Source organism: Netta rufina (assembly GCF_964035555.1).
Source record: "Netta rufina genome assembly, chromosome: 4".
Classification (NCBI taxonomy): Eukaryota; Metazoa; Chordata; class Aves; order Anseriformes; family Anatidae; genus Netta; species Netta rufina.
The window spans coordinates 74,395,878-74,467,316 of NC_140127.1; the positions used below are offsets into that span (position 1 = coordinate 74,395,878).

The 71,439-nt window shown below is 46.5% G+C and overlaps 1 protein-coding gene across 1 annotated transcript; it reads right to left on the reverse strand.

Annotated features, from left to right (window-relative positions):
* Window positions 1-4,038: 4,038 nt before the first annotated feature.
* Window positions 4,039-40,661, reverse strand: DDRGK1 (DDRGK domain containing 1). The gene is made up of 9 exons (XM_084286287.1): window positions 40,544-40,661; window positions 34,853-35,011; window positions 26,569-26,675; window positions 24,528-24,629; window positions 14,525-14,647; window positions 12,404-12,442; window positions 7,959-8,015; window positions 6,727-6,775; window positions 4,039-5,643 (listed from the first exon to the last, which is right to left on the reverse strand). The coding sequence occupies exons 1-9, from the start codon at window positions 40,629-40,631 to the stop codon at window positions 5,471-5,473; spliced, it is 897 nt and encodes a 298-aa protein (XP_084142413.1). The 5' UTR covers window positions 40,632-40,661; the 3' UTR covers window positions 4,039-5,470.
* Window positions 40,662-71,439: the final 30,778 nt, after the last annotated feature.

Sequence of the window (71,439 nt, forward strand, 5' to 3'; positions counted from 1 at the left end):
TCCGAAATCGGTGCCTGGGCTTGGGAAGAAGGTTTGAGGAGCACAGGGAGGTGGTGAAGCCCTCTTCCTGGGGTCTGCCAGGGATGGAGCTCGTTGTCCTTGCTGGAGATGGGCTCTGGGCTTTCAGGAACAGGCCCTTCTTGTGGGAAGCAGCTGGGCTGCTCACGCAGCTCCTCGGAGTTTATAAACTAAGCTCAGCCCCCAAGTCATTCCTGACGCTGTTTTGGACAGAACCGTGGAATATTACTTATTACTTTGCCTTGCATAAGCAACCTTCAGGCCCAGGACACCAAATATTGCCGGTGCTTTCTGCTCGCTTTGTATCCCAGCTTTGTGCTTTCCCCAGATGTCTCGGTTTGCTGGGGAGCAGCGGTTCTCCGGGGTGGCTGCAGATGTGAACGGGCTCAGTGCGAGTCCTTTCTGCTGGTCACGCAAATAATAATAGGGAAAATGAGGGAAGGGGATAAAAAACAAAGCCATGAAGCACCTCTGGGGAAGGGGTGAATGAGCCAGGAGACCGGGGGCACTACAGGGCCGTGAAGACTTCAGGCTTCAGATCCTGGCTCCTCCATCCCGAAGGCAGAGGCTGCCTCGGTGTTTTGCACCAGGTCAGTTTCTTTTCTTCCAAAGAAAAAGCAGCCGTAATCCCTCCAGGGAAGGGACCTGCAGTGTCACAGGAGCCAGCTGACAGACATCTGAAGGTCCTCACGGCCCATGAGGTGGTTTCTCTTTCTCTGCAGAGCCCCCGGTCTCCATCAGGAGAAGGATTCAGCAGCTGCGAACACCACCGAGGAGAGCGGGTTGAAGATGTGGGCTTACCCCCACCACCCGGAGGACTTTAAAAAAAAAAAAAAAAGGTATTTTTTTTTGAAAAAAAAAAAATTGAAAAGGACTTTTGAGCACAGACAGGGGGCCTGACAGGGCTTGCCAATGGCCAAGGTCAGGGCAGCATCGAACACCTTTAAGCAGGGGGATGTGATGCCTGTGGCCATGCTGGGTCACCATCACTGCCAAAAAAAAAGGTCCCCAGGAGGTGCGGTGTCCCCTCTGTCCCCTTTCTGGGCTGATTTTGCACCGAAGCAGATGAGAAAGGCTTGCAGCATCCTCGCTGCTGGCTCGGCGTCAGCAAAGGCAGCAGCTCCTCCTGCAGTCGTTTCAGCAGCGCTCACCCCATGCCCGCAGCCTTCCTCCCACCTCCACGGGGATTTGCAGGGCTGCACAACTCGGGGATGCAGATTTTTAGGGAGAAGCAGCTCAGCCCATCAGGCTGCTACGCTGCGGGTGCCCCAAGGTTGGGTTGTGGCTGTCCGAGCCCTGCTGTGTCCGTCCTCTGCTCCCACAGGGGGTGGCTGTGCCTCTGGCTGCCACCACCGCATCGTTCCTTTGCCCCAAAATGTTCCTAAATTCCCCCGGTCCCGCATAAACCCTGGTACCAGCATCACGGATGGGTTGTCCCCCAAATTTCCCCAAATAGCAGCTGTCCGGGAGCACAACGTGTGGGGTGTCTGCAGCCCAGGGGGCTCCACTCTTAAGATTGTCCATGTCTGAACCCTAAAATGGCTGATTTGGGGATTTTTTGAATCCTGAAACCCTGGTTTTAGCCGTTGCTGAAGGCTGAAATCCTTTGGATCCAAGGGAAGGACTTGCGCTGGGAGAGGAGAACAGAAGGAGGAACAGGCAGTGGAACAAGCAGCGGGCAGTGCAAACCAGCACAGCACCAAAATAAAGGGAAAAAGTGCCAGGAGAGTTGCTGTTCGCTCCTGGGGCACCCCAAATGCTGCCCAGAGCTTCACAGGGAGCTGCCCCAGTTCTGGGTTCGCAGATAAACCTGGCAAATAAACCTGGAGCTGCTCCTCGGTCTCACCACCAAACCCGCCCGGGAGCAAGGAGCCTTCTGAAGGATGCAGGAGGCAAAAACCAGTCTGAGTCTGGGCTGGGCACGGGCTGTGATGCACCTGTGGAGATCAGTGAATGCTCCTTTCTCTTTAGGGCAGGAAAAGGAGTTTTTTCACCCCATTTTAATCAGAGAAGATGAAAAGAATGAAGTCACAAACCTTACGGTGCTTCAGGCACCAAACTTCCCTGGCTGTCAGCTTTTTAGTCTGCCTGAGGGGGGATCCCTGCAATCAATCCCCCCATGGGCACTGATGCTCCGAAGTCGCTTCTGGGGTTAAAAACATAAATCTGAGCGGCCGGAACGTGGCTGTTTCTGTGCAGGAGGGAAAATTGCAGCTCCGTGATTCATTACTGCCTTGTGATATTTAGCGCTTTCCTCAGAGGATCAACACAAACCAGCAATTTAGGGAAATACCCAAAAAGCCTCCCTAAACACCCCAGAACCTGTCCCCGGTATCCGTAGTCACAGAGAGAAGCTGAAAGCCAGGAGGCTGACGGGCTCTCAAACTCGTCCCATGAATAAATAACCTGGGAAGATGACATTTGGTGTTTTTAAATGTTTATGATAGGAAAATGCTTCACATCTTGCTGCAGCCGCGCTGTTATTTCACTCAGATGCACGAGAAAGGAGCCGGAGTTTTCCTCGGTTAGAGCTCGCCTCGTGCGAAACGAAGACAAGGATTTAATTTTTTTGGCCTTTGCCTTCAGGTGGAACAGCAAAATGAGGACAAGCTCGCTCAAATGAGCCACTAATTATTATTATTCATTCCAAGTACAAGGAGAGTACCTTGGAGCCCTTGCGCTAGTTCAGAGAGGAAAAAGAGAGATAAACGCTGGGCAAAAATTAAGAGAAAATAGGGAGCTGAGACCCTTCAGGACCTGCTCCCATTTTTCAAAGGGTGGGCACTTCAAGAGGGCAGAAACCAGAGCGTTTGAGGTCTTACAAGCAGAAAACCCCAAATCTAAAGGAGTCAGTAGCACACACGTTTTATTTTTGCTGTGATTTCCCTCCATTACAGCATTTTGCTGCCGTGCCAGACACAACAGAAGGGATCGCGCTGACACAGATGAGCGTGGTGCGTGGCTTCTGTGCTTGACCCCATAAAGTTTTCCATAAGCACGTGGGCAGGATCAGCGCCCTGCCTGAGTCAGGCAGCGCTCAGGATGAGTCCCCCTTGGGTTTTCCTGCAGCAGCAGCACCCTGCAGGAGGGGTCGGGGCTGGTTCTGAGCACCAAAGCCACCTCCTGCCACGGCCACGACTTCTGGGGGCCTCTTCTATGATCGTACCTGCAGGATAAACACCTTCCTTTTAGGGGGTAGCTCTCATCATGGGAGATATGTTTTCCAGGTATCAGATGGATCATTAGTTGTGTGTCAGTTAAATCATTTTTGGCACGGAGGGCCCCACGTAATTCTATTCAAGGTTTTCTATTTGAGGTTTTCAGCCATTTCTTTGGATTCTATAGGTGGATTCCCAGAAAAAAAAAAAAAAAAAAAAACAACAAAAAAAAAAAAAAAAAAAAAAACAAAAAAAACAGAACTCCCTTTAGTTGAAAACCAACCCAAACCCAAAGCAGTTACAAATTAATGACAGTGGCTCTGCTTCCCAAGGCAAACCAGGACTGCTGGGTCAGAGCAGAAACCCCTCTACCTGTCCACACCTCCCACAGACCCAGGCTCTGCAGCACTCCAGAAAGCCCGTGCAGAAAGATGTACAAAATGTGGCCAGTGATGCATAACCAAAAGAAAAGGCTCGGTCTTGCCACCTTCCTTGCCTCAAATGTTTCACTTTGTATGGAAGCAATCCTTCAGAGCTCCAAACAGCTTAGGCAATGGGCACTTTTGAAGCTCCTGCGACCTAGTTTGGATTATTTGTGTTAGAAGCTGCAGATCTTGTCCAAGCCAAGACACAGAGGTGTGTACACAAAGCCTGCGTGCTGTTTTCGGCAAGCAGCTGTCCTAGCACAGCAGAACAAGCTCAGAGTGCACGGTGAACACGGTGTTATTTGTTACCCTTGCACAGACTGAGGGCCCTCTGGAAATCCCAGGGATTGAATGGAAAACCTCCAGCCCTCCACTGGCACACTCGAGTCTGTTGGCTCCTTTATCACGTTAAAAACAAGACGACTTCTCATCTCCGCAACTCTTTCAATGGCATTTATTTTACTGCAAGAATAGTTTAGGACAGAACAAGAAAAATCATGGCAAAATCAAATTTTTGGTTAATGAAGAGGCTTCACAAGCCTGCAATCAAGTAATCTCTGCTGGTGACCGCTGCACAACATGGTAGTGACACCGATCTCTCACATCAGTGTGTGCACAGTATCACATCGAGCAGCAGTGCAGAGATTACACAGGAAATGTGCTTCCTCCCATTGTTCTGCTGCTATCTCACCTCCCTGATAACACAGCTTTCAGTCTACTTAATTCACCTCTAAGTTTGGCAGCGACAAAGCCAGCTCCCCCTGTCCTCCCCAATTACCGCATATCCACAGAGATTCTGTTGAATACAGAAAAGAGAATTAACAAAGCATCAATTAGGCTATTAAAAAATAAATATTCTTATGCAGGAAATACACTGACAGCTATAATTAAGATATTAATAATCGTTTACTTGTAACATTAATTGCGTGACTCATCCTGCCTGAATTTTTATACATCCAAAACACAAAGGCCATGGAGCGGGGGTGTCTGAGGCCTTCAGACACACTGAGCTGGCTCTTACTTCGGAGGATGAATCATCAGAACCTGGTTGGTATCATTAGGATTGTCCTGCACAATAAATGCGGCGAGTTAGCCTTTCCCTGGAGGTGTCTCTGTCTCTTGGCTACGGACAAATAACACAGCTTGGCTGCGAGTAAACTTCTGACATCGTATAAAGCAAACAAAACATTGACATAGCAAAGGTTTTCTGAAATAACCTCCAGAAGTTTTAAAAACAAAGCACTGCAGAAGGTTTTCGCATTTCAGTGAGAACAGAGACACACGTGCAGTGTTTTCTTTTTGCTATATCCTTCCAACTTCGATGCAGAAGGCAAAATCCACAAGCCTCATCCCCACAGACCTACTGTTCCAGGCTGCGTTTGTCATCGCCGCAGTTATAGGGCTATGTGAGAGCAAAGCCAGCCTGCAGAATCCAGAATGCAATCAGAGCCAAATATATCATCAAATATATTATCAAATGTATTTAAAATACTTCTGAGACATCAGAATTTGGAAACAACAAGAAGTATGGGTACAGTCACACCACAGTGACTGCCAAGATAAAGTAGGCAGGTACCAATTACTGATATCCCTGAGGTCACACGAGTGTTTAAGCCCCAAGTTCTTTGCTAGCTTCTGCTGTACAATTTTTACATCAGCTCTAAAGAATCAAAAGCAAGATTTCCAATCAAGTCTTGCAGCTAATTTTCAATTTTTTCATTTTCAGTCAAGTTTTGCAGCTGATCTTTAAACAAAGCGTCCTGCCTCCAAACACCGCAGATGGACTAGAGGGGTCCCTGCTTGCTTTTTATTTATGTGGCTTATTTAGTAAAAGGTTAAACTCCCTCTGTATTTTCTTGTGTCACGGCTTCATGCCACAGTTGGAGCAACAGCTTGGCTGTCAGGCTGGAGGTTGATCAGGGAATTGCTTGCTTGGACCAGCTCGGCGATGGAGACTCGTCCCCTCTCCTTGATATACCGAGCCACGGCAGCCATCTCCTCTGGCGTGATGTAGATGAACTTTCCTCTGTCATCAATCACACCTACGGGGGAAAAGAAAGGACCTCGAAGTCAGCACTTTGGCTCCTCTCACTTCCCGACAGACATCAGTTACTTCTTTTTGGAAGGGCCGTTTGAAGTGCTGAGGCTGCATTTCATATCTAGGGCAGGCAGAACAGCACGCCAGCAGCCAGGCTTTTATTTCCATCTCTGTTGTTGGGCTTCTGAATGGGGCTCTGACAATACCTGAGTGCCTGGGTAAGAGTAATTTGGTTCAGCAAATGATGCATTTTTTTTTTTTCACTGTGCGTGGCTGGCTGGGAGTATCGCAGCAGCTACTTCAGGCACCTTGCATTGGTGCTGACATTCCAGGCAGAAGGAAAAAAAGCAAAGCAGGAGGGCCCAGGAGGAGATTCAGAGCTCCTCCAGAGCCCAGCTCAGCCTTTCCACCATACCCTGTGAAAGCTCAGCTTCTGTATTTTGGTTGCTCCATCAAGAGTGAGAACAGACCTCTCTGTTCTTAACACATTATGGGATCAAACGTAAGGCAGGGAGACTTACTGGCATGCCACAGTCATACCCAGCACAGTATAAGTCCTTATGTTTTAATTCAGATCACTTTTAGGTCATTTAAATGGGTTTCCACAAGCACCCAGCGAGAAACAACTATCAGGTCAGTAAATGTCTGCGTTGGCACCTCCACTACTTCATTCTCAGAAAGAAAAAGACCGACCAGCAATAAAAGCATCTTGTTCAGACAGGAGCTACCCGCGTGCTCAGCCCCTGCTTACATTCCAACTTTGATTGCGTAGGTCTGTGGCTAGGAACGAGCACTTCACTTCCTGCAGCTCTAAGCTTTGGAGAGCTCCGCAGTGTTTGCTTATCCCGCAGCACGCCGTACCCCTGCACTGGCCACTTCATCTTTAAAACAGGCGTGCAAACTACCTCCAAAACATCCAAATGATTCTTTAAAAGTCCAGCTTTGGAGGACAGGATTTGCAGCTGGGTGCTCAGTAACCCCCCTAACAAAGTTTAAAGCAGAAATTTCACAGAGCCACAGTAAAGGCATTTTCTGCACCACCTATTCACCAGCTAAAATACACCCCCACTTGTGTTTTAGCTGTCACCTGTTAGAGTGCCATCTGCCATCAGGTCCTGGATTCTGTTAATTGCTTCCTGTTCAGGAGAGAAAAAGGAATAAACTGGTCAAGAGGAAGGCAAAAAAAACATTTCACACATTCAGACAGACTAGAGAAGGCTGCTTACACTTAATTCCTCAGCATTAAACACTCCAGTGAAGGACACACATCAGCGTTTCCACACAGATGGATGCAGTAAGCCCTTTGTCAGAAATGGTTTGCTCTTAGATGGATGATGTGAACCTCTGCAACTTGGGGTGCTCACAGAACTTCTCTACCCTCAAAAGAGGCTTTCACCTGTAAATTACCTGGCTGTATCATGGAAGGGGGGGCTATTACATCTTCCCAGGGAAAGGCTGTATGTGCCAGTGCAATATGCCAGTTCCAGAACTTGGCTACGCTCATTACATTCCGGAGCTTTTTATTTTATTGTTATTTATTTTTTTATTTTTTTTTTCCTGCTCCATTTCAGAGGAGACCTCTTCTACCAAGCCAAAGAGTACTTTGTGTAATTTATCGCTGGGTTAACTCTCTGGTTACTCCAAGCCCACAGTTCCACTACGTGTTAAACTGCTATTTAAGTTCGGATAACCTTGGTTTTGGCTTCTCTCACCCACTTGCTACCATAGGAAGGGATGCCACCCGCTGGATCAGGTTGCTCAGGGCCTCATCCAACCTGGCCTTGAACACCTCCAGGGCTGGAGCATCCACACCATGAGCTCCCTTTGACAGGCTCTACGTGGTGCAGAGAGGGTCAATGTTCTCAAGTAATGCACCACAAGTTACAAATTCTTACATGTTCCAAGAATACACAACCAAGTGGAGCGAAACACCTCCTATCTACTGACTGCACGCAAACATAACAACGTGTACAGTTATGCAGGCAGAATCTCAGCTTGTTTTACCTCTGCTCCGGATTCCCAATACCCCAAATTGCTTTGTTATTGGATTTGCAAAAATCTGTAAGCTCCGTTAGCCAACGAGCAGCTGTGCCAGAGGCAGACTGAGCACTTTTCACTAACATCCCAGTACGCCAGCAATCTCTTGCTGGCTTGATGATTCTCTGACAAATGGCCACATTTCCTGCACTGGCTTTGCTGACCTGCACAAAAATCCAAGCATTTTCAGCAGTTGCGGAGGTGTTATCCTTAATTACCCACTTTCTCTCTCATGCTTTTAAAGTTATTGCTTATAACTGCCCCCCGAAAGGCAGTACTTACCTGTGTCCTTAAACCCAAGTGGGAAGCTAAGTCCTCCAGCTGAATTACCTTTGTTTTCTATGGAAACAAACAAGAGTTACGTGCAGCTGATGAACTCGAGGGTTAGCATATCTTTTTCCTTTCAAATAAAAATGCATTTAATTGACAAAGTAGGACCTGTCATTCTAACTTTTCATAGTGAGCACTTCTCTGTGGCAAATACCTCTAAGGTACATCACTGAAACCAGCCTGATCCGTGGCAAGACTGGATGCTCTGACCCACTTCAGCGAAGGCTCGAATACATTTGCCAGGGCTCATCCTGAACCTTTTGTTCCCTTACAGGACACGAGAGCACAGGCGCATTAAGCCTCTGTTCTCCCTGCCCCCAAATTTCTCAACTGCCACCTCTAACCCCCAGTGTGCTTTGGCAAGATCCCTTTTTGTTTGAGAGGTGTTTCAAAACCCCTTTTAAAACGATCGCTGGCCTGTACCAGAGCATACACAGAACTTCAGAGGGGTTAAATGTTAAATGCTTTAGTTTGTTTTATGAATGCCATGTGTATTAACGGCATAATCACCTTCCTAAGCTAATGAAGATATTGTTAAACCAGTCAGAGCTGGGCGTGCGCTGCTAGCCCACTCCTGCATAAGCCGCGTGATGGTGTCTGAGAACGAAGGCAGATGCAGAAACTGCAAATTCTCATTTTGCTTTTGAAAGAGACTTGCTGCAGCCTTTCTCAGGCAGGAGCCAGTCACCAGGGCTCACATCTGGTTTTACGCTTCTCTGTAGCTCCAGAGAATTACACAGAAAACACCTGGTGCACTCATCTGGAGCTACTTGGTTCCTGTTTTCTGGTCTGCAAAAAGTTTTAGAAACTCATCTGTTTTGTGCAGCACCGCTGTTTGTATCGACAAAGGATGCACTGTTGTTTGTGAGGAATTTGGGAAAAATAAAACTTCTGAAAACGGTTCAGTTAGCGTTCTGGAGGGCACTCCTAGGAGCTGTACACGTAAAGCCACATTTACGTTACTGGATGGAATGCTACAAATGACAAACACATTTGTTTCTGATCCTGAGAGCACACTGGAAGGACACTGAAAGGCTAAAGAGGCTGAAATAGATGAACCTTTTTCGTTAATGAAACCAGGCAAAAAAAAAGAAAAAAAGCCACACACAGACTTAGCAGTTGTGAAGTTTGATGCAGCCAAGCTAGAGAACTGAATACCATGGACTGAACACATGGACTTGGAACCAGTCCATGGAATTCAGTTCTCAGAGCTGGGAACTGCCAAGGTTCGTCACATCTTCTTTTAAAAGGGCAGGGGGTGCAAAGCCACATCCAAATGAGAAAACCAGGATTTAAACCTTCGCTTCCAGATATTCACCCTCAGGGACCAAGCTCACTGGAAGCTTTCTACTACAGATCCTGCTGTGAGTAAGAGAGCAGAGGATGGGATGGAATCAGGACCCACTCCCCCGCCACTCTGAAATATAATGACATTATCAGGTCCCAAGCCAGCACGACACCACCACACACTCCACGTTTTAGAGGCAGGTTTAACTTTCAGAGAGCAATATATATAACGTCCATGCTTTACCAAATCCATTTAACTTCAGGTGTGCTTCCACTGCTGTCTCCAACGAGGTTGGAAACAAAGCAAGAGCTCCCAGGATTAAGATGAAGAGAACTTTTTTCCTTATTTTGCAAGCATAAGTTTTGTTGGAGAAAAAAATAAAAGGAAAGGAAGGAATAAAGCCTCTGAGTCCTTCTCTATCCCTTTCCAACAGCAACCACAGAGCTTGGTGTTTTAATCTGCTGCCTATAATTCCGAAGCACTCAATGATACCCTGTCATGTCTTTAACCTCTGCCCACTTATTTTTCTTTTCCGAGGTGCTGAGATAGCTCACAGGTGTGTCATGTGCACCGCTGACTAAGAGGGCCCCAACGGAAGGCAGATGTTCAGCTTTCAGAAGGGCAGAACAGGGGGGCTTCAATCCTTTTGGTGCCTTTGAGCAAAATCCCTTTTAAAGCAATCCCACAAGGCAGGGCTGCAGAAAAGAGACCGCATCTCACTCCAAACACCCTTAAGAATGAAGCGTGAGGTGAGCTACCTCCAGCCAGTAATATCAGTGAGACAGATTATTCTACAGAAAGGACTAAATCCAATTTTATTTTTTAAAGTGCCAATTGCTCTTTCAATTCTGTAAGTTTCGCAGACCGCCACTAGCAGCTTAGCTCTGCTTCTTGATAACAAGTCAATAGTTTTTGGGAATAGAACAGAAGACGGGGGCAATGCAGAGCCTATGCATGAAGCATCCTTTCAAGATTAAAAAAGTAATAAGACTTGTAAAAAGAAAGCGATGCCCCAGTTCTACAACTGATTTCTGCATAGGAAGCCAGGTGTTGAAGCGCTTCTGAATTTGATGCTTCGGCACAGGCTTAATTTCTCTGACGTCAAGTAAAAGTGACTAATATAAAACTATACGTGTGCTTAAACACTGAACTGAGACTTTGTGACTAATCTGTTCCAGCCATTAGAGCCACCGGGGCAACGTGCAGAACAAGAGCCTATTGTGTGATCCCTCGGAAGCCCTTCCAGTTTTAGTGGGAGATCCCAAGGGACACCGACATAACCTATTGTTCCACCTGCTGTTATCTCCGGGCAGCTTGTTTGTGAGTCAAGAGCAGCACAATTTCGTTAATTCAGGGTTTGAATTAACCTCAAAAGCCACAGAAGGGAACATGCGACTGGGATCACACCACACCACGTAGTCCCCTTCCACAGTAAGGGACTGAAACAGAGGATGTTTTAGCAGACGTGGACACTTCCAAGTTCCCCCCTCTTTCAGAGAAATCCTTCTGGAGCACTGGAACCACTGCATGGCTCCGAAATGAAGTGCACTGATGGCTCACTTTCACTTTATAGTTTTAATTAGGCTTTTTAATGAGCTTTTCCATGCTATTCTCAGCCATCTCACCTGCATTTCGTGGTGTTTCTGAGCTGAGCTGACTGGCTTATGCTGTGGATGCAGTAAGCGATCGGGGGCTATTTTTTTTTGGGTTGCAGCAATGAAGATGTGCCCTAACTCTGAGTGCTGCTAGCTTAAACATTTCCAAATTACCACCAGAGATCAGGTATCAGGAGATCTTTCTGATCAGGAGATCAGAAAGCATTTGACAGAAGTCATTTTGCCACCTACCTGGTCTGGTGGGAGGTGTCCCTGCCCGTAGCAGGAGGGTTGGAATCAGATGATCTTTAAGGTCCCTTCCAACCCAAACCATTCTATAGATTCTGTGAAAAGAACACAGCCTCCCACTGTGGCCCTGCGGCGATGGGATATACCAAAAGTCCCAAAGACAGCCAAAGCAGAGAGCAGCACAGCAGAAGATGCTTGCAGTATAGCCTTGTGGTAACCCTGGAACCATCAAGGCATTTTCCAGACTTGGACAGCAATCACTCAAATTGATTCCTGGTGTAAAATTACCAGGAAAGACAAACACGTCTGTAACTCCGAGTTCTTTGTGGGGTAGTGGAGATGCAAAACCAACCCAGAATGTGGGATTTTGGGTTAACGGAATGATTAGGAGGTTGATTATTATGATTAGGTGAAACTTTTCACACAGTCGCAATATGTTCTCAGACAAGAGTCCAGTTTCCACTAAAGGCCCAAAGGGACTAATGAGGACAAAAGATTTGCATGACTTTTGTTAGACTAAGAGTAGAAAAGCACGTTTGAATTTGGATGTACCGATAGGGGAGGAAGAAGCATTTGTTGTTACAGATCAAAAGTGGAAAACCTCATGAACACATCACAGGTTTTAAATAACCAACCATGTCATATCATGAGAGGTAGACTAAAACACACCCTGTTAAAAACAAGTTATCCTTTCCTTAAATACCCCTAAAAATACCATCGAGACAGCGTTGTCATTTGCACAAATAAAAGCAAGAAAAGAAACCACGCATAAGGTTTGAGTGACCTTTACGATGCCGGTGTTTCAAACAAACACATCCTGCATGGCAGGCCACATGCTGGCACAGCAATTCTCATTCATGCTGAGCTGAGATGTGGAGATTGCTTTCTACATCAGTAGCTGATATTCACAAACAAAAAGCTCAAACGTCCCAAATCCCACTCAACAGCAAATGTTTCTGTTCATAAACCCTGAGGGTGACCCACCAGGTGCAGAGTTCATGCACACCTACCTTATGAATTAGGGTAAGAGCTACGATCTTGCCCCCAAAAGCCAAGACAAAGCTATAATTAATGTCACGTTAACGATGATGGACACATTCATGCATGATTAAGTGAATAATGAAGGCTTTATCTAAGCCACCACTTTTGTTACTTGTTGAATATTTAAGTAAATCTAAGAGGAAGTAAGGATTTCCCTTCTTTCTGCAAGTCAGCTCTTTGACACAGCTATTTCACACATGGAAGGTGGAGAAAGGCCTACTTACCTTAACATACTCGAGAAATTCCATTAGAAAGCTGCGAGACTGGATACAGCAAGGAAAACAATCATTATTTTAAATTCATATACATTAAATGCATCAGAAACTTGCTTAGTACAAATATTATAAGAGTGTTTAGCATGCATACTTCTAAAGTTTTACAAAAACACAGAGGAGATTTTGAAATGGAGAAAAAATAGATTTAATCTTGACTAGAAATATATGATAGGTATTTTCTAAGCCAGAACATGGCTCAAGCACAATTTGTGTTTAAGGCTTTTTTTGAAAGGAAGGAAATCCTGGAATGTTTTCTTCTTTACATCATACGTACTCTGAAATAACCGCATATGGGTGAGTCTGTGCATCATGTATTAAGTTACACATATACACCGAGGACATTTTGTACACTTTTGTGAAGTACAGAGTGATTCAGGAGATGGCTCAGGCAGATGGTCAAGTGTAGCACACAGCTGCACAGCACATGTGGAAGCTCGAGCCCTTTTCAAAGCTATGCACCTGAAATCCGGTATTTTAATAGAAGTGGCTCAATTTTCAAAGGCAATGCAAACAAGGTGCGTTTCAGCTAACAGGAGATCGGGTTACCCTGCAACCCTGGAAATCAATCAGCCTTAATTAACTGCCTAACTGCAGGCTCAGGCCCTTAACTTCAAGCAGGGGTTTCGGCAGGCTGCCCCCAAACCCACACGGCAGAGTTTGCCGTTGTAACAGGACACCAAAACGCCTCCATGCATCATCAGCCAGCAGACAGAAGGACAGCCTGGCATCTTTCAAAGGCGGATGTCTCCAAATAACCGTGTACCTGTGATTGTTTCTGAAGACGACTTTCAAATCGCCTGCTATTAAAGTTCTACCTCCCCGCCCTTACCAAAGATATTTTATGTTGAGATCTGTGCATCATCAACTGCCTCCCAGGCTCCTCTGAGCCAGGAACACCCTTCCCTGCTCCCACATATAGAAAAATTAATTTCTCCTTGTCTGTGCTCACGCAGTTGCCTGTCAATAAACACTTCCTAGCTCCTGGTTTTGAAGGGATTTTCAATAGCAAGATACAACTTCTCGGTGTTAATCCCAGCACGATAGAGGAATTTCTGCTAAAAGGAAGGGTTCCTCAGGGAGAACATACGGCTAAGGTCAAGGTGTTCTGAAGAATTACAAACACCTCAGCCCAAAGCCACTCCCAGTTGTGCTAAGTGCAAACCCATTCAGTTCAAAAAGGGGAATTGAGCTGAGGAGCAAGGGGAACAAACCCACACGACCCTGGAAAAAAAAAAAAAGTTACCCATCATGAAATCGATAGGATGGCTCCAATCTGACAGCTGCCACCCCGGAGCCATTTCAGCATTTGACAGCAATTAAAATTAGTCTAACGTGTCTTTTTTTTTTTTTTTCTCAGCAGACTAAGAACACTGCCTCCCACAACAGAACCTTTTCAAGTTTGCAGCGCTATTATGTCAAGTATCACATTTCAACCACCATCCCCAGCAGCTCGCCTGCAGGCAGCCACAGGAGGAGCAGGCTAGAACATTATGCAGGCTTCGAAATGCTATCAAAACCAACAGTCACTTGCAACACCAAACGGACAGCTTTCCAGTGGAAAACCCACAGGCACCTAAGCTGTGTCCTGTTATTTCTCTTACTAGAAGTGTTACAAGTTTTGTCCCAGCTTGATTTTTTCATTTGATTTTACAGCAACTCTGCTCCTCCAGAAAATAACACCAAAAAACTAACAATTTCCCTGAAGATATGTGGACAAATTTAGCCCTGCTTTCACCTGGCTCACCAGCACACGGTACACGGGTAGGGCAGAGCTGACGACAGTGTAAGGATGTCTGACTCCTGGGATGAGTTTTATTTCTGTCCTTACACGAAGGGAGGAGAGGACTCATTTCCAGAGACATGCACTTGCCTTAGAACTGACAGTCTGGAGCAAGGAACTGCAGCATTCCCCAGGAAATACTCCAGGTGAACATGTACCATCTACACAGCTTAACTTTTAAAAGCAAAAACATTTGGTTTGATCCCATTTTACAAGAGGCAGAATGTAGTAAGGACAATCCAAGTCTAACAAAGACAAAGGAAGCTGCAGTAAGGAACTAAGGTACCTACCTCTTCCTCTGTCATTTTTTCTTCCACCCCTTCCTCTTCAACTACAAAACTCTCCTTCAGCTTCAGGTACTCTTCATACTCTCTCTTCTCCTCTTCTTCTTTTGCCTTCCTTTTCTCCTCTTCCTGGACAGGAAAGACGACAAGTGATCAGTTTGCTCCTCGCCCAAAGGAGGTTTAGCTCTAAGTACAGGAGCATCTCCTTTATCTGCAGCCTGGTTGCACTGTGACAGCAGACAAAAAGCTTCCAGAATGCATCTTAAGTTCTCCCTCGATGGCATCATTAAATTCACAAGCTGCTCTGCCACCCTTAAGACAGAAACCATCTGACATGGTGATGTAAGCTCGCACAGAATACACCTAGGCTGGCTCTAAAGAGGTCTACCACGGGGAAAAAAAACCCTCCTATATAGCAAACTCTTGTCTTAATTTGCATGAACACATTTCTTCTGCAGCTCCCGTGACAGGAAGTTCCTGCCCCTAACTGCACTTTGATGCAACATCCACATTTTCAGCAACTAGCCCCAATTTTGCTCTGAGCTGCCTGGGGTCCGATGGGAGGGATCACAAAGAGTTATCCTGGTGCCCACTTGTGTGCATGAAGTAAGAGTTTCAGGTAAATCTCTAAAGACATGCAAGCAAGGGATGTCTGCATGGGATGTAAAGAACCGTAGCAATTGTTTTGTACCTAGGGAGAAAGATGTGATTGCATTAAAAAAAAAAAAAAGTTATTTTACAAGTTTGACTGTTAATCAAAGCCTACAGGCTCCACTTTTAGTTATGTGCAATAAAAATACTTTCGGTTACCTAAAGTGAGAAAAATGTCAAAGTTTTCAAAATCACATGCAAAAAATAAATTACTGACCCAGAAAACTCTAAGCCCTGAATCAGGGGAGTGGTGATGCACGCTGGGCAATGTAGAAGAGTCACCCATCCACGGCCAGACTGCAATGTCAAGTTTTTAATGTGACAGGTTACATAAAAAGTATGTCAAATAAGAACAGGATTTTACTTGGCACTCATCGTTTTGCAGCTTTCTGTGATTTTATTTCAACATTTCTTTTGCTAGTCTCAAAAGCTTATACATTTGTCTTCACCCAGAAGGAGAAGGTTTCCTTACACCAGTTTCTGCTGCAGAGAAATTTATGTTAGTGCAGCACAGAGGACAATGAGATTCCAGCTCCACCAGCCTCTGCTTGCTGTCACATCGTAAAGGACTGATTAATACCTAGAAATGTGAGTTCTTCGAGTTTAAGTGAGAGCCTCTGTGCTTTCCTTTACTATCAGCACAAGAATCGATCCCCTAAAGAACAACTGTATTGATTCCTAAACACTTGTCACCCTGCATCTGTGACACTAATTGGTAATTGCTTCCCTAAATGGCTCGAAAGCAAACACTTGTTCCATTAAGACAGGAACAGGTCATCAAGCATACTGAAAAATGGCTGTATTTAAAAAGAGAGCATGTAAAACAAACCCAGCAGGTATCAGAAATAGGCACAGGAGTGTCACTCTTCAATTAAAACTGCAGAGAGAAAAAGTGTATTAGGTCCCAGCCACATTTAACCAAACTCCTGAGAAGTCATGAAAAGGAATGCCAGCAACTTTCAAGGATGAGAAAAGCAGGACTAAGAGGATCTTACTGTATCTGAAAAGTCAAAGCCATTTTTAACCTCTATCTCATCTAAAAAAAAACAACAAATTACAGATCTGAGGAAGCTCCTGAGACAAAACGAGACCATTTTCTGGGTCATTCATCACCGTAATGATTATTAGCAAAAGCCCAGCAGTAATTTTTTCCTTGCGTTACAGGTGCCAAGAACAACATAACCACATTTCATTTGGAAGCGACAGCAATTGTTCTTTCTTGTAAGTACATCAAATTGAATCTCCATCCTGGAAATACGAGAATAAGGTTCTTCCCCTGGTCTATTACAGAAGTTGTGATTTAACGTGAGTTGAAATGAGAAAAAAATGGCAAAAATTGAAAAAAAGTGCTCAGGCAAATAATTTCTAAATAGGTCTATGAAAAAAATATTAAAAAGACAGCGTCCGATTTACAACAGAGCAACAACTGAGCACTATTTTCCTTTCTGGAAGGTCTAACAACAAACAAACAAGACCCATTCCCACCTTCCTTACCTGCTTGAAGAACAGAATCTTATTTTTTTTAAAGCACAGCTGCACACTCATATCAGTAATTCCATTTTCACCACACACTTGTAGGTGTGTCTGCTGCGAGACCAGCAAAGCAGTCAGCTACCAGTCCTGCACTTGTGGTTTCCTTAAAAACCCAAATCTGCTTGTTTTCCAGCTCCTACATTTTCACACTGTGAGCAGCAGCGTGTCTCCAGGTGGTCTGCAAAAAGGCTTTGATAGCTACAGCATGTCAGCCCTCGTGGTTCCTGCTGGTTGGAGAGGCCTCCATAACGCTAAGTATTTCCAGAAGCTTTTTCAGCAAACAACTCAAAACCCGGCCACTCTCCCTGCACTGCCTCACGTACCTTATTACTTAAACCGAACCACGATTGAAGCTGTAAAAAGAAAAGCTGATCTGTGAGCTGGTTCAAAGCAAAAGGAGAGATGACTTTGTACAACTGCACTGGGAAAAGCAACCAGCAGGAGGTGGGCAGGGAAAAACCTGCTGCAACCCCACTGTCTGTTAAAGGGTCATTTCAGCGAGTTTTACACCACCACACTGGGGCATGTGGAAGAGTGCCAGGCACACAGCAGCTGCATGGGAGGTGTAGGGTCAGATTCAGACAGGTTGCATTCCCATGAAAAAACAGCTCGTGGATTATACATAAACCCCCCAAAACACTCTAACCCTACTGATTAAATGGATCCCATGTATGGCTTCTTGCAAGTCTGAGAGCCCCCTGTATGAATTAAATGAATTAAAAAAATTAAATTGAATTAAAAAACCCCCACATCTTTACTCGTCAGGTTCCTTTGCCCCTCCCCACTCTAATTTCATATCAACTGCGGTGGAGTTCAGTGGTAATGCATGTGTGTGCTTAGGGGAGAGAGAATTGCTGGGCCACCTCCCTTTGGTGATGGGTGGGGTGCTGGGGAAATCCCGGCAGCACGGAAATTTGGTAACTGCTGATGCTCACCTTCAGCTGCCCGCTTTTTGTTTTTTTTTTTTTTTTTGAAGCACGTTCGTTTCTGTCCTCACCCACCTAAATCTTACCCAAACCGGGGGCCTGCCGCAGTGTGGATTTGTTTTCGATGGGTTTTACTGTAACGCACCTGAAGGACGAACTCTCCCACTCTGATCACGTCTTCGTTAGAAGGAGGGGGAAAAAATGAAAGGGAACCACTCAAATATTTCCTCCTTCTCTCCTTTCTCTGACCAAACAGCCACGTTATCAGTCACTACTGGACCAACTCTGCCTGCTTGCTGTGAGTCTCACCTGACACCTTGCATGGCAAAGCCCCAACTTCCCAAGTCCCACACGCTCTGTGCATCTCTGGCACTTTGGGAGACACTTCTCAACCTCCTCCTTATACCAGGTGTGGTCAGCTCTGACTTCCCACCGCACCCTGTCCTTCCACTGCTCTGCAGGCTCCTTCTGTTCCACCTGCCCACCGAGGACCTGGGTTTGCTGTGAGGCTCCTTTCAGATCGTTGCCTTCTGCCCACATTTTACCTTGAGCTCAACGATCATCTTAATGACATCAAAAATATCAGTTGTGCCAACTGCACGAGATCCCAGCCTTCCATCAGCTGAAATCCAGAGGAATCTGAAAACTTTTAGGCTTACAGCTGGAAGCAGACCCCAGCTCTTGGCACCATAAACCCTTCTGGATCCTGGGAATGCTCCTTGAGCTCTGTTTGGGCTGGCTGAGGGATTACAGCCTCTGAAGGTTTATCAGGTGAGGACCCTTACAGCACTGTCCTACAAGAAGATATTGAAGCAGCCTCTAGCTTTCAAGGCAGTAACCCATTTAAGGTGACACCGACACTAAGCGATATCGGCCTGGATGATAAGTAGCTTTTCTGAGAGCTTCTCCTAAGCAGCTTTCCCTGCTGGTTGTGTGCTGCACCACGGCTCCTCCAGATCAGATAAAGGGCCAAGCTGCTGACAAACACAGCGTTTAGAAGCAGCTTATTCTACTGCGAAGTGGAAGAGATCTCCCTGTGAGTGAGGAAGGTAGAGCAAAGGCTGGACTTTCCTCAGTCACCAACTGCTATCAGTTGTTCCTTGCTTGTAGCTGTTTTCTTACAGGCAGAATGAGGGAAAGCACATCAGTTCCTACACCAAATGCTCTGAGGTTCATGGACCAAAGAGATCCTCCTCACTTAGCATCCAGTTCTTGTGCTGTTAGTGCAGGTCCTGCAGGAAGCAAACAGGGACTTGACAAGTAAATGATATGACACAGCACATTTATTTCTGAGATTCCTCCCCCTTGCCACTTTTCAGACAGAAAATAAAACCTTTAGAAAGGCAGAACAAGTGTTTCCTACCAGTCCTCATCCCACCAAAATCAGAGCAGAGAGAGTCTGCAGCAAGCTTTTCATTTTGTACTAATAAAGAAGTTAATTTTCAGTAAAGTGTGTAAACTCATGCTTCACCTGAAACTCAGTCGTCTCCACCAGCCTCCAGAACCACCCTGGTTGTGGATGAGGAGGAGACTGAAACGCCAACCAGTCAGTGGAAGCCTCTGCTGAGAAGCACACACACCTTGATGTTCATGTAATGCTACATGGAATAAAAAACCCAACATTTTGAAACTTGGTACCCATTCTTACATGATTAAATGTCAAAGAGTTGAAACTTCAGGGTCTTAGTTTCCAAAAGCTCCAGCAGCACCCTCGGGATCATTATCCAATCCTCCATTCCTGCAGCTCTGAAGATCCAGCCCATTTTTATTTAGGTACTTAAATGCAAAGCAGAACCCCTACCTAAATGAGGTTTCCTGACTCTGGAAACTTTGGGCACAGCTGTGCTTGAGCAACACAGACCTTGTTTTAATAAAACAGCGAACAACCACCAGACCCCACTCCCACTGTGGCCTTTTATTTCACAACCACGGGTAGCTTGCTCAGTGGAAGCCTGGCAGTTTCTCTGCTGTATCAAGCTGTGTTTCAAGAGCAGCTCACACTGCAACGGATTTGCAGGCAGCACACCCCGTGCAAGGCTGCATTTTAACATAGAGGAGATCACCACGAGCCTTGCATCTGCATAAGCAGTTTCCTTAGCAGAGCAAAAGGTAGGCTGAGGGAGTAAAATCTACAAAAATCCCTGTGCACAGGAAAAAAAAAAAGCTCTTAGGCGAGCAATATGCGAGGCTTTGTATAGAGACACTGTTTTGCAACATCAGAGGAAGTTCGCTCTCATTGATAAGGTGTCGGTTGGTAAACCATCTCACCACTAAAAAACTCCAAGAGTGAAAGGGAAATCCCCAGGGTAAAGCAGAGCTGAAGCAAATGCCAATTATAAAAGGAGCTTCCTCGCATGCATAGCCAATCAGGTCAGCAGAACACTGGAAAGGAAACTTGAATTTAAAAATATATTATCTGGTCCGCAACACTGGAGCCAGGGGGCAACCACATTTTATTTATATGTGCATACAAATATATTTGAATAGAACCAGGGAGTTCTTTTTCTCAAGAATATGTGAGATGTTAGCCCCCGTAGCCCCCCTGAAGCTACAGTTCCCACTTGTAGGTCATTGCGTAGAACTGGCCCAAAATAATTGGAGAGAGGTGTCTGTTTGCATATAGAGGAAAGTGGGTTTCCATCTGACCCGAGAATTCATTATTTCCACTACACTCCATGTCTCAAACCATTGCGTGGGATGCATGTGAAAGGGTTAACAGTCCCGGTGACTTTATCGAAGATCAACACCGGGGGATTTCTACAAGATCTACGCCCTGATTTTGTATCCTCCTCTGTTTGGCTTCCCTCATTATCTGACAAACTTTTAGGCAGCGTTTAACGGGGCAGGAATAATCCAGTGCTGCTGGATAGGTTTCAGCCAGAAGTTTAAGGGTGCAGCTGAAAGGAAGCTCTCCTTGACACAAAGCCAATCTCTGTGCTCACAGAAGTTAGCAAAATTTGGGTAACAGCTTCTGGGAGAGAGGTTGGGAAAAAGAAACAAAACATTTAACTGAAGTTTAGCTAACAAAGCTGTTTGGAGACTAGCTGCTCACCACTTAAGTTCTCTTGTAAATACAGTAATGAAAATTATTTGCATTTAAATTAAATAAAGCCTGGCCACCAAATTTATGGGAAAGCCTGAATTCAAACCTTTGAACGTGCAGCGGAAGAACATGGCCAATGCATGCAGTTAAGACATTTATTCTGGAGGTCTTAAGCCTTCATCCTTGGTCCTAATACATTTCCTGAAGTGCAGGAGAGTAGAGAAATAAAAACTAAGAACAGATTTCCTGCTGTCACTATACCTGCAGAAATAATCTGATGTACTGGAAAAGGAAGGGGAAAAATAATGAAGCCATCTGACAACCATAACATTTCTCAGACAAACTTCAGCAATAAACTCGAAATTTCTGGTGCTCTGTGGGATTATGTGAACTACAGAAATGTCAGGAACCAAGCTGCCTCCAAAATCGTAGTCAGCTACCGTCTGTTTTGTAATTTCATGACTATCAATCACCACTTGAGCTACCTTTCATCACCTCATGTTTTCATCTTAAAACTTATCGAGAGGAATAGTTGCACCACAAGCACAGTCCACAAGAGATTACTGGGGACAAAATGTTACTTGTGGAAATGAAGAATCCTGTCTCTAGAGGAATGTACAAATGACATTTTATCCTATGTATTCCAAAAAAACTAACCAAACCCCCAACAATCCCTCTTCCTTTTATATGAGCCTGGAATAGAAAGACAGCACTTTTTACACCATACAATCAGTTTGTAACAAGATTTTAAAGATAAAGTGTTATGATCATAAGGACAGGCTGTGCTTACACATGCAGAAATCGAGTATCTATTAGTTCATTTTCCCTCCTATCACCAAGTCAAGTCTCCAGCACTGAAGTCTTGTTATTACCACGCTCCCTGTAAGGTTGCTTTCTGGGCTGACTGAAGCAGGAACTCAAGCAACACAGCCTCACCACGTACATGTCTTGAATTGTTCTGCTTCCTGTTAAAGACTCCGATGGACACAGACTTAAAAATATTAGAAAACAGTTGAGGAAGACTATTAAATATCATCAGAGACATTTATTTGATCCACACTGGAAATGGATTATCTTATTCGTCTTAGACCCAGGCAAAAAATAATTAAAATTGAATACACTTTTATCGAGTAGTAGAATAATGTGATGTAGGCTGGTGGGGTGGCTTGCTGTCCTGATAAAAATTACTGGGGAGAAAGACATCCCCCAGAAAAAAAAAAAAAAAGTTAAAATTACAGAATTAAGTAGCCAAGGAAGCTATCACCTAAAGCGTTTTAGTACAGTTTTTATCAGGAATATTGAAAATCTAATTCAAAACAAATGACATTTTTCTCATTCGACCAAAATAAATTACTCAGCCCTAAATTGAACAGAAGGCAACTTAAAAAAAAAAAAAAAGTTAAATATGTTAACAAGCAGTTTCTGTGTGAAAAGATCTCTACCTAGTTAGAATTGCACCCTTATTTGCAACTCAACTCTTCAACCACGGCTGACTGCTCCTGATTAGCCAGCTGCACTGCTAAACCCCAGGCCCAACTCGGAGGGAATCACCAGGATAACATCTTCGTCTGGCACTACAGCCCACTTGGAACAGGTTGTCCAAGATCAACTGCTGTTTGATTAGCAATTCCCCTGCCTTGCTGGCTGCCACTGAAAGGAACTGACCTCTTTTTTGGCCTCCTCTAAACGAAGCGATGCTGAAGCAATGCTAGCACCCAGCCAGGGTGCCCTCCTACTTCCCTCTGGAGCATCGGGCTCTTCATGTTTTATTTCAATCAATAAATTCCCAAAATCTTAAGAAAAATAATTTAAAAGTCAGGGAGCTGGGTGAAGACAAAACATTTAAGGATACACTGCTAGAGGAAGACTTGCCATCTGAGTTGTCTCTTATGCCTGTAAGATGGACAAATCCCACAGCAAGCAGGATGTGCAGTAGATGGGTACTTTATAGGCAAACAGAGCTCATCTTGTCTCTTTCTGCACTGGAAGTATGAGGGGGAAAAATGGGAAACGTGTAAGAGAAAAGGAGAGCAGTCACATGGACCACAAGGCAGAAGCTGGTGCCAGTGAATTGCACAAGAAGGGGAAAAGTAGGAGACAGAGATCCATAGGAAACCAGGTTTGATGGTTCTGTGTCACAAAACAGCTCAGCTACGCACAGGAGTGGCTCAGACTAGCCAAGATGAGTTATCCAACCTCAGGGTTATGCCTTGGCCACTGTTAGATACTTCTGAACTGGTACATCTTTCCTTAGAACTCCAGTGTTGGAATACTTGGTCCCCTAGAAGTTTCTTTAAGTTTTTTTAAGCAAAGTCTTGGACCCTGTTACATAGCCTGGCGTTGTAGAACTGACATTCTCCTCATACAATTTTTCTGAAATTCAGGAGCCTTCTACTGAAGGAAAGGGAACAAGACAGTTCAAGAAAAATAGATTTTTTTGGAGTGTAAACATAAGATGTACCTTGTAGAAAATAGATTGTATCTATGAGATCTTTCATATGTGCATAATGTATGGAAAAATGATTAAAAAATGTCTTTATCCTGCCTTCATGCCTTCAGCAGAAGGGAAAAATGTCTTTTAAAAATGTTATCAACAACCCACCCTACTCATACAGTTCCTGCGTAGAACAAATTAAAATAAATCTGCTCACAACAAAGCACAGACACAGATCTCCAATCACATATATCATGGAAAATTTGTGCTGAAAGCTGATGGCTCCACTCCCCTGGGACAGCAATTATTCAGCACAGAACACCTTGGCCCTTGCCTCCAGAAGCACTCTGCAGAGCTACCACACGACTTGCTCAAGCAGCGAGGAGCACGAAGCTCCCTCCTAGTTCTCAGCCAGCAGCTCTGATGCCTAGAATACACAAAGCAGTTTTGAAATAAGTTTGCCACCCCCACTGATGCAGCTATTTAACAAAGGCATTTCAGTCGCACAGGATCTGTTTTTCTGGGTCACTCCCGCTACCACACACCTTCATATACGCTCAGCTTCAAAATCTTTAATTGTGAAGTGCATGCAAATGTGCTTAATTAGAATAAAATTGTATAATTTTACATGACAGTTGCAAAATCGGTTGCTAGCGTCTTTCGCTTTCTGCCCTGCTGGTTACAGCTGTCGGACAGGCAGAGCTAATGAGCATCAGCAACCGGCACAAGTTGCAACATGAGAAGTTTTATCAGGGGTGTAATCAAACACTGCAAGCGAGGCCCTGCATGGTTGAGAAATCTCCATCCGTGGAGGCATTCAAAGCTTGGCTGGACGAGGTTCTGAGCGACCTGCTGTGACTGGACATCACTGGAGCAGGAGGACAGAGCACAGCACCTGCAGAGGTCCCCTCCAACCCGTGCTATTCTACGATTCTGATACCCACACTTCTATCAGTCACCAAGCTGGCACCCCCAGAACTTCACCTGCTGTTTGATGCAACTCCTTTCTTCATATATTCACATTTAGACAGATCCCAGACAGACCAACAGCCAACTTTAACAGCTATGTTTGTCAACATAACAAATTGTCCATCAAATCTGTCACTACGGCACACAGCTGCAGCAGGCAGGCTGCTGGATCCACTGCCAGGAGACTGGGTTTTGTTGGGTACTGGTGTGTACTGGTGTTTGGAGCAGGGGCTTTCACTTCTGCCAAGCACCTGGGGGAGCAACGCTACGACCCACAACTGAAATCACCGAGCATTACTGCAATTCATATAAAATGGAGCAATAAAGAAATAATAAAAGACGTATACAATAGTATTGAAAACCAAAGGGAATTCTGCTTCTCTGTAAAACCTCTAATCAACCTCAAAGCCCAACTTGGTTGGAATTTCCATGTGTAACTACAACCAATCCCACCTGTCGCTCTTCCTCGAGACGTATTCTCTCCTCTTCTTTCCGCCTTTCCTCCTCTCTCTTTGACTCAAGTTTTTTCCGTTCCTCTCGCTCTGCTTCTTCAGCCTTAAAACAAAAAAAAAAAACAAAAAAAAAAACACGTAGCGTTATGCAAGAGAAGCTTTAATCCTCCTGAATATAGATTTTGTAATTTCGTATTGTGAGGCCATGGGGAGTTTTCTCACTATCTTCCTTGTATGCCTGTTCAGAATTTAAAAAAACTAATAAAACAAGTAATTATGATTTAACTTCTTTTCCCCCTAGACCTTCAAAATACTTAACATTGCCTAAGTTTTAAAATTACCCTTACGTTATCTGCTTCTCAATAATCATTTTCAAGCTGGGTACATGCATATGAAATTATTTGTATAGAGATATGATGGAATAACACGACTTTTCCCTTAAAATTTAGCTAGAACGGATTCTAAGGTGAAGAAAAAACGGAGAGGGGGATGATCTGTAAAACCAAATACATTCAAACTTTATCATTAACCTGGGGAGAATCTCTGAAAGTAAATGACTTGAAATCATTTTACTATTATTTTAAACCAAACCTAGCAAAGACTTTTTTTTTTTTTTTTTAAGTGCTTAGGGTCTTCTTTTTAGAGATTTATTTTTTAAAAGTTGTTTTTAGCCTATTTAGTACACTTAAATTTGAAAATATGTTAGGAGAACAAGCAGAAGACACTGAAATGGAGGATTTGTGGCTTTGAATGTTTCAGCAAAAAAAGACCTAACCAAGGAATTTATTTGTCTACATGGGAAAATAAAAATCAGCACGTTCTAAAATGAAAAAAAAATTCCTCACTCTACCAGCTGATGCTTATCTTCATTCAACTCTGCTCAAATTTTCCACAAAAAAAAAAAAAGGGGGTAATTAAACAGAATGAACACGGAAAGTAATGACAAAATGGTTAGCACAGAATGAGTGAGAAAAGGATCGTAATGGAAGCTTATATAACAATCTAGTTTGTTTATTACCAACCACCCTATCTATAGAACACACCGGTGTAAAGGAGAAATGGCATTTAAAGTTCAGGTTACTCTAAAAGTCTCAGCACGGGTTTCACTGGCTTTGTTTGGACCCTCTACATATTAGAAATGTAGTCAGAAACACTTGTTTTTTTAAAAAACAGATGCATCAAGTCCATTGTGCACTTCACCTTTTATGCAAAGGCTGTTTCAGGGCTGTTTCCCCTCCTTGCAACCCCACGTTCCACGTTACAGAACTATACCGAGTTTGTAAAAGAACAAGTAGAAGAACTGGAAGAAATTAATGCAAACTTGCAGCCATCCACAAGCACACTGCACAACGCAAGTTTCACAAAACCCGTTGTCTCCCTGGAATTAACAGCAATGAGGTGGGCAAAATTGAAAAAAGAAATGCAGAAGTATTTAAATGAGTAGTTTTACACACTTTACATTTAAAAACAAGCAACTGAGAAGTTAGCGTGCTTGCTATGTACACTTTGCCTCTGTTTAACAACCAAATTTCAAGCAAAAACTGACTGCAACGTAGATTTCAGCTGATTACAGGGTCTGCTCTTTATCTCCTCACCCTCCAACAGAACAGCAAATCTGGATAAACTTGTAGGGAGTCTTCCCACTAAGAGAGCACATGAACCACTACTCACAACTGCCCACGGCTTTGATCGCAGACCCACTTTTACAACAATGCTGTGTGGGCTTTTGAAAGATGTTTTTTTTCCCCCCCTTAAGGGCAGACAGCACTGACATCGAGCTGCAAGCCAGTGCAAACAGCCCATAAAGAGCATCCAGGAGTAACTCCTTTCTCCTCCCCTTAAAAATCCAGAGAACCCAGTGGAAAGCCAGCGAGTGACAGCCTTGAGATGTGACATAAAAAGCTCAATTTATGTTTTTAAAACAAAATCCTAACAGTTGTAGTGATCACACTCTCCTGGGTGTCTGTTACTACCAGTTCTTAACCAAGCATCACACGATTCAGGCTCTGCTCTGGGCTTTATACGTGGCAGGAAATGCTTACCTCTCTCTGTGCTTTCCTGGCTTGTTTCTCTTCTAATTTCCTCTGCTTTTTTGCTCCAATTTTCCCAGATACCTGAAGTTCTGGCACCTCCTCAGCATCGTCTTCCTCTGCAAGATGACATTAAAGAGCAAACAACAACATTTAGATCATCTGTGAAAAGAGCATTCAAGAAACTTCACTGCTTCCTAGGAAAGCAGCAGCAGATGGAAAGGAGACACACGTATTTCAGACAAGATCTATTAGATGGAAAAAGGCAAAAGAAACTCACACAGAACTGCCAAAGCCACAAAGTCAGAAAAAAAGGCAACACATACTCAACTCAGAGGTAAAAATGTACTTGATATTTTGAAGGAAGACTTTTACAAATGTTTCCTGCTTTCCACAATTACAAGATAAAATTTCCTTTACATACTGACAACTGTTAGTGCATCTTCACTGCTCCTCACCCACCTGCAGAGATCTTCCCTCAGCTCAGCACGAGAGACATCCATCCAAAAAGGAGAATTCAGAACATGCCACTCGTCCAGTGGTTCTAGCTTGGCATAAGTAGCATTTATAGGAGGAGGGAAAACAACCCTGCAGTGCAAATTTTGGGCTTGACTGCAACGAAATTATACGTAAGTAGCTCACTGTTGTATGACGAGGGGTTGCTCATAAGGAGGATTTCTGCAGCTGTGGGATATGAAAGCGTCGTGCACAAATGGAGAGCAAATGCGTTACGTTCCTGCTGACCTAGGGGCTAACCAAGGCTAAAGAGCTTTTAAAAAGCCATTTCCTTTCCTTCCCTCACCGCCCCCCCACCTCAAATATTTAGCGAGCATTATTCACTAGTGTAAACGAGCCCTTGATTCTTCCACAGGAGGACTGCAGACTGATCTCAGCCCTCAAAGAGAGACCATCCACTCGCTTTATCGAACCCCACACAACCAAGATTCCCTCTCCACAGACCACAGTTCCTTTTTCTCCCCCTCCTTTTGAAGGAACCCAGAGAAATTGCTATTAAAGAAGCACATGAACAACACTCACCCTTCTTTTTTATATGTGGAATTAGGTTTGAAACCCTTTTGTTTTACTAATTCCAATACACAGCACAGCGCTATGGTTAAGCCACCGAGACACATCAACAGAAACAAGTGCAACTGAGAGCTGTGTAGGTGGCTCTCAAGTAATTTAGCTGTTTTCAGGATCTGGAAGTTAATACGAGGCAGGCTCGCTAGCTTGGGCTTCAGACAAACGCTGGTAGCTGATTACTGAGATGATCAAAAGGGTTCCCCCTTCCTCCACCACAACCGGGTGCAACAGGGACACTCAGATTTGACACAGTTGCTTTTATGATTTTGCTGAACCTTAAAATAACTCCATTTTTTTAAATACTAGGCCAAGGGGAGTTCCAAATGCAATGAGCACAACCTGACATCAGCAGGCAGTACTCCTAATTCACAGTTTAACGCAGGTATTCTTCCTTAGGCCTTTACTTCGGGAAAACATGACAAATATAAAATGCTATCTATGATGCTATTCAACCCAAAGCTCTGAGCGCTTCTCAGATTTCAGCTACATTAAGAATACCTGAGCCAGAGGTCAGGCAGAAGTGTAGCGAGGCACTTTTCCAGTCCCGGATCAAGTATGCCTTTGTTCAGTAACGTTTGCTTTCCTCCTCCTCCTATTTTTTTCTAGCGGATGGGATCTCATCGAACAAAAGCCAAGACGCGGCGCTGCCGACAGCCCATGATTCAGCCCAGCACGAAAGGTCAACAACGTGCTAAACCTGGGCGCAATTAACACGTGCTAAATAAACCCCAACACGCTGACGAGGATATAAGCTCTTGGCAGAAGGGTTTGGTGAATCCATGAGCTGTTACAGCAGAAGAGCTGCACAAAAGCAGGGCGGCTGCTGCACAAAGCATCCAAAAACTGAAAGAAGTTATTGATTTAATTCCAGTCACTTCAATAGCAGATCTGAGAGGGGTCAGGCCGTGGTACCTCTTGTGCTTCAGCTGGGATGCCAGGCCTGTTGCATGCTTTGTCCTCGTGTGTTATGAGAGCAGTTTGTCACCCGCAGCAGCGGGGCTGAGCGGCCTGTACTCACTCAGGGAGCGTAACATCAGACATCTCCATACTGCTGAAGGTAAGAATTGTTTTGTTTGAAGGGTGATTTTCTGTACAGCTCATCTGAAGGCTTAAAATGTGGCAGCTCTGGGATGGACGGAGGGCTGTGGCAGGAAAGGGACAGCAGCTGAGCAATCCACATTTGACACAAGCAGTTTTTCAGCAGGAACCTGTTCCCAGTTCTTTATCAGACAGGTAAAGAGCACCAGATCTCAAGGCACAGAGAGCCCTCTTCACCTGAACTGCTCGGATGTGACATGAGGAGACACCTGCCATCAGGGTCTCCAGATGCTCTAGTCCATTTCTGGAGAGTTCACTGCAACTATTTCAACATTTCCAGAGCTTGCAGAGCATTCCCAGCAGTTCCCAGCTCTGATACAAAGCAGCAAAGGTCTGACTTACAGAGCCACTTACACACCACCGCCATATCCTGAGTTGCACAAACTGGTGGCAGCTGAGCAAAACCCACCAGTTTTTTCTTCATTTCTCCTGAATGTTTTGGATGTAAGAGGCAGGACAACAAGAAACAGAGCTAACAGTCATAACAGATAGCTGAAACTCTTCAAATGTACTGAGTCCTTTTCAAAAATACTTCAAAATATTAGAAAAGAAAGCGTACTGGAGTGCTGATGTTCTCTATCAGGACAGGAATTTACCAGCTACCGCATACAGGATATGCAAAATCTCCAAATGAAACAACCCTATCGTATATTTTGGTTGCCCTTGACATTGATGTCAAAAAGCCCATCTTGCCTCCTCAAGTTTTGGAAGTTTTCCACCAGAAAGGATCACACAAAGCTCTCTGTGCACTGCTGGCTGCTTGATTTACTATTTACGCAACACCTGAAAAAAAAAACACCCAACAGAATAGGAAAAAGGAGGGAAGATGCCAGGCAAAACAAAGGGTTCATCCTGAGGACAGAAAACATTTGTGTGCTGTAAAGATCGAATGATCGCATGACACCAGCTCCTTGAAGGGAATCAGGCAACCATATGGAAAGCCGTGGGCATTCACAAGCACTGCAGCAGGACAGTAACAACTTCATTTTTTAAATCTAGTGGCCATCCAGCTCAGGAACCAAATGAAACAACCTGCTTGCTAACCTGTAGCCAGAAAAATCAGCCTGTGCTGAGGCCAGAAAAAGGGGAGTAAACAAAGGACGTTAGCCCCTCTGAGCAGAACGAGTGACTTCAAGCTCTTTCTGAAATCAAGCCATGTGGCATAACTGAGAAACCACACACCTACAGCTTCTACACGCCATCTGCACTCGAGATGTCTCAAGGGCAGAAACACGCCGTGGATACTTTGATAGCACCGAGTCTTTCTGTATGAGTAGGAGCAAGTCAAAATTAACTTCTGATTTACCAGTGAGGATACGAGGAGTCAAAGTTTAACCATACTAGAAAGGTTTTTCTACTGATTAAGCACTAAAATTATTTCAGTTACGCCTATTAATAGAGTGCTAGTAGCAGCTGTTTCACGGGAACACCATGGGGCCACGTCAACATTTACAGCTTTATAAAACTTCCTGATCTTTTAGCACATCAGAATATGGGGAGATGCAGTGTTATATGAAATAGATGCTCTGCTCAGAAAATAACTGCTGCTTATTCTGACAAATTTCAGCACAGACACCTTCTTCTCTTTAAGCTATGTACACCATCCACTACTAAGTGGATATTAAGATAATTTATTTTTAATATTTTTTTCCCCCCCCAAACCAGCACAAAACATTCATGTAAGATCTTTTCAGATGTAAGATTTCAATGCTGGGTTTAGATGCTATGAAAAGCAATAAAGGGCATGTTAACAGGGCCAATTACTATATATTTTAAGCTTCTAAAGACTTTTTCTTTCCAATTTTGTGATTTATTTCTCAATAGTGATTAAAGAACGTGATTCTGATCCCCAACTCTTGCCAAGCAAAAGACAAGAGGGACTTACAATTTAATTTATGTTGGAACCAATGGCTTTTCCTTATTTATTTTTTCTTATTTTACAAGCTAGAGGCTATGATGGGGCTATCAAAAGCTGTCGGCTTTAACATTATCAGTTCTGTGCAAGTGAAGCCATTTAAATTGAAGCCAACATTCACTGCGCTGGGTGTTCCCATACCTGTGCTCAGATGTGCAGGGCTCAAAAGGCATGCAGATGTAGGGAAATTTAACGTTTATGAGTCACAGGGCTGCCAAAAGCAGACAGTCTGGAGTTTCTTTCAGTTAGGAATAGAAGTTGTTGATTAAACCAGATTATTCCTTTGGTGCAGTCCCTACTTTGTTTTAAAAATGCATATTTGAAAGATAATAATGTACACAAAATCCCATTTATTTTAATTTTGCAACATGGGAAAGAACTGACCAAATCAGCTAAATCGTTTGTTTGTGGGATGTGAAGGTGAGCCCCTTTCAAAAAGCAAACCCTTGTCCTTGGGATCGTGGCAGACAGCTCGGGCACATCCTTCTCTTTTTGTTTTTTTCTTCTTGTTTCTCTTTCCACCAAGCTCAGCCTCGCTGCCGATAGCCACCAAAGCCTTCCACCCAGAGGATGCCCAGTGGTCTTTGCTCTGCTCGGTGGTTTGGAGATCATTATCATAAAAAAAAGGCTGCTTTAAAAAATAACTGCCCTAAATCATGGTGTGGTGGCGACACTTTGCAGCCCACGTTTCTCTCCTTCCACCCCAACCGGCCCCTCCACGGGCGTCAGCAGCCGGTTTTCGCCCACGACACCACTCCAAGTGACAGAAAACCTGGACTGGAAAACCCGTGCCCCCCTCGCTGGCTGGCTAACAGCCCTTGGAAGAAGCAATTTGCCTGGGCACGCCTCTGTCTCTCCACAAACTCTTTGTACCATGCGCTGAGACAAGCAGGTTTTCTCACTACGTGTCTGTACAAAGTCGCTGTCAGAAATAATGTTGAACAGTCCCTCAAGCGAAGGCATTTGCCTCGGATCCTCCTCCTCGTTATTTTTACCACGGAAGGATCGAGGCGATCCAACCATAGCTGCTGTTGGAAGTTCATCCCTGCAAGTCTCTTATGGCCTGATAGGAAACTGCAGCCCTAAAGCCTTTACTCTGGGGAACTTTCTGCTCCAAGAAGTGAAAAAGCAGCGTCGAGGCAGGTTCCTACGTCACCACCGAGCTCCTTGCAGCCTTCAAGGCACCACGAGCGGCTTTAGAAGCACCAGCTCAGCTCCAGAAGCAGACAACTGCTTTTTCTGCACATGAACAGCAACCAAAGAAAAGCTGTTGACAAAACACCACTGCGTGCACCAAAGGCAATTAGAGCCCGAGTGGATGCACGCAGAGAAAAGGGTCGGGCAGCAAATAAATGGGATAAACGGCTGCTGCTATTTGTTTTCACTGCTGTGTGCCACAAAAGATCCACAACCTGACTCCAATTTACCCCCTTCCCCTCCCTAGCTCAGCCTCTCCTGCCCTAAATGATTAACGCCTGCCATCCGCCCCCTTTTATGCCTCGCAGTGAGTTTATTTTTGTCTTTGCTGGAGTTAGCCCCACAAAGCCACTTCTGTCTGGGTTCAATTTAAATTAAGCCGCCCCAGAGCTAACCGAGCCTGCTGGCTGGGATATCGGAGGCGAGCTAACCACACAAGCACACAACTCCAGCACCAACCGCTCTCCTTCCAGACTCGGGCTGCAAAGGGAAAGGCAGAGAGGCACGTTGTAGCAGGGCAGACATCCTCCGAGGCACGCTGATTTGTACAACAGTCTCTAAGAGTGCTTTGGGCTGCAGGAAAGACAGCAGTGTGATGGCTAGAACGAAGCTGGGCGCCACAAACCAGCCAAACCCACCTTTTCTGAGCAAGCCTGGAAGTCATGTCAGCGGAACCCAGTTGAGGGGGTCTCAGTCATTTTGAGAGTTCCTTCGTCACCACTTACAAACATCTCCCCATCAACCTGTGGTCATCGGCTGGTATTAATAGATGCTGCTATTCTCACGAGCGGTGACTTTACCAAGTCCTCAGCTCACCACTGAAAACCATTACTCAGCCAAACCGAGCCAGCGTGGGCACCTGGCGAGCGGGCTGCCCCCACGGCGCAGCGCAGCCCACGTGGAAGCCGTGAACGAGGAGCCCACACGAGGCGTGGGCTGCAGGTCTGGTAGGAAAGTCGAGGCTTTTAGTGCTTCCCCCCTCTGCTTTTTCTGTCTGTACCAACGACCTGCAAGTCATTTAGGTGCCTCACCCCACCCAAGCTACAGGAAGAAATTACAACCTGATTTAGCTCCGCTCGCAATGGGCAGAGATTTGAATATTCAAAACCATCATTCACCATCCTCGTTTGTTTTACATGACTCCTTCTCACCCAGACTTGCAAATAAATAAGATTTTGACTACAGAAGGGACAATTCAAAGTCACTGAGGTTCTGCTCCCAGTTTTTGTGCCCCTTATCCCATTATTCCAGGAGAGATTTCAGTTCTGCCACAACTTAGCACAGGCAGCAGAAACTGCTAGGTTTTGTACCCCCAAAGCTTAGGCTCATTCTCGAATTGAAATCTGATTGTTAGCTGGAAAATAGAAAACCCTCAACCTAACCACAACTCCAAAGCCTGCAAGAGCTGCTCTGAGATGTTTCCTAGAGGCAGCAGACCAAGCTCCTGGCCAGCAGAGTGCTCTGGTGGGAGCAGCAGTTCCCACCTGACAGCTCTTTATGGCCGTGGCAGCAAGGCAGAGGTGGCCTGGGGATCCTCACGCCCTTCCCGAGGTCCGTGCCAGGAATCTTGCAGGGATGTGGTGGTGTTACCATGTGAGCCAACTCATTTTTGTAACACAGAACCCTGCAAGTCGTTGGGACGACTCGCTGTTTCAACAGGGTAAGCGGAGGCAGTAGACAAAACTGCTCCACGTGGCAGTGACACAGTGAAAACACACATGGTCCCTGCCCGGAGGAAATAAATTAAGAAGTTATTCCAGGCCCCTGCCACGCACTCACAGAGTGGGGCTTCAAAACATGTAATTCATCTTTCTTTAAGTGAAAAAATAAAACAAACAAGCTCTACACTACTACAGGCAGCTCATGCCCAGGGTAATGGCTGTGTAGCAGACATGGCCAATCCGTACCAGAGGGAAATAATCCCAAATAACTGCACTTCAGGGCAGGAGCAAGGGACAGGAGCTTCTCTCCACGGCTCTCCTGCTGATGTCTGTGCTCATTCCCCAAAGGCTTTGGTGTCACTGCTGTGCACTGGTGCTACAGCACTGGGAGAAACCATCCCAGCATATGAATGGGAAAAAAAAATCCACAACGAAACACAAAAACCATGCAGAAGTTAAAACAAAAGACCCAGAAGTTGTTTTAACATAAAGAAATTAAAAATAAACAGAAATATCATTTCAAAGGAAACTTCGTGCAAGAGCTGCAGCACTCGCATCTGATGCACAGTGAAGCTGCGAAAGAATTATTTATAAAGCCCAATGACACAGACTCTTTTACAGCTAAAGTGACAAAATAAGATAAGCCTTTTGCTTTCACAGCTTCACTGTCGGCCTTTGGCACTGAAACTTTTGATGCCTGGAGTTTAAGAGGAAAGCTTTTCTTTTTATTTCATTTTCCTCGCAGGATGTTATCACATGAAAAGAACTGAGCAAAGTTGAAAAGTTCAGGCCTGTCAATTTTCCATTCGTTGGACACGAGCGGCTTGGAGAGCACGTTCACCTGCCAACGTGAGCGGAAAATGAGCTCCTCTCAACGGCAAGACAAGAAGAGCAGGGGGGAAAAGCGCAATTATCTCCTAATCATGGCCTCGCACGAATGCCTGCTCAGCATTTCCCACCTAGCAGGGGCCAAAAGCATCGCCCTGATCTCTGCTGCAAACGTGAGCGAAGCAAGGTCCACTTTTATCTGCACTTGAGTGGAAACCCCGAGCGCTTCACCCACGACCTGAGAGCGAGAGGAATCATGGTGATAAGTACTTTGCTTGATGTTTTAGTGCAAAATGATGATTCTAGTTACCCAAATTTAACCTGTATGGCTCTGAGGAAATACAAAAGGCAGTTTCTGTGAAGCAAGTAAGGAAACTGGAAAGTCAAACAGATCAGAGTCAAGCTGCAAGTGATTCCCAAGCTGCTAAAATGAAAACTTTTCTTCAACTGCAGCCCAACATCTGCTGCTCAGGCCCATGTACATGGCTGGAAGATGAACTGAACCAAACTTTACCTTCTGCCCACTCTTCTGCCTGCTGTGCTCTCCTCTGGGCCAGCAGCCGGCTCCCCATGTTCCTCCGGCGCCTCGGCATCCCATCTCCTCGCTCCTCGACGTGGGGCCGAGGTCTGGCCACTGCTGCCGCCGCCGCATTTTGTTGGGGTTCCTCTTCAGCTGCAAGAAGAAAACCAAATCGGTGAGAGCGCTGTCACCTTGACTTGCTACAGCTGCCCTTCTGCCTGTCAACCCTGGCAATCAGAAGTACTGTTTCCTAATTGTACTACTAGATACTATTTTAAAAATATTTTTTTTTAAATATTACTATTGAGTGCTGTTTTCTAAATGACAGAACGTCTCCCCTCTCTTGTGTTTTTTTCCTGAGAGGCAGGAGACACTTGCAAGTTGTTTTCCTGTGACTAACAAGAATCATGCACCGACAGCAGTCAGCTTTGCACCACCGTACTGACCACTAAAGAAAATGTTTAACTATATGCTGCTACTGTTGTTTGACCTGACAGACTACACCCTCAAAAAAAGCCCCTTCCTCCAAACTGCTCACAAAATCCCTGTATTTGATCCAAATAATCTGTTTTTCCCTTCCACCTGAAAATATCTCCCTTTTGTGGTGAGCCTGCCAGTCACGTCTGACTTACAAAAGGCAGGACCCAGGAGTACTTCTCTTCCCTTCCACAGTATTCAGATTTTTATTTCTGATTTTGCATTTGTGCCACTTAGAAGTAGATTCATCTGAATTCAAGCCTGGCTGCATACATGTTTCACTATGGAATATGTAAATCAGCATACCCGAAACTGAACCTGAACAGCAAGCAAGAACCACAGCAAGCCAGAACCACAAATTAGAGGCACACACAGCCGAAGACACGGGGAATCTTCATCCTACCACACCGATTTAACAACATCTCCAACAAATCCACGCGTGGAAAGTGAGCGTGAGCAGAAGTCAGTCCAGAGCTCCAAAGGTCACTGCAGCTCGTGCTGTCACCCCGCTGAATATTCCTGTTGTTAATTGAGATCTGACAAGCGAGGAACAGCTGAGAGCAAGTGGTTGACCTGTGGGCTCACTGCAGAGCCCCACAGGTTCTTTCTGAGACCACCACGATCCCACTGCTATCAGCTATGGTACTGATGCCAAAACAATCCGATGATGTTGCCATCACCATCCTCGATACCCGCTTTGCATATCCCTTTGATAAGGGTAACTGATGTTTGTGTGTGCTGTTATTTGCTTGGTCCTGCAAAGAATTAACTGCTACGGCCTTTGTTCAGCTTGGCATTCAAACGGTCTCAGAAAGCTACAGAACTTTTACTTAAGCCCGGGACACATTTTTGTGCTTGGCTGGATTCTGTGATGTCCCAGCAGGAGCACAAAATGCTCTCCACGCTCAGCCAAGTCTCCAGCATCCGCTGATCCAAACAATGCCTTCCTAAAAAAACCCTGCTATTAGCATATCTGCGATCAGAAAATAAGATTCATTACGGCTGCATCTGCATGACGATCAAAGGTGTGCTTGCAGCTCATCTCGGGGTATCTCAGCCGGCTTCAAAGCAGCAGGCAGTGCAGCTGATAACAACACAGCTGCAGCAGCACCGAGCTCAGCCCAGGCTGCAGAGCAGAGCACTCGGGGGAAGCATTTGGCCAGCAAAGCCATCAGCAGAGTTCAGGAGTGCTGCAACCCCGCTGCGAGCAGTCCCCCAGCAAACACTCAGCACTAACTGCAGCACCGTGACATTTGGAATTGAGTCACCGCACGGCCACGCTGCTGTCACCCTCCTGTGCCCAGCCCCTCCTTCTGTCTGCGGATCAAACCGGGTCTGTAAGAAATTACAGCGCGTAGGCTCCAGGGATCGGATCGTTTGGCTTCAAGACTTGCCCAGGCTTATTTGTGGCATGCTGATGATTGCTCTGAATGCTGTTCAGCAGTGAGGGAAGCATTACGCTGCAGAACAGCAGCCTGCTTACTTGGGACATTACTGAAGTGCCAGAAATACTCTTAGGCTGCAAAAAAGACCTCTCGTACACACGCAGTATTTCTCTTAATGCATTCTTGAGATGCCCTGCCATCCAAACCTCAGCATCCTTTCACCCGAAAGCTTCAGTGTCTCTGTCCTAGTAAGTGCCAAAGGTGCACAGCGCACCAGCTGTGAAGGTTCAATGTTCGTTCATTCTGGGGCTTGGTTTGCGTTCCCATCATCCTGTGAAACAGAGACCACTGAGCATTTTGTGAGAGGAACCTATTTATAAGCCACGCAGTCCTTTCAAGCTGAGGTGTTTAACCCTTCAGCATGTGAACAAAGCTATCCGTTTCCTCAATTTAATTCTCTCCAGGTGACCTGGCAATTCTCGAAGTTGACCAGTGTAAACAGGGCTCAGAAAGTAGTTAAAAAACAAACCAAAACCAAACCAAGAACCAACCACCAAAGCTGACCCATATAATGGGCAGATGTATAAGGCAGCTGTTGGACAATACTCATCTTTTCAGCTCTCCAGAGCACTCAGACAAAGAGCAGAAGACACCTACACACTACAAACTGTCAGTTAGTAGGAAAAGGGGTGCTTTACTACATCCAATGTGCCCACGTGGCTCCGGTCCTCCCAGTACCCAGAAGGCTGGACGTGCTCTCTCCCCTCCCCTCTGCTCTGGAAGCATCACAGATGACTGGAGCTGCACACAGAGGGTGTGACTGGTGGTTTCAAACAGCACAGAGAATACTCTCAAAACCTCTCCAACTCCAGGAGTTGCTTGACAGTTTGCAGAAAGGCAGGCCAGTAGAAATTAATTAGATAAAGCCCTCAATTAACGGGCATTACAAACAAACCAGAAAATTCAACAGATGTCTGGAAAATGGACGTGGCTTCAAAGCTCCGTTCAGCTTTTGTTCTAAGCTGTAGGTTCTCCACTCTCTGACTCAGCCTTTCCAAAAGCAGGGAACATCTCCTTCCAGGGGACAGCAAGGTCACTGCCGTGCTGAGAGGAGCTCTGTCTTTCCAGAAACATCAGCCCAGAGCACAGGCTGGAGCTGATTATTTCATGCCACTTGTCAGCCAGTGCAGAACAGAAGCTGTGAGACTGTGGTCACGCTGTCAGAGCTCTTTCTCAAAGAGAAACAGAGCAGAACTCTGCTCTGAAAGCAGAACTCTTTCCTAAACTGGATGTGTGGCACACTCATTACAAAGAACACTGAAAAACCTTTCAGAGCTTCTTTGGACCTCATTTTACATCCCCCCAGCACGGAACCTGCTCCTTTCTGAAGCTTTGCAAATTTCTACTTGCTCAGAGCAAATAGATTTTCCCTTGCTAAGCTTGCAGCACATTATCTTTAGGTGTATCAGCTCAGCAGGTCCAGCAGCGTTAACACCTGGGTGGCAAATTTCAAGGCAGGCCATCCAGACACAGCTCCTGGCTGCTGATCTCCACTGGACAGAGCTCCACCTGCTGCACCCTCACCCTCCGGCTGGACTTCCCACCGCCGCCTCGGTGCCTTTCACCTCCGTGCTAACCTGAGCTGTGAAATTCGATGAGAAAGCGATTCAACACCCAACAGGTGGAAGGAAGCGGGCTCCGTGTCCCTGAAGAGGTCTTTTCGCCTCACGCTGCTTATCGTACTAGGGCATGGTCACAGCCAGATATGCCAGCCGTGTGCTGAAGGCAGCAAGGCTGCGGTTTTTTTTTCTGTTCTCAGCAAACAAGTCCAGGCTTGATAGCGCTGGAAGCACTCTGCTACTTGAAATGACCTCTCGCAGGAAATACAAAGTTACAGGATTTACCTCTTGTGATGGTTAGCCTCCCACTTTAGCTAAAGCAGTCTGTTCTACAATGTTTAGTAAGAGTAATTCTGCAACAGAGAGCATGAAAGATCATCATTGCCACGCAGCCCCAGCTGCTACAAGGAAAGAGAGCTGCCACCCATTCTCTACCTCAAACTTCCCTGGTTTCACGTCCTTTTCATGCAACACGACGAGTTTACTAGAACTGTAGCAACTTCCATTTTCTACATAAGAGACGGGAAAAGGAAAACAAATTCTGGTTTAAGACTGAATTCTGCAAAAATGTAATTAGTCCGCAACACCCCCAGTGGTTTTGAAAAATAATTTTCTGTTGTGCAAGGAGAATAAAGTCATCCCCACAAACTGCAGTTCCGTAAGGGACTTCAAAATGATGGAAATCAACACATTCAGGTAGCAAATTTTCATAAACCACACAATAAAAACGGGCAAGACCGATTTCAAAGTATCAAAAAGATGCCCTTGAAAAAACAACTTCAAAACAATTATCCTGAAACGAAGCTAACTTTAACCAGGCTGCTCAAAAATATCATTAAGGCTTCTGGAGAATTCAGATCATTTAAAATGCCTGTTTGGCCTTCACTTTTGTTAGAATTTTATACGCTTGAAAAGAAGAAGAAATCCTCCTCAACCTCAAAGCTTCTGATTTGCTTAAGTCACGATACGAGCAAAGCTGAGGAAATAAAACATCTCCAGCAGTCTCATTTCTCCGGGACGTTCATTGCTTGCTTTTACCAGAAGCTCAGCCCCTAGTAACTAGAAACCAGATGAAATTTCATCAGTTTCCATGCTGCTGAGAAAGAAAGACTTAGAGCAGGTCTGTGCAAGACACAGCGTAAAAGAAACACGCTGGAAACTTCAGTTTTTAACGGGTAAGAACTGGTTTTAACACAAAGTCCTTACCGGCATATACTCTTGCAGTAGTGTGACTATGTTTATATTGTTGTGTTTTTTTTGTTTGTTTACCTATTAAAAAAAAAGAAAGAAAAACAACTATCAAAGCTACCTTACCCCCCCAAGACAGAACCCAAACACCAAAACCATCCTGAAACAAACGCAAAACGCCCCAAATTCTGGGACTAGTGTTATTATATAACCAAAGGCTTCAGTGGCTGTCCTGGCTAAACATCTGAGCACGAGTCCTCACAGTGTTTCCCTTCATTCCCTTTGGAAATACAGCTGTGTCGGTGAGCTTACCGAAGAAATAAATAACTAACTTCTTCCCTAGTGGCGTTTGGGAGCCTGGAAGCGCTGCATCATCCCACAGTGTGGGGCTGGCCGGGGAAGCGGGGCAAATTCTGCAAAATTTGGGTAAGGCTGGCTGGGCGTGAGGCCCTTGGGGGTGTGTGAGGGAAATATCGGCTCCACGCTCGGCTGGACGCTTGGCAGGGCTCTCCTGGAGATCTTAGGGGCTCAATACGAGCTGGGGAGGGATCCTATTAAATCCTTTTCCCCTCAAAAGGAGCTCGCCGGGCTCTGAGAGGGGGACCCCAACGCACTTCAACGCCCCCCCCACGGATCCTGAGGAGAGCAGCGGGGCCGAGCCGCCAGCATAGGCCGCATCCAGCGGGGCTCCACGCCTGGGGAGCACCTCGGGGGGGCTGCGGGATCCTAAAAGATCCCAGGGGATCCCAAATAGATCCCCCCCCCCACCCCCTTTTCCCTCAGGGGAAGGCCTGAGGCGAGGCGCTCCCCCCCCCCCTCACGGTTGCCATGGCGACGCCCCCTCCCTTCCCGCCTCGCGGTTGCCATGGAAACGCCCCCCCCCCCCCCCCCCCCCTTCAGGCGGGAGCAGGGCCTGAAGGGGCCCGGGCCCCTCTGAAACGGGACGGGGAGGAAAGGGAAGAACCGGAGAAGCCCCCGGGGAGGGGAATTGAGGGAGAACCGGAGCCGAGACCCACCTGGGCCGGGCCGGCGGAGGAAGCGGGCGGCGAGGAAGAGGAGGGCGGCGAGGAGAGCGGCGACCGCTGCCAGCAGCAGGGCGGCCATGGCCACAGCCCGCCCCGGCACCGACCATTGAGGCTGTGGGGTGGGGGGGGATAAGGAGGGAAGGAGGAGGGGGACACACGGGACTTGGTACGGTCCGGAGGGGAGGGGCGGGGAAGAGGCGGGCGGTGCCGCCTCAGGGCGGGGCTGAGGTGGGGTTGTGGAGGGGCGGGGTCAGGGAAGAATAAATAAATTAAATAAATTTAAATAAATTAAATAAATTAAATACATTAAATACATTAAATACATTAAATACATTAAATACATTAAATACATTAAATAAATTAAGCACTCCGAGATCGTCTGGTCTAACCACCCCTCTACCACCGCTGTCACCCACTGAACCACGTCCCCAAGCACCTTCCCTCGAACACCCCCAGGGATGGGGACGCCGCCACCTCCCTGTCACCCCGTCCCCACCCCTGACTGCTCTTTCTGACAGAAATGTCGCCTCATTTCCCACCTGAACCTCCCCTGGCACAACTTGAGGCCATTCCCTCAGTCCTACCACCATTACCTGTGAGAAGAGGTCGACCCCCAGCTCCCCACAGCTCCCTTCAGGCAGTAGCAGAGAGCAATGAGCTCTGCCCTGAGCCTCCTCCAGCCCAACCCCCCCCCCCCAGTTCCCCAAAAAACGAGGGGAAAACCCTCAAAGTTATGAGGGAAAATCACTTATAAATGGAGGCCTGGCTGTAGGGTACGACTCCCTGCCAACACTGGGGTCACTACTGAGGCGTCTCCCTTGCTGTTACACCAGGGTGTAAGCTTGCCTTGCACCCCTGAGGAGCTTTTTCTGTCCCCCTTTTGGTGTGTGGGCTGTAAAGGAGCTGAAATGTGCTCAGGTTGGAGCTGCCTGGCTCTGCAGTGCTAATGTAGCTGGAGAGATGCTGTGGTGACATGTCCTGAACAGCATCAACTTTGCAAAAAGAGATGCTGACCCTGAACCCACCCAAAGCTACTTGTCTCACGTGGTAAACTGGCTTAATTTGGTAAAAGTGCAGAAAACTGGGCTGCCCAGGGAAATATTTTATTTTATTTTATTTTTTTAAGTCAGGTTTGCATTGATCCCTGCAGAGCTAGCACTAGCTGGGCAACCTTTGCCTGTAGCCCAATAACTGCTCCAAGCTCATCCAAGGCTGATGCGCAGCCAAATGGAAGATCTGCCTCCTGTCGCTTCCCTTTGCTCTGTGACCATGCAGTGCTCCAGAGCATGGAATATATTATTTATTTATTTATTATCTTATTGTTTTTTTTTCTGCGTCTGTTTTTTTTTTTTTTTTTTTTTTTTTTTTAGCCAGAACGAACATCGACATGAAAGATACTGCAGGAACTTGGAGCTGGGGAGGGGAGAGCAAACTCTCCCCTTGCTTTAAGAAGTCGCCTGCTCTTAGATCCAAAACTTTGTTGGGCTCAGCCCCAGTCCTTGCGTGAGAGAGGAGAAAAGTATTTTAGGCTTTGCTGGTTTTGACTTGCATTGTGGTTTTAGCATTCTGACTGATCTAGCCCCTTCTTGCCTTAGAGCGCTTTAGTGTAGCCTATTAAAAATTGTTTGTTGTTGGAGGGATTATGTTTTTTTGGGGGAAATGTTTTAATGAGTTGAAAATGGATATTAAAGGCTATTGGACAACTGGACGTAATCAGAAGAGCTGCTTGCTAATTAGTCATTGCTGTGGTCTACAGCACTGTCTGCACATCCCATCACGTGCTTGAGATAAATGCAGATCTCTCTGCCACAGAGCAACCAGATATTACTAAGAAATTGCTAATAACATAGAGCCAGTGATACAGCGGGAAGGTCTCCAGAAGAAACTAAACTATAGGCTGAATGTTTTATTACAAAGTTTTATTTTAATAATAATCTTTCAAATCTCATTTTGAAAAACAACGACAGTGCCCCTTTGTTAATGCTTTGCTCAAACTGAATTCTCTGTGGTCTGTTTCTGTCTTACTGGGTTATTCTGCAGCTCACTGTTTGGTCGGAGAGAATGCTTCTTCTGCTAGCTTTTCAAGCACTGGGAAAATTGCACATACACACAATCAGATAAATAATGAGCTACAGCTTTCCTGGTGGTTATCTTCAGGGTATGCTTCAGTGGATGGTTATTTTATGTCTTATATAAGGGTCAGGATTGATTTTAAAAATAAAACCCAAATGAATGAATGAATGAATGAAAAATGTCTGTATTTTTCTTCCACAACTTTGCCTGCAACATTGAAAAGTGGAGACTATTTAATGGAAGTTTAAAACACTGGTTTTAGTTATTTTATCTGCAGAATATTTCACTTGTCAGTAGCCAGATGCTGAATAAAGTGCAAATCCTGACACAGATGAAGTGAAATGTGATGAGGGGAATGACCCTGGTTTCTAAAAGGAGTCATTTGCCTCAATCTCCTAACATCAGATAATTTTTGAATTTGAGATAATGCAAGAATACATGAAAGTAATACTTGGGGCTAAAATAGTTCGATTATCTCCTCCTCTCTCAAGTGTTAAATAGCTTTTTGACAGAACTAAAGCTATAACTCAATCACTTCATCAAAATTAATTTTGATTAGAGATCATCCTAAACGTCCTACGAAATATGACCGAGTCTTAAATTAGGCATCTGAGTAATCTTTGCTGTCCTGCAGTCCTGTATCAAGTTCAGTAACACTGCTGAGAAAATAGCAAGCGAGCACAGCCTGGCAAAGCAGTGGCTTGTGCTCTGCACCGAGCTCATACAGCCTTCAATAAAGCAATGATATTAAAGATGTGATGTCATCCGACACTATTAGGGCTGCAGAGCTAGAGGATGAGTTTTTTTCCTGTAGGTGTCACCATTAAGCCGTGTAGAAGCAGCTCAAATTCTACAGGAGATGAAAGAGAATCGCTTGGTTGCTCAGCTTGCTTTGTGCCGCCTGGGTTTGTTCAGAAACGTTTTACATCCCCGGGCTGTATTTCTTGGGTGCCTTTTTATATTTCCCCTAGTTTGGATCTGGAAAACCCCCTCCGGTTCTTTTAATAACCGTGGACTTTTTGAAGGGTTTGGGGGCTGGCTCCCTATCGAGACACCAGGGAAATATATGTGAGGTGCCAAGGCCGTGTGAGGCCGTGGATGTTATTGAGTTAAAGGACCACCAGCTGGAGTAAAACTCATCCCATTCTCTCCTGCAAATGCTGCACTATGGTGGGACTGTAGTAACCCCAAACCTGCAAACCCAAGCGATTTCCTTGGTCAACTTGTAGGCAGTGCTTGATCCCAAAACAGGCAGTTTTGTGGGTAAATATGGGACTTCTCAACTTATTCCTTATTTTGACAAAAGCTCAAGCAGCACACTCCCTCCCCCTCCAAAAAATGTCTCGTTTTATACAAGAATTATGTATATTTTCGTGAGCGATCAGCGCTTTGCAATACCACCATCCATTAACCCAGCGGGCAGTGCAGTCCTTGAGGGTTGAATTCAGTTTACGGTGCCATCCTGCACTGATGTCCGATAATGAGACCCTAAGCAGAGGCAATTCAGCTTTGTCTGTGCTAATAAATGATGTGCAGCCAGCAACGAAACGCATCCTGAGCCCCGTGGCCAACTGGCACAAAATGCCCTCTTGCTAGTAAAAATGTTTTGCCTTCCAGAAGAGGGCGGCTGGATGCAAACGGAGCGCCGGGAGTGGTTCCTGGACTGCTCTGTGCCTTCAACCGTGCCTGGGAATTATCCAGGAAAAAGCAAATTAACGCCCAAATTTATGCTGGGGAACTTTCTAACAATTTTCCCACATGGATGATTACTTTGCAGGGCTTGGGCATGCCCGGATTTGTGGCATGCGTGTAACCTTTGTGTAAAAAATGTATTTATGGGGCAAAATAAGGCTTTTCTGCCTGCCTGCTCCCTGCCTCTTGGATGGGGACGTCTGGTGTTCTTCCAAGTGCTTTCCTGTAAGTGTGTTAGTGAACAGAAATGTTTCTTAACCCGCTGCTTTGTGCCAGTGGGCACAGAAAGTCTCCAGCTCCTTCCAGGAAGCACTCAGGGGATTGCAGGATCAGGTTTTGGGAGGTGTGTTCTCCCTGCTCCACTTGGATGTCTTGTTTAAAGTGAAATAGTACGGCTTGGAGGTGCTCGAGGCAACTTTCAGATTTATCTTAAGCAGAAAAATCTAAATAAAAGTAAGAAGCAACCCTGGGGGTTGTCCTGCTGCATTGGGTTTCGCAGCAGCTCATTTCTGCTCTGGAGATCCGAGTGCCTGGCCCAAACACAGCTCCTGGGGCAGGTATTAAAGGCTGGGAGAGGCAGGGAGTGAGATTTGGAGATCAGATGAAAGCCTCCTTCACCTTGAAAAGCTGGTCGAAGATTTGAGACAAATAAGGCCAATAAAAATGTAAAATTAAGAGCCATGCGGTGAGGCTAAGGATTTCCTCGAGCGGGCCTTCAGAAATATTTGGGGAGGGAGACTGCTGTGTAAATAGAGGATTAGAGAAAAACAAAAAACAAACAAACAAACAGAAAACAAACAAAAAACCAAACCAAAACAAACAAACAAAAAAAAACCCACAACATTGGAGAAGCAAAATCCCTGAGGCTGAAATTTGGAGTCTGAAATTTTAATGCACCAAACCCAGTGGTTGGGACCACATGGTGTCCTTCTAACAACTCATCCACAACTCCTCCACATTGTTTTCTTCATCTCTTTTGGCCGTAAATTATACGGGACGGCTCCTAACTGAAATTAAACGTGAGTAGAGGTGTTCCCAGACAGGAGGTTGCCCTTCTGGAGAGCTTTCTGCTGGAAACCACCCGTGCCTGACTCCGTGCAGCTGAGCTCGGCCCCAGCACCAAGCCGGTTCCTTTCATGTGCCTGGCCTTTTGTGGCTGGAAATCAAAGAGAAAACTACTGACCTTCTTCAGGAAGCCAGTCCTGGGGAGGACAAGCGGTGTTATTAATGTTTGGTGGTTGCTATATCATTCTGGGGATCTTTTTCCTTACAGCGTGGCTTGCACAACCCTCCTCTCGGCACCCCGGCCTGCCGAGCTGTTTGTCTAGAGCCTTAATGAGCTCCCCGTGTCTTTTCAGAATGTAAATCGTGGCCACTTTTGGAGGCATTAGTTCAGAAGGCTGTCGCTGCAGCCCCGGTTTAATTTCATCGGTCGCTTCACTTGTTTCCATTAAAAGCCATTTAATTAAAAAAGCTGTCTTGGTCTCGGGGCAGCCACCGCCGTTTGGATGGAGCGAGCGACGAAGCCACGTGAGTGACCAGCACGGCGATGGAAATTATGGAAAGCTCTTCTCCTCCCTCAGCACATCCACGAAGGAAAAGAAAAGCAGAGAGATGTCAAAACTCAGCTTGGCTCCTTTGCGGAGCGTGGGCAGGCGGAGAAAATCCACCACCACCTGCCCTGACCTGAAGGAGGGCGGCTGCTGTCACGCAGCGGTGTCTCTCGGGCTGTCCCCGGGGACGGAGGGGAATTTGCAAATCTAATGTGATTGCTGCTCGCGGTAAGGCTCTCGCTGCAAAAAAAAAAATATGTTCTCCTAGCCAAGTTACTCACATCGAGTGCGCTGAGCTGGATTGCAAACCCACTTAATGCGAGTGTGGCTCGCCGTTTGGCATCGCGGTTTCAGCATTAGCAGCTTGAGTCACAGCCTGCATTTCTCTTCGGGATGCACAAGGAGATGTTTTTTACATCGCCTTGGCTCGAGGCTAAATTGTGCCTCTCCCAGATGTCACCTCCAGGGCTTCTTGCCTTTCTTTCCGTGCCCGTGCCTTCCCTCTGCAGGCAGGACCAAGGGGTGACACAGGCCAGGGAACTGATCCAGGCTCCTGACAGCGTTTTTATCACCAAAAGAATTAAGCAGAGGTGCACAGCCCAAAGCCAACAGGCAAAGGGCGCAAGCTGCAGCGAGGGAAATTCCACTGAGACAGAAGGAAAAATGCTTTCACCATGAGGTTGGTAAGATGCTAGAGCACTGGCCCAGAGAGGAGAGGGCATTGCTTCCCCTGGAGGTATCCAGAACTCAGCCGGACAAGGCTCTGAGTTAATTTTCCCAGGCTGATTTTGAAGTCAACCCTTTCTTGAGTGAGGGGTTGGGCTGCAGACCTCCTCAGGTGCCTTTTGTCCGAAACACTTGGGCATTTTTATTTTCTGCAAATGATCCTGAAATAAAATGGCACGTGCAAGGACAGATGAAGGCAGGATATGCTTTTAAACACTATTCCACCTCGGCAGCTCCTCGCTAAGCACGCTGCATCACCAGGGTGGAATATTTGCTCTTCTGCTTGAGCTGCGTGGAGTCCACATAGCTTGGAGAGCCGGCAGGCTGCCGTCCTCCCCCTGGAGCTAATCCGTATAGATGGCAGGAGGGAGCTGGGGGAGAGCAGGAGAAGGCAGAGCAGATTTATTTAGGAAAACAATCCTTAAAATCAAAGCACCCAGCATGACTGGGAGCTGCAGGAGCTGGCTGGCACCGTGTTCATCCCGTGCCGTGCGTCTCGGCGGAGCTGCCTTCTCTCTCCAACAAGGGGTGCTCCTGGCTAGCATTAATTTGGCAGTGTGGCCGGCTCCTGGAGCTCCCAATCCTGCTGTCTGTGCTGTGCCCGACCCGTGGATAAACGGGGGGATATAGGACTGTAAGGACTGTCGGGCAGGATTAGGCTCAGGGTTAGCTGGTGCCTGGCACGGCACATTTCCAGTGGTCATTTCAGGAGCTGTGCAGAAGGATTTGGAGGAAGCCTCGATTATTTCAGCCCCTTTCCCTGAAATATTGCCTGCCTGCCTTCCTTGCAGAGACTGGGAACAGTTTCAGAGGGTCTCTAGCAATTAAGTGGGAAGGGATCAGGATGGATCCGTGGCCCCTTTGCCAGGGGCTACCAGGAGCCTTTTGCTGTCTGTGTGTGGTTTACATGCGCGGTGTGCACCGAATCATGAAAGCCTGGAGCCTCTAAAAAAAAAAAAACAACCAACCAAAAGAAGAACAGGGAATCCCAGGCACCATTTGTCCCCCAAAGCAGTCACAGCAGTGCTTCTGCCAGGATCTGTTTCTGCAGAGATCTATCTTCAGCAGGGGTCGAGGTGCTTAGAAATGATCCTTGTTTCGGGCAGCAGAGCCTAAAGGAGAAGAAGTTGAACCAGATCCCCTGGAGAGAGACAGAAAACCAGCAGCCCCACAGGAGACACACACTGGGTTTCATCTACCTGTTAAAAACAAATAATTAGGGAAAAAGTGGTGTATGAAGGTCGATTTCTGCATAGCCCATCCCTTGCTGAGCATCTGTTCGAATGCCCCAGGCACTGAGCATCCTCCCTGGGCTGCAGGCAGGTTGTCACCCCCAGGAAATATCCCCCAAGGTGGAAAAAGAGACGAATATATTAATATTTGGTAGGCTCATATGGGCAAGACAGGCAAGAAGAGACCCCAAAGCTTCGGTAGCTGTTGTTGGCTTAGAGGGGAAGCACGGTAGCAGGAGGAAGATTTGGGGCAGCACTAGAAGGGAAGGGAAACGCCTCTTTCCAGCATAAAGTTCAATCGTGCACAATTACATCACTCAAATCAAAATAATAATGGATTTATTTTTTATTTTTTTTAAGGAATGGCACACAGAAAGTGTTATTTCTTTTATTCCTGGGATCTGTGCTTGGGGTTAGGAGGGAAAATTACATGAGGGTTTGAAGTTTTTCCCTTATTTTCTCGTCTTCCTTAGACACGGCATGATCCGAAAGAAGAACACGCACCCTGGCGCTGTGCATACACGCTTTGTGTTGTGTTGAGAAATAAAAGCTTGATGCCCGCTTTCCCCGTTATAATTTTCAAAGGTAACAAGTCCCCGGGGGCAAATACCTACTTGATCTGTTTATTATGGGCTGTCACCGGCTGGCGGTGATGGGAGCGTTTCTGCTTGCTCTCATCTGACTGAAGGCAAATGTTTACCTGCAGCTTTTTTGCAATAAGCTTTCCGAGGGATATTTTCCGTGACACATCTCTGGGGCAAATCCATGGCTCGATGTCGGCTGGATCTGTTCCCTGATTAGTTAATTCGCCGGGCTGATGAGGGCTGACAATTAGCGCAAGGTGCAAGACGAAGATGGATGGGAACCTCCTGAATTTTAAGCGCGATCCAAGCGACGTTTCCAGAAAGCTGGCAGGAAATTATTTGATATGCCTGGAGAAATCCAGCATGGCATTTGTGCTTTTCTGTCCATGGAGGCTTTTGTGCTTTTCTGTGCTGAGGCTGCAGATGTCACCTACAGAATTGGAGAGGTCGGCGGGTGGAAAGCCCTGCAAGAAGTTTTGGGGTTGGGGCCAAAAGGGGTCTTTGCTAAAACCAACCAAACAAAAAAAAAAAAACAATTAAAACATTAAAAACAAGAGGAAAAATCTGGGTTCACACCAGGCACACGAAGAAGCTCCCTGGCTCCCCACCACCCCAGCCCTTTTCGGGAGCAGCTGCTGGCTCAGGGTGGCAGAGGGCTCCTGGCTCCCTCAGAAGAGATCACAGCTTTGGAGTTTCCTGCTCTCCTCTAAAATAAAAACTCTCATCTAAAATAAAACCCTGCTTGGGGAAGATGTAGTGTAGCTGGTGTAGGCATGCTTAAGCGCATGCTGGTGGCTACGAGAAGCTCTCTGAGAACAACAACCAGAGCCCGGGGCTCAGTTATGCTTTCCAACTCCCGCAGTACTAACTCATTTGAAGGTAATACTTCAACCTCCGTGGCAGGATTATTATTAGTATTATTTTTTTTCCCCCATGCAAAATATCAGCCCTGGGAATCGGTTCCATTTTGCCAGACTTCTCACAACCCAGCCACCATTTATTTCACTGGTAGGAGGTGGAACAACACGAAACTCCTTTTTCTTTTTCCTGCTGGAAACACAAGAAAAAAATTAAAATCTGATTTTTTTTTTCCCATCCCAGCTTTGTTCCCAAAAGGTGCTGACTCTTGGGGGCTGGATCAGATGGGGAGGGCAGCCCCCTGTTGCATGGCTGAGGCTCTGCTGTGTGCCAGCTCCTTTTGCAGCTTTTTTGTGGTCAGCTGTTGGCCATGTGAGGACGTTTCCCCTTCTTTTAGGAATCAGGAGAAGACCTGAGTTTTTTTTTCCGTGAGTGCCCTTGATGGACTTTTCCTCCCTGTGTTTGCATCTTTGCTTTTGAACCCATTTACAGGAAAACTTGCAGTAAGAGGAGGCAGGAGAGCGGTCAGCACAGCCAAAGGATGGAGGGCTCCTAAAATCCTGTCCTGCAAATTCACCCCTGAAGTCCCAGCCTGGTCTTCGAGCACATCTCATCCCGTCTCTGGGCGTTATTCTGGGTACAGCCCAGCAAAGTGCCTCGCACAGAGATGAACAAGGACATCAAGGTTTTGGAGACGGGCAGAGGTGGTGTCCTCGTGCCATTCACATGGGGCTGGAGGAGCGGATCGATGGCTGCTGGTGACAGCCCAGATTACACACTCTTTGCTTTAATTTAATCACTGGATGAGCAGGATGAGGCTGTTAGACATTGTGCTGTTCCTTTTTTTGGATTGCTATCAGGGGAAGCTACTGGAGGATTTCCAACCCTCTTTGTCTGCCAGGAGCCTGCCCAGTGCCACCCCAAACCCTCGCAGCCCATCCCAGTCCCTGTCGCAGTAAGGATCTCCTTAATATCTGATCTAAATCTTCCTGGGGACATCGTGAGCTCAATACGATGGCTTTTCAGCAATGAATATTCATTATAATTCTTTAACGAAGGTCAGTGCTCCTTAATAAGACAGCAGAAAGGCATGCAGGAGGTCTGTTCGGTTACGGAGGTGGCTGGTATGTGAGGCGGTGAGCTGTTATAATGAATATCCCAGGAGCCACAAAGTGCTAAGGGAGCTCTGGCAACCAGATGAAGGGACGCCGTGAAGTTTTTAGCTTCAGAAAGTTGAAAAACCATGGAGTGGAGTTAATGGAAATTCTGCCTGCGTGAGAAACACAGGTGGAAAGGCAAATCGGCTTACTTTAATCAAAGCAAGAGGAGAAAAAAAAAAAAAAAAAGCTAATTTAAATCAGTCCAAGTGATTGCAGGCTTAATTCTTTCCCCTTATTAGGCTCTTCAATCCTCACCCTACGGTCCTAAGAGATCTCTCAGCACCGGAGGCACGGGCGTTTGATTTGGATGCGTGCTGACCCCGCAAGGCGATGCGGCGAAGCCATCCCCTCGCAGCAGGGCTGCTCCCGTGCTGCACCCTCTGCTAAAGGAGACTGCACTGGAACCAAAACCATCCCTTTCTGGAAATTGCAAAGGGCAGGGAGAAAATGTCCTGTCCCCGAGCTCCGCTTGAGGTGCTAAGTAATTGTTACGGCCGGTGGGGGAAGGAGGGGGTTTTGCTCCGGTTCTGAGCTGGATCTGTCGGGTTTGGGGCTGGGATCAGCCTTTAAGACCCCACTGGTGGTTACCAGCCTCCCTTATAATAGCTTCCGTTTCACCCCACGGTGAAGATATGTGTAAAAAAATAAAATAAATAAACAGCTGAATGAGGCTGAAGTGTCACCCACTGCAGAGCCCGGTGTCAGAAAATGGCACGCAGAGGGGACAACTGACCAGAGGTGGCCAAACAGCTCCTGCTGGGAAAAACTTCTTTTTTTTTGCCAGAGCCAAGGATGTTTTGGTGCAAGGGGAATTTCAAACAGCTTTCTCCTTCCCTGCTTTCCTCCTCCAACATAACGCAGCTTTGCTGTCCTTCCATTTCAGGTCTTGGGTGGAGAACATCTGCGCTGGTGCTTGCGGCTTGCTCTGCTCTTGCCCCAAACCAAGCTGGGGCTCTCTGGGTGGTGTAAAGGCTTCTTGCCTCTCTGCAGGGTTTATTCCCTGCAGGTTTTATTCCCTGCATCTGCCTCCTTTTCATCCCCATCATCCTTTTGGACACCCACGTCCCCACCATGCCCACCAAGAGCGGATTGGGCTCCCTGCATTGCCCTGGCTTTGGGAGATGCCCTGGGTCAAACTCAGAACTCAGCACTTACAGCTCTGTGGATTCAATAGATTTAGGGTGGATAAAAGGGAAGGGTAGTCCAGCAGGAAATAGCAGGAAATGTTTATTTTGTACATTTAAAAATGTATATATTTCACCCCCAAAATGTCCTGCTTAAAAAGGAGAAAGACATCTCTATTTTTCTTTTCCTTCCTCCTTCTCTGTCTTATTTGCTCTATAAAAAAGCATAGCAAGAGGAAGAATGACAGGTAGATATTGGTTTAGAAAGCCCTGATAAAAAGCCCTGATAAAAAGCCCTGATAAAAAGCCTCATTTACCTCAGTTTTAATGGGGTTCAGACAAAATTCCTACCAAGAGAAAAATGGAAGTGCCTTCCTTTTCTTCCCGTTTCTTTTTTCCTTTTTCTTTTTCATCACAGAGATGGCACAGATGGAGAGGTTTTAACCAGCCAATTCGGATGAATAAGTGGAGGAGAGACCCCGTTTCATCCTGGCAGCCCTCCTGGAAAGGAGGCCAGCTCGTTAGCCGCAGCTCTCCGCATGCCCATCAGAACAACCCGTTCTCCCTGCCCCGCGCGTGCCGAGGTCCTCCCCTTGGTCTCACACCTTGCCACATTTATATAGATTAATTTTTGGGGAAAAAAAAAAAAAAAGAAAAAGAAAGGAAAAGCCTGCTTTTGTAAACATTTTTTATGTTTCAGCCTTCCCATCCATCTTTCCCCGTCCTCAGGACACATCCGAGCCGGGGGGATTCAGCCAAAAAAGAAGTGGAAATATTCTGGCGTGTTTTTGCAGTTACATTGTAGTGTGTGGTTTCTTTTTTTTTTTTTTTTTTTTTTTTTAGGATTTGCATTTCAACAGAAGAGCAAAAATAGCCCTGAACAGTGGAGCTGAAAGCAGACTCCTGTTCCCAGGCAGGAAAATCCCCAAATGCCTTTTTATTTTTTATTTTTTATTTTTTATTTTTTATTTTTTATTTTTTATTTTTTATTTTTTATTTTTATTTTACCTCCCTTCAGCCCTGTCCCTTCGCAGCCGTCGCTGGGTTCAGCACCCACATGGAGTGTCTCCTGGTGCCATCAGCAGCGCCCAGCCGAGAACTGAGAAAATTCATTTTGGAGACCTCCCGGTGATGGATTTTGCTGCCATCCTGTGGTCGTTGCCTTTTGAAGCCACCAAGGCAAAGGGAAAGGGAAACCTTTAAAAATCTCCCCTTAGATTCTGAAAGGATGCAAGCAGGGAGGCGGAAGAAAAGCTGCTCGTCTCATTCTGATGCTTGCTCTGGTCTCCGTGCCTCGGCTTCCTCAGGTGCAAAATGGGGATGATAAAACCTGCCTGGAAGGATGCTGCAAGAGCTCCTGTGCTCCCAACTGGTTCCAGCTGGGGCCAAACTGGCCAGATCCTGCACCCATTTTCCTCCAAATTCCCCCAAGGAGCCTGCAGACACCTATCCAAATTTTTACCCCCTGTGGTCATAGCCTCCACCTTCCTCCTGCTCCCTCGGGTAGCTCGGTGGCCCTTCCCTTGTCACCCCTGCCCCTGCTTTCTGCCCTCTCCCTGGGGTTTTGCCCTGAGCTTGTCCTCCCAATGCACCTCGGTGAGCCCCAGGACGCGCTAGGGGATCCGACACCACCGTGGATATAATGTGTGGGATCTGAGGCCCCACCAAAAGCAACGCCCTCGGGATGAAGCAGTGTATGTCAGCGCTGGGGATAATTCTGTATTCCCTTCTGCTCTATTTTAAGCAGCTCCAGGGATCGAAGGAGCCACCTTAAGAGAGCGCAGCCAGCACCAGCCTGCTCCATCCGCCCACTGGCCGACAGATTAAATCTCCTTGGTTTGTGCCAGAAGTCTTGCTCACTTGTTTGTCATTATCTGGAGCTTTGTTAGGCCATGTTAAAAAAAAATAAGCAGCCAAAACAAGTCTTTTTTTTTTCCTTTTGGGAAGGAGAAAGTGTGGACAAAGCCTCGGGGAGCAGCCGAGCAGCCCTGGCACAAGTATGCAGGAGGCACGGGGATGCTTCTGCCCGTGCCACACACCTCATCTCCCTTCTCCCCCATCTCCAGGGCAAATCCACCTCCGTTTCTAATCGCAGCTTGCAAACTCTTTCCAAAATTTGCTCTTAGCTTCAGAGCTCTCTAATCTTGCACATCTTCTCCCACCCACGCTGGACACCAAAACCAGAATCCCACAGCGAGCGATATCCTTCCCCGTTCAAACTCAAAAGGAAGATGAAGTCCAGATAAGAGCTGAGCCAACACATTTGTCACAACCCGTTAAAACTTCCCCTGCTGATATTCCCATCTCCCTTGCTTTGCTTTTTTTTTTCCCCTTCATTTTTATTTTTCTTTCTCTCTGCCTGCTTTGCATCCAGAGAATAAATCAGGTGGACTGGACTTTGTTACTTGGAAGGCCACCAACACCCAGACACGCGCCAAATACCAGCTCTTCATAACCTCACCGTATGCTGCAGAGCTAATTGTGAAGGTTGGCAAGAAAGCTTAAACCCAGAAGAGCCAAAAGAGATGCCCTGTGTTCCTGTGGCTCATAAAATTAATAAGAAAAAGTCAGGATCTGGATCTCCGTGGGGCTCCAGGCACCTAGAGGAAGGTAATGGGATGGAGCCAGGCTCTTCTCGGAGGTGCAAGGAAAGGATGGGAGGCAGCAAACAACCCCAAAGAGATGTGAGGAACAAAATTCATCATCATGAGGGCACTCAAACATAGACAAGGAGCTCTGAGGGGCTGTGGGCTCCCTGTCCTCACAGATACTCCAAAGGGCTGGACATCCCCGTGGACAATCTGCTAGGTCAGAAGATGGCCCAGCTTCGATCAGGAGGTGATCTGGCTTCTCAGCTGGGTCAGTCCTCTTTCTAACCACTCATAAAGCAAGACATAGGTCAATTGTGAGTCTCCCCAACCAAATCTAAGTCTGGTGACCTTCTCAGGGGCATGGGAAGAGTTGCTTGCAGGGCTGGGAACAGAACCTGGGTGTCCTGGTTTGCAGAGGGCTGAAATGCCAGTAGGATGTGCAATTTATCCAGATCAAGAGCAAGGCCAGCTCTAAATCTATATGAACATCCCTGACTGCATGTGGTACGTAATCCTCACCAGCACAATCTCTAAATCATCCCTTTTCACTAAAGGGAATTAAAAACACCCCAAAAATCAACTTCTCCTTTTCTCATCCCCCCCCAAAATCCGCACCAAAACAATAAAGATCAGTGGAGCTGCACTTATCCCCAGTGTGACTGGTAATATATTAGAACAAACAGCTTGAAAGACCTGTGAGAGTTACACTTTTATCACCAGGGACAGGGAAAAAAAGAAGGACGCAGGCAGCCTCCGGATAGATTTAAGCGTGGAGCGTCTTGTTTTGTCTTCACGGCCCATTTAAATGTTATTACATTGAGTCAAATAAATTGCCCAACAATCAGGCCGTTCCTTCTATTGACCTCTAGGGACTGAAGACAATAAAAGCTCGAGTGCTTAAGTCAGGCCGTAATGAGAAGATTAATGTCTTTGGGAAGACTTGCCGACTGCAGCTTGGACCACTCTAAGCCTTGAGCTCTGTCAAGCAGCCTGGCTTTGCAGGGGCTGCTCATCTCCTTCTCCTTCTCCTTCTCCTTCTCCTTCTCCTTCTCCTTCTCCTTCTCCTTCTCCTTCTCCTTCTCCTTCTCCTTCTCCTTCTCCTTCTCCTTCTCCTTCTCCTTCTCCTTCTCCTTCTCCTTCTCCTTCTCCTTCTCCTTCTCCTTCTCCTTCTCCTTCTCCTTCTCCTTCTCCTTCTCCTTCTCCTTCTCCTTCTCCTTCTCCTTCTCCTTCTCCTTCTTTCTCCTTCTCCTCCAGCAGCCTGTTGGAAGTGCCCTCCCTTGGCCATGCTGGATGGCGAAGGTTTTTTCATGTGTGGAGCAATAAGCCTTTGAAGGAAGGGAAATCTAACCCCAAGCCTTTTTCCAGGAGGATGGCTTGGACAAGGTTGACTGCAGACACCTTGCCAAAATCTGGCTTCTCCATCCCACACCCATCGATCCCTGCTCAAAAGCAATTTATGGGTACTTTGTGCAACCACCCATAAGAAACACATTGCTCCAAGCTCCCAGGTGTGCAGGTTTGGGATCTCCGAGCAGGGTTCAGCCCCTCCTGTCCCATGGGTGAGGTGTGTGGTGGCTCCCCGATGTGTGAGCGAGGCAGAATACCCCAAAACTACGAGGTGGGAGATGTGCCTCACCCTCAGCCAGGGCACCCAGTAGCCTTGGAGTCATTCCAGCCCAAGACCTAGTTTGGCGTGGCAAAGCAGCGGGTCTTGGCTCAGATTGCCTGAGACATATTTAAGGTGTGAAAAAAAACACATGAGCTAAAGCCCCGCAAGAGAAGAAGAGTAAAACCAGGCAGAAGCACGGTCGCTGAGCTGGTGAGAGCAGCTTGAGGAGTCAAGGGTGAAAATTGTGCAAAATGGTATAAAACTTTAAGGAAAAAAAGCAGAGAATGGGAAAACAATGGCTCAAGAAGATTGAGGGCAAATTTCCACACCCGGGGTGTCTCACTCACACCATAGCCCTGACAGAAATTTCTTGAATTAATCATGTGTGTGAAGCACCTGGGAAGTGGAGATATGGGGTACGGGAGGGCTGGCAGGGGATGGTAACGGATGGGTAACAGAGACCCTGAGGCTATGGGTAAACTGTGGTCAGTAAATGAGTGCAGGAAAAGTGGTCCAAAAAAATGGCCAAAGGTGGTTTTAGTGGTAAAAAAGAGATAAAAAAACCAAACATAATCTATAAATATATAGAGAACAACGGATATAATCAAACATATAAGACAAGGAGCAGGAACTCAGTTTGAATTTCTCCGAGATGAGCCAGAAGATCTGATTTGATTTTTTATTTTTTTTTCTCACTTTGCAGCCTTGCCTTGCAGAACCGAGCTGAAAACCCGGGGAACTGCTAATTGCAAACTAAGTGTCAACAGCGGCTCGGCACAGAACGAGCTTCAATTAAAAGCAATCTCTTCTTGCCACCCGAAGTAATATTTTCCCTCCCGGCTAAATTTGAAGCGAAGCACAAAGTGGTTGCTTGTCACTGCTCTAATGGGCTCTGAACTATTGTGTGGGAAAACTTCCTTTCACTCCGAGGCCGAGGAGCTTTTAATTTATCAGCGCTGAACGCGGAGGATTGCTTTACAGCATGATCTGCCCAGTTTGCTTTTATCTTCTGGGCTGCGTGGGTGAGGTGTGCGGAAGGCCATGCCGAGGAGACTCTTTAAAAATCAGAGCTGGATGGGGAAGGTTTTGGTGTTTTCAGCCTCATCCCTTCTTGGACCTCCATCTGCTAAGGACAATTTTTGTGGTCGGCACAGAGTAATGATGGAGCGGGGACGTGTCCTCGGAGGCAGGGAGAGGAGCAGAGCCTGTAATTCAGCCATCTCCATGGCCTCCAAAGACCTGGCCTCGTGCCCTGCTCCCTCCAGAGCCAGCCTGGGTGACCCCATATCCATCACTTCTCCTCTTGGTCCCCAACTGCAGAGCGAGGATGTGGCGGGGTGTCACCTTCCCAGCTCCACCTAATAGCCACTAATCAAGCTTGCGGGTTATTAAGAGCGTTCCCACATTTATTTTCCTGAAAAAGGTGTCTAAAAGGAAGTGATAAAAAGTGACAGCTGAAGAATAAACTGCTCTTCATCATTGCAAAACAGGGAAAATGATCTGCCGACTGTTTTAGGGCTCGCACATTGAAAGTGTTTGGAGAAGGTTACGGGGTTGTGTATTCCTAAGTCATTCAAACCCAGTAGATCATTTTAGGAATAAAAGCACTAAATCCTTCCTTGTGCTCCTGCTCTGCTGTCCCCTGAGAGAACCAGCAGGAGCTGGTAGTGCCCAAAGAGCCATTCGTCACGGTGGGAGGCTTCCTGGTGTGCAGAGAGAAGCCAGTGCTGAATAAAGTGAGAAAGAGCAGCCAGTATTGCTTTGCTTTATGATGTGTGACAAAGGAGATGGTCCAGGTGGGCTTGCAAGGACGTGGGGACTAGCAATGAAACTCAGTCCTAGAGTACAGTCCATTGCTTTTTGTTCTACGCAATGAAGGGGTCTCCAAAACTGTGCCAATGTGAGATTTTTAAAAATCAGTTAACAAATGCAAATGGGAGCAGCTTTTCACCTCTCCTTCCCCGTGTTTGCTCACCTGTGAAATGGGGAGGTGACAGTAATTGAGCAGGTCCTGGGATCCTGCAGAGGATGAGCTACCCAAAGAACCCCCTTTATTTTGTGATATTCTCTGTTCCATTTTTTTTTTTGTTTGGATTTTTCCTCCTTCCCTAATTAAAAGGCATTCAGGAGACGAGCCTTTTACATCTGTGAGCGACGCGTGCATCCAACAACGCCCATAAATCACCCTTGAAGCAGGCAGAGTGTTACGAAGAGGAGCGTTTTCATTTTCTTTCGCTACAAAGCCTCCTGGAAGAGTCGTGGCAGGACGCCTTTGTGCTGCAAGACACAACGAAGTTGATAAAGAACGGCCACGCGAGGCTGATGTCAGGAGAAAATCTCCGCGAGACAGATGGGGCTCGGAGCGTTGAGCATAGATAAATGATACCAGCAACGTTCAGGAGCAATCTGAACAGTCCCTGCTTGTCCTTGTGAGGCGTAAAGAGGAGGATGACAGCTCTGGATGGCTCCCTTGAGCTGTGTTTTTCACGGCAGAGCTAAGGGTGGCTTTTTGCACATCGGTCTGAGCGGAAAATGATGGGGAATTGGGCATCAAAAATCAATGGCACCGCAAGGTGCCACCCCTGGTCCTTGGTGGTGACCAAACCCGAGCCCCTCTGTGTTTCTCTGCCTGTAAATCACAGGAGATGTTTCTGCCCATTGTTTTGGGCAGGATTCAGCTTTGTTTTATGTCCATCTGTCCGGTGTAATCCTTCCAGCACCATCCACCCAGTGAGCCCAGACATCAATCTATGAGCAGCGGGGCTCAGCAGAGAAATGACCCGGGCAACAAATTTGGGTGGAGGCGTGGGCTTTTTGAGCCTTTGCATTTTCACAGAGCAAAGGGCTTTCTGCCAGACCAGGCAGGCAATTTCTCCCATCGCCAATAACTTCCCATCTGAGTGGCAGCATCGTCTATGAGTTGGTCTACAAAGAAGGACTTGTGAGAAGATACCCAATGCCCAAAGGAGCTGGGAGACCTTCTCCCATGAAGCCCTCACTTAAAGAGGTCTGCATGTAAAAGTGAGGTTAAATAAGAAGACAATTGTTCAGAAAAAAAGAAAGAAAAAAGAAAAAAAAAAGAAAAAAAAAGAAAAAAAAAAAGAAAAAAAAAAAGAAGAAAAACAACAACAACCCCATGCACCTCCCGGCTGTGAGCCCGCACCCAAGGGTGTCACCAAAGGGCGCTGGCACCTCCGTGAAACTCCCCACACGACCTCCTGGGGAACTTTTAGCCCTGCTTTATTTTGAGCATTCATGAGCCTTTCAGTGACAGCGCTATGCCATCAAATTTTGATGTCTAACGAAGGAACAATCGTCTCTTCGCTTCGCTTTTATAGCAGCCGAGGCTTTCAGTAACATTATCCTGCCATGTTTTGACATCTGGCTTGTCAGTGAGAACATTATCTACCACAATATGTTTTTTCCACGAGCGAAACTTCAACATAAATTCCCTGGCAGGCTGGCTGGATGCAACACCTACTGCTTCCAAACAGCAAACACGTTCTCAGGTGCAGGGCTTGGAGCCTCCGTTTTATTCCTGGGAAAACTGAGACGTGAAGCATTGCAATAGATGACCACCAAAAATCCCCAGGAATTTTATTTTCCTTTATTATGTGTATTATTTAAGGACAGGGTGATTTATCCTGGTGCCACCTTTGGAAGCGTGGGGTCTGGCTGACGTGGGGACACCCACACCACGGTGTCCCCACTGATTTGGTTGCCTGAGCACGGTGCCAGGAGCTATCCAAGATGCCTTCATCCATCTGGGAGGTGGGATGCAGGCCGTCAGGGGAGGCTTCCCAGCTAGGATTGCACCTCTAGGACCAGCTGCCACCTACGAGCCTCCCTGTGGCTGTTGCTTTCATCGGCTTTCAACCTGTGCCCTGTGGAAGATGAGGTGTCCATAGGGTAATTCCCAATTTGTGGTGGACCAGCAGAAGACCTGGTGATGACCATTTGCTTCCCCATCATCCAGCCTTTTTTCACCAACTTGCTCAAGGACGACGTGTACCTCCTAGCCACATTCCCATCGCCAGGCTCCTCCATCACCTCGGAGCCGCCCTCTGGCAGCAGCACCACTGCCAGGAAGGATTCGAGATCTCTGGCGACGTCCACGGGCTCTCAGAGCATTTCTGGCCCCCGGCCACCCCTTCTGGGCCAAGTGCAGCTGAGTCGGTGCGCTTGGTCTGCTGCCACTTCATCCTGGAAGGCCTCAGCCGTGCTGGCACTTGCCAAGAACAAGGATCTCAGGAGCATCTCTGCCAAGCCCAGATGGAGCTTCTGCTTCCTTTCTCCTTCAAACTCTTACCCGTGCCCTGGCCAGGACAGAGGGTGAGGCTCTACAAATCCCTTCTGGAAGACTGCAGTAAATGCAGACTAAACTCCCTGGTATCCCAGAGTAAATATCAAAATTCCCCTCCGAAAAAAACACCTGGGCCACCCAGATCTCTCACACTGCTTGGGCTGGAGAGCACTGATCCAGGTTAGTCGCAATGGGGGACCTGCCTCCCTTGGTTTTAAACATCAAATCTGGAGACACCAATGTTTTAGGTGGTCATCCAGGTCTGGGAACAGCCAGCTCTGACTCACCTGACTGGGGCATCAACTTTAGAGGGAGATAATTTGCACCCCGGGAACATTTTCTCTTCTTTATTGGCTATATAAGTCTACCCTGTAGGTCACTATTGACTCATGACCGAGGACATCCCATGGACTTGTACATCTTACTTTCATAGCTTTCGTAGCTTGAGGTCTTGACACGTAGGGGAGGATTTCAGGGTCATCATTTGCTGCTCCCCAGCTAATTAATCTGAGCACCAGCCTCCTGCCCCATGTCCCAGCTGCCGAACAACACTAAATCTGGGAGAGAAAGGAAAACATATCATAGAAGGAACACGATTTTCCAGGAAAGGATCATCCTTTCACTTGCTGCTGTAGGGAAAATGCCAAGAGGTGGCAGGGAGCAGGCTGTGGTGCAATTGCAGCTACCTCGAGCCTCACTTTTCTTCCCCTGATCATAAAGTCTCCTTGGTATTTCTGTATGATCTTCTGGCCGTGCCAGAAGATCAGCACGGCTCTGACTCAGGGAAGGTCACCGGCTCCTGCTCCTATGACATTTCTTGTCGCACAGAGCTACGAGCACACCCAGCTACCTGGGCTGATGCCAGCCATAAATCACTTCGCAGTATCTCCCCGCTCCCAGCCTGACACCTGCGAGTGCTGTAACCAGTTGGAATTTCAATGGTGAGATTGCAAAGCTATTCGAACCCAAATCTGCTGAGGGCACTGTGCTTAAAACAGCTGCTGGCCCCCTCTTTAACGCTCACAAATGGATTTGGGGGTAGATTCGTGTTTCATTTAAAAAACATGACCACAACCTGGCCATCAGCTCTGCGGAGAGATGCTGGGTCACTGGGACAAGGAGAAAATGGGAAAAAAAAAAAGGTTATCAGCTATTAAATGCCAGCCTCTCCCAGAACACCTATCTTCCTGGATGCTTCTTATTCAAATCATCAGTCAATGTAACTCCTCAAGGCCCAAGAGAGATTAGGTGTATGCTGCAGGAAATATGTGCTGTTTGTGTCGTGGTCTAGGAGCCTTTACTGGATGGTCTGCAAGGGTCAGGTGGGGATGGCTGGGTGAAGATATTGCACAAAAACACCTCTTCCGAGCTGCTCCCTCAGTCCTGGGCTCTCAATTTTCATATAAAAATCATGAAATGTCACGGAAGCTATGAAAGACTTGAGAAATATCTACCAGGACTCAGCAGCACCACCATGGTCTTCTTTGCAAGACCCCAAGATCTTGGCTCAAAGCAGAAATAAACCCTTTTCTCCTCCTCCTGCTCCTCTTCAGTGGGACTGGAGCTGGAAAGGGCCTCTCCTGTGCCCCAGAGGGGGGGACACGAGCCCTGGCCGCAGGATTTTCCCCAGCAGGAAGGTGTAGGGACAGCTGAGTGCTTCACCCTTGTGCCTCGTTGCCCTCCAGTGTGGGCAGGCAGGGATATTTTGTTGTTGGCAGCCCTGGGAGCTCTCTCCTAACGCGATGTGAAGGCAGGCAGGTCCTGCGCTGGCTATTTCTGGGCTGTGGCTCCTTTCTAATTGCATGAGCATTTGTATAATTCATTGGCACTGGGTTTCATCACCGCCAGCCTGGGCGCACGGAATAGAAAAGGACTCGTGCATTTCCTCTCCATCCTCTCTTTTCTCTCCAGCAACTGCTCTGCGAGCAGCGGGTTTCGTGCCAGGTCAAATCGTCTTTGCCTGCTCTCCTCCGCCGGCAGGAAATGTTCTGCTTTATCCCTTCCCGGCTCCACGAGGAATCCAGGACAGACCCGGGAGGACTGGAGAAAGCATTTCCTCCCGCAGATTGCAGGGCACATGCCTGGGAGCCTTGTTTTGGGAGCTGAAAGCCAAGCAGTCAGAAAAACACATGAGGAAGGGCTCATAAAATGAGCTGCACACTAGGAGAGACACATCCAAAGCTTTGGGGTCTCCAAACCCTTTGGAAATAGCACCAAAAAAACAAGCTGCCACCCACCTCCTCTCCTCGGGGCCAAGAGGACTGGGCTGTGTGGTTCCAGTCAATGTAGGGAAGGGTGAGGGTGATGCTCGGAAAGCTTGTGAAGGGGAAAAAATTAAATCACAGGGGAAATGGGAGTGCTCGCTCCAAGCCAGCAGCCGTCTCATGATGGCCATCTCCTGTGAGGCTTCTGGAAGGGCTCTGATGTCTGAGAGAGCATAATAAAACAGAACAGAACAGAAAATAAAATAAAAAACAAACAAAACAAAACAAAACAAAACAAAACAAAGTAAAATAAAATAAAATAAAATAAAATAAAATAAAATAAAATAAAACAAAACAAAACAAAATAAAATAAAGGATTTGTGATCACATCTGTGCTCCCAGCCCTGCTGCTAGCACCCCTCAGAAGAGAGCCCAACCACAGGCCAAAAATATTTCTGACAGCATCTGTAGGAATGAGGACTCAAGGACAGGATGCTTTAAAAAATGAGAAGTTTTCCACATCCCATGGCATTTTATTTTGAGGGAACCTGAGGAAAATAGCTCCTGTGGGAGAGGACACTTCTCAGCTTCACAAAGGGGAACAAAACCTACCTGCTTTCTCCTTCTGCCTCCTAGCAATGTCCTGCTTTATGCTGGACATAAAGAAAGTTATAACTTTTTCAAATTATAGTCTTGAAAGCCTTAATATTCTGTTTTAATTTAATTTTGTTTTGTTTATTTTATTTTATTTTATTTTATTTTATTTTATTTTATTTTATTTTATTTTATTTTATTTTATTTTATTTTATTTTATTTTATTTTATTTTATTTTATTTTATTTTATTTTATTATTTTTATATTATTTTATTTTAATGACTCTGCTTTATTTTAAGCTCCTATTTTAAGGGCTTTTTTTACCACCTTGGCTGGTTTGGTCATGCTCATCTCTCCTTTCCCACATCCAGTGGAGAAGGAGGGCATCTCCGGGAGCTTCTTCTTTTTTCTGATATTTCTATCAAAAACTTAGCCCTGCCTCCACCCATCTCATGTCTTGCAGCTCATCCTGAAGCTCTGTTTCAGAAGAAAACTTTCAGAAGGGTTCAGAAACCTCCCATCTCTTGCTAGATCTTCCTGGAGGGGGTCTTTAGGAAGCTCCCCTCCCATCTCAGGCTGGTCCTCACACCGATACGGGAGGAAGGAAGAGCTGATGGTGCTTGGCTGGAGCAAAAGCCAAGAGCAAGGACTTGCAGAAGATGATTCCCCTGGGTGAATAAAGCATCGTGCTTGCAGGATATTTGTTATGGTAGGACAGCAAAAGGCTCTCCTAGGGTAAAAATTGGGCTTTGCCTGTTTGGTGGTGGTGGAAGGGTGTTCAGCTTGGCTAAAACCAGAGCTGGGTGACCCAAAGGGGAGTGGATGTCAACAGTGTCCTCAAGTCTGAAGAAGGCCTAAATAAACCTATAGGTTTCCTATAATATAGGAAATTCCTGCATACAGGAAATCCCAGGGCAAGGACAATAAAATCGTGAAGGAGCAAGGAAGAGAAACGAGCAGCCACCGTCTCCCCAGGCAGCACATTTACGCTCAATTTTTTTCATTTGCAGCCTCCTGAGAGCAACGTAATATTTCCTGGTGAGACAAGGTCACTCAGGGTGATTTGTAAGGAAGGTAAAAGATAAAAAAAATAATCCTGGAAAGTGCAGGAATTGTTCTGCTGTGATTCTGCTTCGCCCTTGATCCAGCAAGTCCCGGGACAGCCATGCTGGGAGGTGTGATGAGGGTTTTTTTTTAAGGATGAAGAGCTCTCCCAATGTCTTTTGGAAATCAATTGAATGAGGCTGAGGCTTTGCTGGATCAAGGACGAAGCAGACGCTAAAGCCCAGGCTTTAGGATGCTTTCCACGTCCTGACCACAAGTGTGGGGACACGCAGACCTCTTCAGCATCCAAGCGGTGTGGGCTCTGCAATCACTGGCAGGGTGTCACCAGGAGACAGTGATGGTTCAGGAGAATGAGTAAATGTGTGGAAAATCCACCATGAAGGAGAGCAGAGTCAGGAAAAGAAAAAAAAATAACAAGATTTCCAAAGACACTCTAATAAGCTCCCCAGGTCTGGCGTTGGACAGAGTCAGCAGTAATCTATCCAGGCAGTTCTGATCTCGTTGTCTTAATAATACCTTTTCTAATTAACTGCAGCTAATTTTCCTTGTCCATGGACAGATCTCACGGTGTGTTAGAAAACTCATTGACTTAACTCGCCTCCTCTCTTTTTAGCAAAAGGGAAGCCACCAAGCCTTGGCTGTCCCTGGGGCAAACGTGGTCAGAGCACCCCTGGAGGGGACGGGAGGGAAATCTCCCCATGGAAACTCCCCCTTTCCACATGGGGTAAAGGTAACAGGTAGGGTGGCTAATAATTTATGTCCAAACAGAGGCTTTTTGCTTATTTCACACAGGGCAAGGTTGGTTCAGGATCTTTGTTTGGGAGCGGAGAGGCAGCAGAGTGATCCCCCTTGTCCCTCTCCCTCCTCCCGTCCCCGCTCTCCCTCCCGGCACGCTGCGGATCTCCGTCTGCAGCCCAGGACAGCCTGGCCTCAGATGAACGCCAGGGAAAGACTCTTACATAAACCCCTTCATCCATAATGGATGAACATCATCAAAATTCAACGGCAGCCTCCGGAGCCTTTCCGGTGCCTCGCCTACAAATTTCTCCAAGAGGCTCGAAAGCCCCGATTTAGCACTGCGCATGTATCAGAGAGAAACTCGGTAGTTTGGGCTCCCTCGTGCCCAGGGAGTCTCCATCCTCAAAGGGCTTTTAATGCAATCAAGTCCTTTTTGAAGCGTGAAAATGATTCCCTAGCCTGGGCAAACATGAGGCCGGCTCTGGGCTCGTTCAGCCCTGGATGGGTGCGAGACTGCAGCTGGGGAAGATGGTGCAAATAAAGGCACTGGGAACAGAAGCTCCTGGCACTTTCCCTGATGTGCCCAGCTGCTGTCTGGTCACATGGAGGCTGTTTTGGGTCCAAAATGTCCCTTTTATGCTTTAGGATGCCATTTGGGGGTGGAGGAGGATGGGGATTTCAGTGCTCCAGCTGGAATTGCTCGGCTAAGAGAGCACAAATGGGGAATTGCAGATTTCTCCCATCATCAAATCTCCGGTCAAGGTTTGTAAGTAGGAGCATTATCTTTTGTTAAACCAACTGTGGAATGAATTAGATGGGTTTACGGGTCTGTGTTCAGGTTTGAAATAAAAACAACAGACTGAAATGAGATTATTTGCCTGGAGAATGGCGCAGGGTTTGGCAGCACCTCTGTGGGAACAGGTAATGGCAGAGAGCAGGGGGGAAAAGGGAAAGGCTGGGGAGATCGAGGGATAAGAGATGGAAGGGAGATAATAATGAAAGATAAAGGGTTGTAGGCTGGGAGGATCGAGGGGTGTTAGATGGGAGGGGGATAATAATGAAGCATGAGCCTGGGGCTTGTAGTATCCAGAAGTTATGAATGTGAGCTCTTGAGCTCCTGAGCTTTGGAGGTGTTTTGGCTCGTTGGTCCAAGTAGTGACAGGGCCAAATGTTCCCTTTAAAATCTCATGGATAAGACACATCCTTGCAGGGGGCCAAGTGCATGTTTGTCCCCTCATGTCCAGCTGAGGGATAGGACACCATGGGACATAGACGTAGCAGGGGACGATGCCTGGCCGTACCCACAGTGGCTTGTTAGTGCATCGCTCTAAAGGCTGGGTGCATGAGGTCTGGCAGGGTGAAAAACCCTCCAGGGTTTTACATCCGAGGATCCTACCAGACCTTCTCACATCAAAACCCGTTGGCGAAGCCATCCAGTGCTGTGTCAGCCACTTCCACTCCCTGCTGTCAGTACAGCAGCCTTTCCGTGGGGCCTTCCTCTTTTCCCATTTTGATTGTTGGCTGCCTGGCCTGAGAACGCTTATTTTGCTGTTCATCTCAGGGGCCGTGGGTGGGCAGCACCGTGCACACCAGCCCTCTTAGTTCAGCTGATTTTACAGATCTGCTGACGATCCCAAGGTGCTCTAAGGCAGTTCAGTGCCTGCTTTGAAACGCACGATAACGATAACTGCTGTGGATGAGCTCAATCTAACATCTGCCACCACTCTGTTGACGTTACGTGTCAATGGGGAGGAGAGCATCATTTCCAACACACTTCGGTATGAAGGCATATGTGCATCCAGCCTCCCAGGGAAAACAGCTTTGTTTCCAGTGATTTTGAGCTTAAATGGCTGAAAATGAGCCCGGGGGGCACACCATCCCCTACGCCAGATCAAGGCTGTCCATCTGGTGGTGGGTCTGGGCCACGAAGGTCTTTTATTAATTCATGTGCCTAATGGTGGGGCTGGGGTCAGCACCAGAGCTGGTAAATTCCTGCAGTGGGACACATTTCCCGTAATTTTAGCCATCCCAAAGTTAGATGTTCTTATATTTCCAGCATTTTCTTCTGAGACATGCCCAAACCCAGCCCCTTCAGGATGTGGTGTTATTCATACGGAGGCTTCTTGGTTGCAGGCTTGCTCTCCAGCGTGGCTTGCAAATGGGCAAGAGGGCAAAAGTCCGACCCAGGCACGATGCGAGTCAGATCTTGGCTCATCTCACCCAAAATGGGGCTGCAATTGGCAGAGAAGCAGCTGGGATGTGTGGTGGTGCAGGATCTGACCCCTTCCCTCAATAGGAGATACTATCAAAAAAAAAAAAAGCTGATTTGGGTTGTCAGAAACATTTCATGAGTTCCTGCTAATTCGCCCATTACCTCAGTTGGAAGGAGCCCTGCGAACGCTGAAACATTTTGACAGCTGAAACATTTTAGTGCTCTTGCATGAAAAATGCTTCAATTTTCTCATTTAACAGCTACATTTAATTTTTCAAACTTGCTTCGATTTTATCTCAAAAAGTCCTGAAAATACACTTTTGAGGAGAAACAAAACGAAACACGTTCCTTTAGTTCCCAGGTACCTTTTAAGAGCCTGTTTTTCATATCACAAATGAACACCTTTTTTCTTTTTTTTTTTCCAGGTGTGGTTACAGGTACAGCTTTGATAAAAAAAAAAAGCAGCACCAAAAAAAAAAAAAAAATCAGCAGAAAGCAACACCAGATCCTGAAGCAGAGCGTTACCCACAGTGTCTTTAATTCATTAGGAGGGTGTTCATGACATGATCCCTGACCCTTTCTCCCCATGTGCTCCCACAGAGGCAGCTGGTTGTTATACATTCATATCCTTGCCAGACAGGGCTGGAAAAAGGTGTCAGTGCCCAGTTATAAGCTAAATTATAACAGTGAAACTATAGTCCCTGTATTTCCCACTCATCCAGCCCCTGGAGAAGTGAAATCCAAGCAACTGTTGCTCTTTTTCCCCCAAAATAAGACAACGCACCACGCTGTCTTGGGGCCATGGAAAGCACACGTGGCTGGGAAGATATTTGCTGCTGCTCCACTAAAAAAACACATCGAATGCAAACGTGGGTACACTGTATATTAAAAATTCATCATGCTGCGCAGAGCTTGGGGCTCTTAGAGCCACTTAGATCTCCCTGTGACCCTTTGTCTTGATTTTCTGGGAGTGTGCTGGCCACCTGGGACTGATGGCAGCATGGTGTGTGGCGGAGAAGCTGAGCACCAAGGAGTTTGATGGCTGCAGACACGAGCTCTGACTTCCTTGCCTGGGAGGATGGGTGTCCCGTGGGATCCCAGCTGAGTTCTGCCTCCTGTGACAGCAGAAATCCACACCAAGGGCAAATCATTTCCGCAGCTCCAACTTTCTGCTTTTATTCTTTTCTCATAGCCATTTCTGAGACAAAAAAAATTGCACTTGAAGGTGAGGATTCACAAAAAGGAGCTTAAATAAGGCAGGGACTCTAAGATGCTGGTAGAGGGTGAGGAAGAGGAGCTCAGAGGCTGAAGCGAGGATGAAGGACTGGGAGAAGGCTGCGCTTGGCCAGGCTGGAGCTCAAAGGCAGAAGCTGATATGATGCAAACGCAGAGATAGCAAGGCTTATAAGGTGGTGTTGGAAGCCCAGAGACATGACCACAAGGTTCATGGTTAAGGTGGTGGAGATGTGGGCACCATCCTCTGAGCCACCACACAGCATGTCCCCAAGTCCACACAGGGGCTTGGGCAGTCAAAAGGCACCAGCAGACCTGGGCCAGGGTTTCTGCGTGTCAGGTCTCCATCTGTGCAGGATTAAACCCCTGTGCCATCGACACTTCTTAGGAAAAACCCAGGAGAGGTATCCCAACCTTAGCACACGCTGGAATGGAAGCAAAATTTTGGGTTGCTAAAACAAGCAAGCAGCAAAACCCATGATGCCAAAAGCCCAGCAGAAAATGACAGCTTGTTAGATGAAATCCACCGAGGTGCTAGGAAAGAAAAATAAAGCAAAAACAGTGCTCCGGGGCCTTAAGACGCGTTTTGCACAATGACTGCCTTTTGAAATGTAAAAAGGAATAACCAGATTCTCACCGGGAGTGTGTGTTATATTCACATGAAGAGCTGAAGGGTTCTCCCTTACCAGTTGTCCTGAGATGAAAGCAGAAACGCTCATGATCTTTTATTCAGGAAGGCAGTGGTAGTTAAGATGATTAATGCTCGTTATGAAATACCATCCCTAGGACTGTGCTGTTTTATGTCCAGCTCAGAAACGAGCTGGTAAGTTGCTCTCACAGACCTGGTGTGATAAGTATGTGCAAGCCAAGGGGGAACCTGGAGGATACGCTTTGATATTATGACAAGAATTTTCATGAACTATGAAAACCCAAAGGGAACAGGGTTTACATTGTAAATTATGCATCGTTCGTAATGAAGATGTTATATAGTGCAATGGATCATTGACCTGTGCAAATAAAGCTTCCATCACGCCCAGGAATGGGCTGCTGAGTGCTTTTCATTGTTATGTTTGGTCTTGTTTCACCTTCTCCCTGGCCTTCTGGCTAGATTCACGGTTTAAAATTGCACAAAATAGGGCAATCTCAAGTCTGTGCCCCTGTAGTTCTGTGGCATTGGTTTTTAAGATTTTGTAGTGGGAGTCATTGAGGTACACTCCTCCAGTACGTGGTTTCTGAAACTGTTAGGAAAAAGAGGGCAATTCAGAATTTGAAGGAAATTGTGGTAATTGAGAACTCAATACATATTTTGTCTTGAGTCTGTCCTAAGTGTAAAAAAAGATCAGGAGTAAAACATTAAGGTAATTCAGCCACAAAATAGCATTCGACCACATCCATCAGTATTAGACCCATCTCAGAATGAGGTTCCTAAGGGCACATTTTGCCTTTTTTAGTGCATAGGACTCGCCTCACTTAGCGCTGAGCACCTAGCAGGTAAATGCACCTGCTTCAGATCCTGAGCTCCCACTGCAATGGGCAGAGGGATCCTGCCCTGCAGTAGCAGATCCTGTGTTCCCAAACAGCTCTTGAACCCCAGATTTGATGGAAGGGAAGCTATCTCAAATATACTTGTTTTGTATGTGCTTCATGAAAAAAAAAAAAAAAAAAAAAAAAAGACCAGAAAAAAACACTTAGTTGTGCTTCTACTGAGGAGAGAATGCACACTTAGCTCAGCCATCCCAGATGCCCAGAAATTCCCAGTGGGAACCAGGAAACACTTCACCCAGATTGCTCATCTATTTCAATAAGCAAATCCAATCAGCCATGAAGAGAAATCTAGAGAAAAACAGTTTTTGTTGCATGATGCTCACAGAAGGATCTATTTTCAATCTAAGACCCAGCAACGTATTTGCTATCTTAATTGCATTATGGCTAAAGATCCCAGCTGGTGTGGTTTTGAGCAAGAGAACAAAAGGTTGGAGAAGTGGGAACCCTGGTTTCAGACTGGGTAAGGACTGTGGTTTTGGCCCATATCTGTTAAACAGACAAACAACAACAATAAAACAGTAGAGGAGTGAAAACATTGACACAGTGGTATTTAGTTTTCCAAATATTGGTACTATAATACCATCTGAGATGATCTGAAGCACCTGAGACATCCGTATGGGACTGGCAGCTACAACAGAGGAGTTGTGGGATGCTCTCACCCTTATTGAGATATCACTGGGGGTCATTTGAGATAACTCAGAGTATTCCCCATGGCTCTGTATTTAGAGAGCTGAACTCAGCCTTGGTGACTACTTATCTTGTTCCTGGAGTTATCTTTCATGCTTATTTTTGTGATTAGGGAGTGTAAGGCTTTGTAGGAACTTGAGATAGCATGATGTGATTGGCAGGGCGTGGGAGACGTGAATCCATAAATCTGTGCCAAGGCATAATTGCTCGAGAGAGAGTTTTTTTCTTAGCTCCAGCCCAATGAACATATATCACAGCATTTCTGGGTGGGCCCCTTGAGGACTTGAGAAAATCATTTGCTCCGTGCTGTAGGAAAACAACACACGGAGGCCAGGACTCGTGCTGGAAATAAAGCTTCCTAGCTGGGGGACAGAAGCAAGGCTCTGCAGCAGAAGGAGCCACGCTGGGCTGTGTGTTTTAAAGGGAGTCAAAATGTAGGTGTTTGGGGTGAAGCACTCCCCATGTCAAAGGAGACAAACACCTCTGGAGGGTGACTCTTCCCTTTTCTTCTCAGGGTTTATCTTCAGATGGTGGGGATATCTCCTGGAGGATATCCCCAGGATATCCCCTGGAGGTGCCTGCTCCCACTGTGCTGGAGATGATGGATTTCTCCCTCATGGACCCATTTTTTCAGTCTGCCCCTGGTCCCCTGGACCAGCTCGTGGCCTCAGCCATGACATGCCAATATCTGCTTGGGACAAAGTCCTCTTAATGTGGCACCTCATTCTCCAGGCCTTTCCTCTAGTACTTTTTGCAGTTTTGGGTGCCACAGTATAAGAAGGACATAAAACTGTTAGAGAGTGTCCAAAGGAGGCCTACACAGATAAGGAATGGCCTAGAGGGGAAGATGTGTGAGGAATGGCTGAGGTGCCTTGGTTTGTTCAGCCCAGAGCAGAGCAGGCTGAGGGGAGGCCTCATGGCGGCCTGCAGCTCCCTCACGAGGGGAGGACAGCAACATTATCCAAGGGAATGGCATGGAGCTGGGACAGGGGAGCATCAGGATGGGGGTTAGGGAAAGGGTCTGCACCCAGAGGTGGTCGGGCACTGGGACAGGATCCCCAGAGCAGTGGTCACAGCACCGAGCCTGATGGAGTTCAATAAGTT

Excerpts from the sequence above, each read along its gene's own strand:
- DDRGK1 (XM_084286287.1), bottom strand. The coding sequence starts at position 40,631 with ATGGCCGCCCTGCTGCTGGCAGCGGTCGCCGCTCTCCTCGCCGCCCTC. Across the intron at positions 35,012-40,543 it reads CCTCCGCCGGCCCGGCCCAG|CTGAAGAGGAACCCCAACAA; the intron begins GTGGGTCTCGGC and ends TTCTTCTTGCAG. Across the intron at positions 12,443-14,524 it reads AAAAAATGACAGAGGAAGAG|TCTCGCAGCTTTCTAATGGA; the intron begins GTAGGTACCTTA and ends TGCTGTATCCAG.